Source organism: Lactuca saligna, chromosome 7 (genome assembly GCF_052625555.1).
Source record: "Lactuca saligna cultivar CGN05327 chromosome 7, ASM5262555v1, whole genome shotgun sequence".
Taxonomy (NCBI): Eukaryota; Viridiplantae; Streptophyta; class Magnoliopsida; order Asterales; family Asteraceae; genus Lactuca; species Lactuca saligna.
This window is the reverse complement of record NC_136423.1, coordinates 99,865,726-99,937,814: the sequence shown is the minus strand read 5'-3', so window position 1 is coordinate 99,937,814 and position 72,089 is coordinate 99,865,726.

Sequence of the window (72,089 nt, the reverse complement as noted above, 5' to 3'; positions counted from 1 at the left end):
GTGATTCTAAAAATTCCCACAAGCCTAGAAATGAGTTTAGGGCACCATTTGACACCCTTTTATGAGTTTACGGCCGTGAGACATGTTCTATGGCCGTAAACTCTCAAATGTGGGGTTTTGATGTTTTTAAAGCCTTAAAACTATTTTTGGTTGGTCCTTTGATTTATTCCAAGGCTTTTGGTGGTGTTGGATGGCTTTCAAACACCCTAGAAATGGATTTGCACCATGTTTCATGGAGTTTACGGCCCAAGCACAAGCCTTGGCCGTAAACTCATGTAAATCCCCCAAAAATCATGTTTCATGTGTCCAAATGCAAATATCTATGTTCTATAATTCATATCTAAGTCATATAAGTGATTTGGAAGGATTTAAGGGCATGAAAACCCTAGTTATATGAGTTTACGACCCAAGAATGATCCTTGGCAGTAAACTCCTTTAAATGCCATAAAACTCATGTTTTAAATGTTAGATGTCCATTACATTAAGCCATTAAGCTATATCTACAGTCCAATAGTGCTTAGGAGGGGTTTTGGGGCTCAAAAACCCACTTATTGTGAGTTTACGGCCCATGAATGCTCCATGGCCGTAAACTCCTTAAAACTTCACAAAGTTCATGTTTTAATTGTTTAGAGTCCATATCTTGAAGCCATTTAGCCATATCGAAGTCCCAAACTTGTCAAGGAGGGTTTTAAGGGCTCAAAAACCCACTTAATATGAGTTTACGGCCCATGAATGCTCCATGGCCGTAAACTCATGAATGTGGTCACAAATCATGTTTTGAACTCGAATTTGAAGGCTAAGAAGGTTACAATACAAGCTAAGGAAAGTACCTTAGAGATTTGAAGCCTTGAATTTGAGTTTTGGACCCTTAAACTTGGATTTAGGAGAGAGGTTAGAGAGAGTAGATACAGAAGGAAAAAGCTTCAAATAGATGCTAAAACACGTTTATATAGGTCTTCAAACTTGTATGCGGTGAAATTCTACTTGATACCGACGTTAAACGCGGCTTTTGGTCGCACCCGATTAAGTTACCGTCACCCGGTGGGGATGTTTCTAATAATAAACATATAAGTTCAAATAATTATCCCAAAGAGAAAACGGAACGAATTTAATAACGGCGACTTTTTCGGGTTGTTACATTATCCCCCCGTTAGAGGGAATTTCGTCCCGAAATTCAAAGAATAAGACATAGATCATGAGTTTTGAAATGAGACACGAATGGTTTGTTATTTCGGATCTTCACTTTCTAAAGTGGAATCGGGTCTCTACTGGGCGTTCTAGTGAATTCTCACTATCGGAACGTGTCCTTGCTTCGTACCTTGACTCTCTCTTAATTTATATTATCAATTGGTTTTCTTATGAAAGTTCTAACCCTGGACGGCTTAGGTTTCCTCAAGGAATCTCTAGGGTTTCGTTGGGTAGAAGCTTCTAAGGATTCGAGACATGATGTACTGGATAGATGTTAACAAACTGTACTAGCATCTGAACCCTGAAGATGGTAGAATCAATCTCTACGAAGATCTCGAAAAGTCTGAGGTGAAACTAAACATAGATGTTTGAATGAAATTCCCGGAAACTCTTCAGGGACAAACATTTAATAGAAAGAGCTATTAACTTCCCGTTTCTCAATGATCATAGAAACGAGGGATGTGTGGTAATTCGTATCAGGAAAACTCTTGAGTTTTAAAGCATGACGCAATACGAAAGTTTGATGCCGAAGATCATGAGAGTTAGGTCGAGGAAAAGATATAGACAGGCGACCCTCTCGAAATCAAGATAACAACACGAATGAGGCTCAGTCATTCCATGTTAAACGTAGCATCAAAGTATTTTCGTGAAAGGTTTCCCATTTAACCGAATGGAACAGAATAGTCCTCTGGACCGAGGATTCAATCTATAGATACGAAGTTAGGGTTCTCAATCTCATTGGTTAGTCGTCTCGATGATACACATTTCGATCACATACGAAGGATGGAGTTTAGAGAACGTTGAAATAGATAGATAACAGGTTTCCCTCTAAATACTGGAATCGAAAAGAGTTGTAGGCATAAGAGTTATCAAAGAGAAGTATACCTGCGGTGACAGAGGGATTGGTGGTGGTAGCCGCTTTGGGGCAATTCCTTTTGAAGTGCCCTGCTTCACCATAATTGTAGCAGGCTGGACTGAGTCCTGCCCCCGATGATTCGTTCGTTGACTTGGCCGGTTTTATGCAAGTTCAAGCAAGATGGCCCTTTTTGCCACAGCTGTCGCAGATCCTTTCACAACATGGGCCAGGAATGCGGTGATGGTAGTTGCACTTACCACACCAAGGAAGGGTACCAGTGTATCCACTGGTGGGAGTTTGGGCTGTGGATCCAACAGCTGAGACAGCAACAGGGGCAGTAGCAGCATGGACTGCTACCGTTTGCTGTTTCTTAGAAGACCCTTTCATACTCGGGGCCTTCCGCTTGTTCCGAGATTTCTTTTTACTTTCACCTTCACTTGTGTCCGACTTCGGAGTGGTAGCTTCCTCATTAAAGTTGTCTTCGTGATCGATCAAGATTTTCGCAAGACATTTAGCGTTGTCGTAGGTGTCTGGCTTTGCAGCCAAGACGTTCCCTTTGGTTGGCTGGGTCAATCCCCAGATGAATCTCTTGATCTTTTTACTCTTCGGGGTAACCATTCCCGGACAGAGTAATGCCAGGTCATCGAATCTCGAGGTATAAGCGGCTATGTTGGAACCCTTCATCTTAAGGTTCCAGAGTTCGTGTTCTAGTTTCTGAATTTCGCCCGAGGGCAATACTCTGCAAGCAGAAGCTCCTTCATAGCTTCCCAACCCATGGCATTTGCTACAGGTAAGGTTAAGGATTTGACTCGGCCATTCCACCAAGTCAGGGCTTTGTCAAGGAAAGTGCAGGCGGCGAACTTTACTTTGTCAGACTCTAAACAGGCACATATTTCGAAGATTGATTCGATTTTCTCGAACCATCGAGTTAGGGAAATGACACCTCCAGTGCCATCAAAGGTTGTGGGCTTCGCGTTCATGAAGTCTTTGTTGGAACCCCCCCTTCGGTGTTCCTGGCTGTCTTCTGGATTTTGGGGTTGGGGACCACCTCCGGAGCCACTGGGATTCATTTGTGACATGGCTGCCGCCATTGCAGCAGTCAGAACTGTTTGAAGTGATGCGAGATCAAATTGATGAGAACGTGATGGCGGAGGAGGATTGTCGTTGTTCTTCGAGCTGGGTCTCTTTCTCGGAGGCATCTTGATCTAAAAAGATCAGGAAAGAGAGGATTATAAGTCCTCTGAATTGAATCAAGAGATATGGAATAGGGGATATCTCATCAAGACCAATATAGCATCATACTAAGCGACAAAACAGGAAAGAGTTATCAAGACAGAACATTTTATCGCTAGTGGAATGGTCAAGTACCTTCGCGTATACGAGGATTTTCTACGAAGGATTGGCTTGAGAAATACTCCGATAGTATTTCATGGTTCGCTGCAGTGACGACTCGTTGTTTGAGATATTAGGTAAGTTTTAGGCATGCTGCGTACCACAGTCACTCCCAAGCACATGTTGGCCGTGTCTCGAATGAATATAGCTGGCCAGGCTATATTGATCCTAGACACGACTACATAACTGCCCAGGTTTAACCGCAGCGCACAACACCCATTTACTTATGTTTTGTTCTACTAGTAGTTACGGATTTCGACGGTTCGGTATACTTGTATACTTTTGAAAATACTTATAGTTTTGAAGATACTTTTAGTTCAGAGCACTGAGGCCCTTTAGTGTTTATAGTTTTATACCATGTAAGGTTTGGTATACTCCGTTCACTATAACCATCTTGTCAGATATAACAGAGTTTATAAGATTGTCACACCCCAAAAATCAAAGGCGGAAACATTTCCCCTTTTTCACTGTTTTCAATGTTTTAAGGGGGGGGGGATACAAGCAAAATATAATTGTTTTCAATTCATAACATTGATATATTTCAAATTATATCTGACAATCTTATAAACTCTATTACTCCTTATATATAATACTGAGCATAAGCAAAGACTTATCAATTACAACTAAATGGATTTTAGTTAAGGAAATAACAAAAACTAATCAAATTATTATGGAAATAATTTGGGGTTCTTTACTGTTTCGTTTTATCATGTACTGATATCTATATAAAGTTATTAGATAAACTATGTCTGATTCAGTTATCTCCATATCATTTGAATGTATTGTCAGATAATTTCATTGTATGTATCTATATTTACTGTACTATGTTTCATAATCTTCTGTATGTCGATATCGTATGAGAACCCTGTGAATAGTTTAGTACTAGTTTGTGAGATAGTCACTACCCTTTATGGATGATCAGTATATCCTCCCCGGAAGTGTAACCAGAGTCTCCTGGAGGGAGAGCGCGGAATTTGTGAATAGATCTATTCGGGACTGACAATCCCACACCTTAACTGCTAGCTACAGTTAGGCGGGCACGCCTGGGGTGACAAATTTCTGGTTATCGTTTCGACGTCTGACAAGCATCAAGGAGGTCTCGTTGTCGTATTAGTATGGTTACCCGACTCACAACATGTATTAATATTAGTTTATTCACAGTTTGGGTTTTAGATTCTATATCTCTTTCGGGATAGTGATCCCATGGTATTATCAAACTATTTTGTATCTAGTTCGGGATAGTGATCCCATGGTTTTATACCTATAACTTGTACGGGATGTCATTCCCCATGGTTTTTAACTGTATCTTATACGGGATAGTAATCCCATGGTTTACACTTATATCTTGTCCGTGATAGTGATCCCATGGTTTCCAATCTATATCTATTTCGGGATAGTAATCCCATGATTTCAAACTATATTAAGTACGGGATGATAATCCCATGGTCTAAATCTATATCCGGTCCGGGATAGTGATCCTACGATTCCCAATCTATAATTTTCATGTATATCAAATTATCTTGTGTCTAGTTCGGGATGGTAGTCCCATGGTCTTAAATCTGTATCATCATATGTATCAAACTATCTTATATCTTTTACGGGATAATGATCCCATGATTTTCAACATATAGTTTTGTGTATTAAACTATACTATGTGATGTACAACTGATCATACAATTAGGAAAATATGAGATTTTCTTGGGGTAAAACACAACACATAATTGAATTGGTAACAAATGATAACTAAACCAACTTCACATATGAAAATATGGGATTTTCTTGGATAACAAATCTTTTTGGAAAGTAAAGGAAACCGATACATTTTCATAAAACAAAACCGCATATGAACTCAGCAGCTTTATGCTGATTTTCAAACCGCTTGTATTCTCAGGTCCAAGTTAGACAGGTGCCCAGCGATATCTTTTGGAGAAGACAGAGTGCACGAAAGACTCGTCTCAACTTTTGTTAATATGATGCATATGAATATCTTGTATAACTTTACTTTTTAAACAAATGTAAACTTTCATATATATATATATATATGAAATGTTTTGGTTGTTTACTGTGATTACTATGTACATTGGATTTGATACACAACGTGGTAGTCCACCCCGGAAATGTTTCCGTTTTTGATTTTCGGGGTGTGACAGATTGGTATCAGAGCCCTTGTTTATAGTGAATGAAGTATACCAAACCTTACATGGTATAAAACTATAAACACTAAAGGGCCTTAGTGCTTGGTGCGACCAAAAGCCGCGTTTAACGTCGGTATCGGGTAGAATTCCACCGCGTACAAGTTTTAAGACCTATATAAACGTGTTTTAGCATCCATTTGAAGCTTTTTACTTCTCTATCTACTCTCTCTAACCTCTCTCCTAAATCCAAGTTTAAGGGTCCAAAACTCAAATTCAAGGCTTCAAATCTCTAAGGTACTTTCCTTAGCTTGTATTGTAACCTTCTTAGCCTTCAAATTCGAGTTCAAAACATGATTTGTGACCACATTCATGAGTTTACGGCCATGGAGCATTCACGGGCCGTAAACTCATATTAAGTGGGTTTTTGAGCCCTTTAAACCCTCCTTGACAAGTTTGGGACTTAGATATGGCTAAATGGCTTCAAGATATGGACTCTAAACAATTAAAACATGAACTTTGTGAAGTTTTAAGGAGTTTACGGCCATGGAGCATTCATGGGTCGTAAACTCACAATAAGTAGGTTTTTGAGCCCCAAAACCCCTCCTAAGCACTATTGGACTTTAGATATAGCTTAATGGCTTAATGTAATGGACATCTAACATTTAAAACATGAGTTTTGTGGCATTTAAAGGAGTTTACTGCCAAGGATCATTCTTGGGCCGTAAACTCATATAACTAGGGTTTTCATGCCCTTAAACCCTTCCAAATCACTTATATGACTTAGATATGAATTATAGAACATAGATATTTGCATTTGGACACATGAAACATCATTTTTGGGGGATTTACATGAGTTTACGGCCAAGGCTTGTGCTTGGGCCGTAAACTCCATGAAACATGGTGCAAATCCATTTCTAGGGTGTTTGAAAGCCATCCAACACCACCAAAAGCCTTGGAATAAATCAAAGGACCAACCAAAAATAGTTTTAAGGCATTAAAAACATCAAAACCTCACATTTGAGAGTTTACGGCCATAGAACATGTCTCATGGCCGTAAACTCATAAAAGGGTGTCAAATGGTGCCCTAAACTCATTTCTAGGCTTGTGGGAATTTTTAGAATCACATGTGATTAATTTTAACACCTTAAAAACACTAAATCAAGGGGATTTGAGAATTTACGGCCAAAGATCCCATGCCTAGGCTGTAAACTCCCTTAAGTATTGCAGATGATGTTTTTAATTCAATCCAAGCGTTAAGTAAAATTAATCCAAGCATTTCCAAGTGTCCATATCCATTTATGACCCAAATTTGCACCATAAACCACCCTACCATGAGTTTACGGCTGTAAACTCATGGGGAATGGGTGTATTGGACCAAAAACTCTTGTATAAGTTTATTCATGGGGAGTAAACCCAAGTCCTAAGTCCCTCGCTTCAATTCCCGTCCTTAAACGCCACCCGGGTCCCTCCAAACACTTGTATCGTAGTGTTTTCGGGACTTGAAGCAATTGTCCCTATCCAACAATCAATCTCCGTCCTAATTAGATACAAATGTGTATCTTTATATCATAATTAGGAACCTCGTGTGTTTACAAGCCCCGGATCAACTCTTAGCATCCAAACTGTCACATATCTCGTCCGGTGAGTTCATACCCATACGCCCTTTTTCACTGTTTTCAATGTTTTCAGGGGGGAATACAAGCAAACTATAATTGTTTTCAATTCATAACATTGATATATTTCAAATTACATCTCACAATCTTATAAACTCTGTTACTCCTTATGTATTATGTTGAGCATAAGGAAAGACTTATCAATTACAACTAAATGGATTTTAGTTAAGGAAATAACAAAATTCTAATCAAATTATTATGGGAATAATTTGGGGTTCTTTACTATTTCGTTTTATCATGTACTGATATCTATATAAAGTTATTAGATAAACTATGTCTGATTCAGTTATCTCCGTATCATTTGAATGTATTGTCAGATAATTTCTGTATGTATCTATATTTACTGTACTATGTTTCATAATCTTATGTATGTTGATATCGTATGAGAACCCTATGAATAGTTTAGTACTAGTTTGTGAGATAGTCACTACCCTTTATGGATGATCAGTAAATCCTCCCCGGAAGTGTAACCAGAGTCTCCTGGAGGGAGAGCGCGGAATTTGTGAATAGATCTATTCGGGACTGACAATCCCACACCTTAACTGCTAGCTACAGTTAGGCGGGCACGCCTGGGGTGACAAATTTCTGGATATCGTTTCGACGTCTGACAAACGTCAAGGAGGTCTCGTTGTCGTATTAGTATGGTTACCCGACTCACAACATGTATTAATATTAGTTTATTCACAGTTTGGGTTTTAGATTCTATATCTCTTTCGGGATAGTGATCCCATGGTATTATCAAACTGTTTTGTATCTAGTTTGGGATAGTGATCCCACGGTTTTATACCTATAACTTGTACCGGATGTCTTTCCCCATGGTTTTTAACTGTATCTTATACGGGATAGTAATCCCATGGTTTACACTTATATCTTGTCCGGGATAGTGATCCCATGGTTTCCAATCTATATCTATTTCGGGATAGTAATCCCATGATTTCAAACTATATTAAGTACGGGATGATAATCCCATCGTCTAAATCTATATCCAGTCCGGGATAGTGATCCTATGATTCCCAATCTATAATTTTCATGTATATCAAATTATCTTGTGTCTAGTTCGGGATGGTAGTCCCATGGTCTTAAATCTGTATCATCATATGTATCAAACTATCTTATATCTTTTACGGGATAATGATCCCATGATTTTCAACATATAGTTTTGTGTATTAAACTATACTTTGTGATGTACAACTGATCATACAATTAGGAAAATATGGGATTTTCCTGGGGTAAAACACAACACATAATCGAATTGGTAACAAATGATAACTAAACCAACTTCACATAAGAAAATATGGGATTTTCTTGGATAACAAATCTTTTTGGAAAGTAAAGGAAACCGATACGCTTTCATAAAACAAAACCGCTTATGAACTCAGCAGCTTTATGCTGATTTTGAAACCGCTTGTATTCTCAGGTCCAAGTTAGACAGGTGCCCAGCGATATCTTTTGGAGAAGACGGAGTGCATGGAAGACTCGTCTCAACTTTTGTAATATGATGCATATGAATATCTTGTATAACTTTACTTTTTAAACAAATGTAAACTTTCATATATATATGAAATGTTTTGGTTGTTTACTGTGATTACTATGTACATTGGATTTGATACACAACGTGGTAGTCCACCCCGGAAATGTTTCCGCCTTTGATTTTCGGGGTGTGACAGATTGGTATCAGAGCCCTTGTTTATAGTGAATTAAGTATACCAAACCTTACATGGTATAAAACTATAAACACTAAAGGGCCTTAGTGCTTGGTGCGACCAAAAGCCGCGTTTAACATCGGTATCGGGTAGAATTCCACCGCGCACAAGTTTTAAGACCTATATAAACGTGTTTTAGCATCCATTTGAAGCTTTTTCCTTCTCTCTCTACTCTCTCTAACCTCTCTCCTAAATCCAAGTTTAAGGGTCCAAAACTCAAATTTAAGGCTTCAAATCTCTAAGGTACTTTCCTTAGCTTGTATTGTAACCTTCTTAGCCTTCAAATTCGAGTTCAAAACATGATTTGTGACCACATTCATGAGTTTACGGCCATGGAGCATTCGTGGGCCGTAAACTCATATTAAGTGGGTTTTTGAGCCCTTTAAACCCTCCTTGACAAGTTTGGGACTTAGATATGGCTAAATGGCTTCAAGATATGGACTCTAAACAATTAAAACATGAACTTTGTGAAGTTTTAAGGAGTTTACGGCCATGGAGCATTCATGGGTCGTAAACTCACAATAAGTAGGTTTTTGAGCCCCAAAACCCCTCCTAAGCACTATTGGACTTTAGATATAGCTTAATGGCTTAATGTAATGGACATCTAACATTTAAAACATGAGTTTTGTGGCATTTAAAGGAGTTTACTGCCAAGGATCATTCTTGGGCCGTAAACTCATATAACTAGGGTTTTCATGCCCTTAAACCCTTCCAAATCACTTATATGACTTAGATATGAATTATAGAACATAGATATTTGCATTTGGACACATGAAACATCATTTTTGGGGGATTTACATGAGTTTACGGCCAAGGCTTGTGCTTGGGCCGTAAACTCCATGAAACATGGTGCAAATCCATTTCTAGGGTGTTTGAAAGCCATCCAACACCACCAAAAGCCTTGGAATAAATCAAAGGACCAACCAAAAATAGTTTTAAGGCATTAAAAACATCAAAACCCCACATTTGAGAGTTTATGGCCATAGAACATGTCTCATGGCCGTAAACTCATAAAAGGGTGTCAAATGGTGCCCTAAACTCATTTCTAGGCTTGTGGGAATTTTTAGAATCACATGTGATTAATTTTAACACCTTAAAAACACTAAATCAAGGGGATTTGAGAATTTACGGCCAAAGATCCCATGCCTAGGCTGTAAACTCCCTTAAGTATTGCAAATGATGTTTTTAATTCAATCCAAGCCTTAAGTAAATTTAATCCAAGCATTTCCAAGTGTCCATATCCATTTATGACCCAAATTTGCACCATAAACCACCCTACCATGAGTTTACGGCCGTAAACTCATGGGGAATGGGTGTGTTGGACCAAAAACTCTTGTATAAGTTTATTCATGGGTAGTAAACCCAAGTCCCAAGTCCCTCGCTTCAATTCCCGTCCTTAAACGCCACCCGGGTCCCTCCAAACACTTGTATCGTAGTGTTTTCGCGACTTGAAGCAATTGTCCCTATCCAACAATCAATCTCCATCCTAATTAGATACAAATGTGTATCTTTACATCATAATTAGGAACCTCGTGTGTTTACAAGCCCCGGATCAACTCTTAGCATCCAAACCGTCACATATCTCGTCCGGTGAGTTCATACCCCTACGCCCTTTTTCACTGTTTTCAATGTTATCAGGGGGGAATACAAGCAAACTATAATTGTTTTCAATTCATAACATTGATATATTTCAAATTATATCTGACAATCTTATAAACTCTGTCACTCCTTATGTATTATGCTGAGCATAAGGAAAGACTTATCAATTACAACTAAATGGATTTTAGTTAAGGAAATAACAAAAACTAATCAAATTATTATGGGAATAATTTGGGGTTCTTTACTTTTTCGTTTTATCATGTACTGATATCTATATAAAGTTATTAGATAAACTATGTCTGATTCAGTTATCTCCGTATCATTTGAATGTATTGTCAGATAATTTCTGTATGTATCTATATTTATTGTATTATGTTTCATAATCTTCTGTATGTCGATATCGTATGAGAACCCTATGAATAGTTTAGTACTAGTTTGTGAGATAGTCACTACCCTTTATGGGTGATCAGTAAATCCTCCCCGGATGTGTAACCAGAGTCTCCTGGAGGGAGAGCGCGGAATTTGTGAATAGATCTATTCGGGACTGATAATCCCACACCTTAACTGCTAGCTACAGTTAGGCGGGCACGCCTGGGGTGATAAATTCCTGGACATTGTTTCGACGTCTAACAAACTTCAGGGAGGTCTCGTTTTCGTATTAGTATGGTTACCCGACTCACAACATGTATTAATATTAGTTTATTCACAGTTTGGGTTTTAGATTCTATATCTCTTTTCGGGATATTGATCCCATGGTATTATCAAACTATTTTGTATCTAGTTCGGGATAGTGATCCCATGGTTTTATACCTATAACTTGTACGGGATATCATTCCCCACGGTTTTTAACTGTATCTTATACGGGATAGTAATCCCATGGTTTACACTTATATCTTGTCAGGGATAGTGATCCCATGGTTTCCAATCTATATCTATTTCGGGATAGTAATCCCATGATTTAAGCTATATTAAGTACGGGATGATAATCCCATCGTCTAAATCTATATCCGGTCCGGGATAGTGATCCTGTGATTGCCAATCTATAATTTTCATGTATATCAAATTATCTTGTGTCTAGTTCGGGATAGTAGTCCCATGGTCTTAAATCTGTATCATCATATGTATCAAACTATCTTATATCATTTACAGGATAATGATCCCATGATTTTCAACATATATTTTTGTGTATTAAACTATACTTTGTGATGTACAACTAATCATACAAATAGGAAAATATGGGATTTTCCTGGGGTAAAACACAACACATAATCGAATTGGTAACAAATGATAACTAAACCAACTTCACATAAGAAAATATGGGATTTTCTTGGATAACAAATCTTTTCGGAAACTAAAGGAAACCGATACATTTTCATAAAACAAAACTGCTTATGACCTCACCAGCTTTATGCTGATTTTCAAACCGCTTGTATTCTCAGGTCCAAGTTAGACAGGTACCCAGCGATATCCTTTGGAGAAGACGGAGTGCACGGAAGACTCGTCTCAACTTTTGTTAATATGATGCATATGTATATCTTGTATAACTTTACTTTTGAAACAAATGTAAACTTTCATATATATGTAATGTTTTGGTTGTTTACTATGATTACTATGTACATTGGATTTGATACACAACGTGGTAGTCCACCCCAGAAATGTTTCAGCCTTTGATTTTCGGGGTGTGACACCTACTTTGAAATCAACCCCTCTCAGAATCCTACACATAAGCATTTCATTTAATTACCCTTTTTATACTCATAACCCCTTTAAGGGTCAACTTTGGTCAAGATTAAAGTCAAAGTCCACATCCTAATTAACTCAACTTGCCGAGTTGGTCCATCAACTAGTCGAGTTCCAAGGATCAGGAACCCTGAATCACGATCCAACTTGTCGAGTTCTTTCATAAATCATCGAGTTCCTCCTATCCATAGAATCGGGACTTTGCGCTACAACTCGTCGAGTCCTTCCTTGAACTCGTCAAGTTCTTTAATCTCCAAAATTCAGAAAACCTTAACCAACTCGTTGAGTTTGCTCAAGAATCGGAAAAGGTTGGGGATCATGATACAACTCGTTGATTTGCATGAACAAATCATCGATTTCCCTTAGTCTACACCCATTTAGTCATTTCCAATCGAGTTTAATGCTTCCAACCATAGATCTGGTCCCGTAGGACTAAGTTACCACATAAAGTTGCTAACTTTACGTCCATGCATGGTTTCATGAAGCTAGAAACACTAAAACTAAGGAATATAAGTGATCTAGGGCATGGAGAAGGGCAAAGGCTTGATAAAGCTGGCAACTTTTAGCTTCATAAGCTCCTGAGTGCCTAGATATGAAGTCACAACTTCATGATATACTCAAATACTGAGTATGACTTCAATATGGCCGAAAAGTGACAACATAATACCCTAAATGAATACCTAAGTAATAGAAAGTCAAGGTATCAACTTTAAACCTCAAATGAGTCAGAAATGTAGCTCAAACACCGAATCTACTAGCTTCTGCTTGAATCCCCAAGCTTCTCCTTCCTTCTCAAGCTTCAAAATCACAAAGAATGCACAAAATAGCTCAAAACTCTCCAAAAACGTATTAAGGTTTCTTGGCTAGGGTTTCGGACGATGGAGGCTACAAATGAGGCCAACCTTTGGAGGTTAAGGTGTTTAAATAGGGTGCTAAACCCTGAAAATTAAGGTTTCAATCTGCCAGCCCTACTCATCGAGTTTAGTACCTCAACTCGTCGACTAGACTTTAGGTTCTGCGTCCAAATTCCACTCCTACTCGACGAGTTTGGGGCTGCTAACTCGTCGAGTTTCTATACAAAAAAAAAATCTTATCTAAAATACATACCAGGAACCAGGCGTTACACCTTATATGTTAAGATTTATGGTAACACGTGAAATCCATAATGTGAAATCATAAAATCTTAACTAAATATATACATAAAAATAATAACTGAATATTTTCCTATTATTGATATATAATCAATTGTGAATATTTAATACATAAAATTATTAATGAATATCATAATTAGAAAAAAAAAATTAAAACATACAATTTGCACTTTCATGAACAAGATGTGTGGAGTGTTAAACAATATTTGTATTTCTCTTGATAATTTAGTATACCAGACCATTAATCAAGAACACTTGAATGCACATAGGTTTTTTTGTAAAGAGTTTCATAATTTCCTCTAAAACCTAAGATACTTAAATCCCTAAGTACAACACGATCCTTGTATATATTTATTAAGATGTGATTAAATATAAAAACTTATCTTTATCAAATAATCATATTTAATTTTTTATTGAAATATTTTGATTACATAATTTAATTCTCATCGTACAACAAGTGAGATGACAAATGGGCAACAAGCTGCATCGCTAAGCCTTTTTGTACAGTAAATCTCAATCTTTTAAAGACTACATTCATAGAACTAGGGGATATACCATTGCAATGCATGATCTGTTGTACTATATTAAGAAGCTCTACTGCATCCGGTGCGAGGAACCAAACGTATCAAATGCAAATGGTATGAACAAGTGTTGATTTTCCATGCACGATTTCTCATGTTTTGTGAATTTGCATGTAATAGCTTTTCAAGCAACCAGTCCTGCCGTGAATATAAATATAAATAAAAATTAAAAAATTTTCTTTAATTCTCCTTGAAGGCTAACTATTGACAAACAATATCCTCTTCTACTGACAAAGTGATTTTTATATTAATTAACGTTTCCTTGTAGGGTTGCTTGTAAAAATAAGTAACCTTCATATCTCTCTCTCTCTCTATCTCTCTCTCTCTCTCTCTCTTTCTCTCTCTCTCTCTCTCTACTTGAATATTTCTTTCTAATGGTCCTTTATTATTTATCTCTCTTGGTTGGTTAAAATTTGCTTTTGATGGTCCTTGTTGTGTACCCAAAGGGGTTGCAATAGAAACTGGATTAACATGCATGAATGATATTAACATTAAGATCACGAGACTGTTGCCTTTGAGATGATTTTCCCAAATAAACTCCATCCTTGGGTTTTTTTATTTATTATTCGTTAAGGAGTGTTTTGATTTTCAGCTGGATTTTTAGAACCTTGCGAAGATTGACTAAATCCAAGGCCAAATCTTGGAGAAGACAACTTCTCAACTTTCACTTTTTTTTTTTATCCTATGCTAATTATTTTCTCTCATTTTCCTTCTTCCGATATATACTTTTCTGAACTTCATTTTTTTCCTCACATTCTTAATTACTTTCCAATAGCACTACTTGCTTTTTTCTCAATTCTTACTTTCTTCTCATTCTTTAACACTTGACTACTCTATTATTTTCTTCTCACTTATGTTTTGTTTTACCACATCCTTTTCATAGGATTAGTTACCATTTGGATGATGCCAATACTTTAAAGAATCAGGACAAAGAAATAGAACACCAAAAATTGTTTCTATCATTAATTCAAAAATTATAAATGGATGTAAAACAAAAACTATTTAAAGATAAAAAAAGCATCTTAACCACAATCATATATTAATAAACAATCTATATAAACTAGATACCTCCATCTTTAATTTTATTTAAACACTATTTTACCCCTTTTCCCAAATCCTTCTCAACTTCACCAGCTTCACTTTCTACAAAAACCTGTTACGTCCTTCTTTGCTTTCGAACTTTCAACTGCCCCTTTTCTAGTAACTTTTTCCAAACTTTCATTCACTAATTCAATACTTTATTCTTTTACCAAATAACATTATCTACATTATCATTTGTAAGTCCTTCTTGGTTTTTATGATCATCACCTGAAATTTTAGTCACTAAAATATTTAAATCACAAGTACATAATCTATGTAACATATTGATATATATATATATATATATATATATATATATATATATATATATATATATATATAGACACACATACACATATAATGTATAAAAAACATATTTAAATAATTACCTTCAACTTCAATGTAACACTGTAAATTTTCAAACAAAATTTTCATTTTTAAAAATCACATAATTCTCATAAGTACAATTCACAATTCTACAAAATGACAATTTATCAAAAACATATGTTAATAAACTGTTTAATAAACAATCTAGGATCCTCAAAACATATATCCATATCGTGTGTACAATCAAGCCGACGCCTTTTCGTGATCCTGAGAAGTTCCTGAAACACATAACCCATAACACGGTAAACACGAAGCTTAGCGAGTTCCCCAAAATACGACACATATCTCATTAGCCTCTCATAGCTATGCTCGAATAAGACCCTCAGTTCAATGTGTCTCAGTGGGACCCTCCGGTCCCACAACTCGGGTGGACCCTCCGGTCCTAACTCAGTAAGCTCAGTATAACACACAACATAAATCATAAAGATATAATGAGAAGACTTACCTTGTAAGCAAGCAAGCAAATAAATCTCGTACACAAAACCTTCACTTTCTACAAAACCTGTTACGTCCTTCTTTGATTTCGAACTTTCAACTGCCCTTTTTCTATTAACTTTTTCCAAACATGCATTCACTAATTCAATAATTTATTCTTTTACCAAATAACATTATCTACATTATCATTTGTAAGTCCTTGGTTTTTATGATCATCACCTGAAATTTTAGTCACTAAAATATTTAAAACCACAAGTACATAATCTATGTAACGTATTGATATATATATATATATATATATATACATATATATATATATATATATATATATATATAGACACACACACATATAATGTATAAAAAACATATTTAAATAATTACCTTCAACTTCAATGTAACACTGTAAATTTTCAAACAAAATTTTCATTTTTAAAAATCACATAATTCTCATAAGTACAATTCACAATTCTACAAAATGACAATTTATCAAAAACATATGTTAATAAACTATTTAAAAAATAATCTAGATCCTCAAAACATATATCCATATCGTGTGTACAATCAAGCCGATGCCTTTTCGTGATCCTGAGAAGTTCCTGAAACACATAACCCATAACACGATAAACACGAAGCTTAGCGAGTTCCCCAAAATACGACACATATCTCATTAGCCTCTCATAGCTATGATCGAATAAGACCCTCCGTTCAATGTGTCTCAGTAGGACCCTCCGGTCCTAACTCAGTAAGCTAAGTACAATACAAAACATAAATCACAAAGATATAATGAGAAGACTCACCTTGTAAGCATGCAAGCAAATAAAACTCGTACACAAATCACCTATCTAGCCTCCACCTAACACATATGATAATTATCTCTAATTAACACTCCGATCACAACTCTAAATAAACCAAATGCTATTTTCTCTCTCTAACCCTTGGGATGGCTAAAAGACCATTTTACCCGTACATGATCCCCATAATATCTGTCTTGAACAAACTCTAAAGTCAACAAAGGTCAACACTTCGAGTCAACAGTCCATGTTGACCTGTCTCTCCAAGTGCATCTTTGTGACTCATCGAGTCCCCTCATTTCTTTAGAAATGTTGCGAAAATACAACTTAACTCATCGAGTTGTCTCAACAACTCGTCGAGTTACTCGTGTCCAGACTCATCGGGCAAAACCCTAGCCGACTCATCGAGTCAGCTTACCAATTTGGTGAGTCCTTTGAGACTCCTTTGTTATTCAAATGTTTTAAGGCAGATTTACAACCCAAGACTCTAGATCTAGCCTCCTAAGGCTGATATACCATGTAAAGCTACAAGCTTCATGTCCATGCATGACACTTAGGGATTGAAATACCAATTACAGGTTCCTTTTGGGGTCTTAAGCATAAAAGTCCTTCTATAGCAAGATAAAGCTAGGACCTTTGGACTCTAGGGACCTCACAAGGTCGAGATCTGGAGTCTCAATCACTTGGTAAGCTCAATACACTCAAAGTCTTAAGGATAGATGGGAAAAGCCCTAAAACTCCATAAACATGAGATCTAATCAACATAATGAGAAAGGTGAAGACTTTTTACCTTCAACAGAAGCTATGGATGAAATAACAATAGATCCAACAGTCTCTTCTCATTATTTGCTTCGATACTCTTCTCTTTTCGTCAAATAATGCACTAAAATGCCCAAAGATTAACTCTCTTTCTCTTTTAGCTCAATATAGACGATTAGGGTTTCACACAGGGGAGCAAGGTGGCTGGTGAGGCGAAAATGAGGGTTTAAGGTCCTTTAAATAGGACCCAACCCTAGAGATTCAGGGTTTCCTCTCACAATGCCAACTTCTCGAGTTGGTCCCTCCGACTCGTCGATTTGGTCTTAAAACCCACATGACTAATCCGTCTCAACTCGACGAGTTGCTTAATCACCTCATAAATCGATATATATATATATATATATATATATATATATATATATATATATATGTATATATATATATATATGTATATATCATACCTAGGAGTCAGGATGTTACATTCAACCTCTTTATGAGTTCCTAAATGTTTCTCAACTTTACCTTCTTTCTACCATAGCATCTCCATCTCGCTTTGATTTAGAACTATCAACTACCCTTTTCCGAAATCTTTCTCCAAACACGTATCAACTAATTCATCTTCTTTCTTCTTTTCTCCAATCACTTTATCAAATGTATCATGTGAAATTCTTTCTTATTTTTTATCATCATTGAAACATCCTGGCTCCTAGGTATAAATAAAATTGTTTTATATTTATATTTATTTGGCAACTTGACGAGTTGGAGCCCCCCCCCCCAACTCGTCGAGTAGAGATGAATATTACCCACATGATTTTAGAACCAACTCGATGAGTTGGAGGACCCAACTCGACGCGTTGGAGCTGAGTGTGAAAACCCTATTTTCAGAGTTTGCCCCCTATTTAAAGGATTTTAAATCCTTTGTCCCACCTGCCAAATCAACTTATCACCCAAACACAAAACCTAATTGACCTATCTTCAATTTTGAGAGTGTGTAAAGCTTAGATTGTGTGTTTTGGTGCATTCCTTGAAGAAACTTGAAGAGTTAAGGGGCTGGAAAAGGAAGGGTACTTTAGATCTGACATACATTCTGTTGTAGCAGCCATTTGGAGGTAAGAAGCCATTACCTTGATCACTTGTTTGATAGATCTCCCCATTAGAGAGTTTATGGCCATTCCTATCATCTTCTTGAGTCATTATTGTTTTTGAGCATGCTCTAAAGCTAATACTTCAGATATGGACACTATTAGGCCCTTTATGCCTAAAGACTCAAGCTTTATCAAGCCTTGGCAAAGCTTCACGTCTTAAACCCATTGTTGAACCTTGATTTGGCAAAGTTAGTCCTAAATGCCATGCATGGACGTAAAGCTTGCAACTTTACGTGGTATCTATGCCTTAGAAGGCTAGATCTAGAGTTTTGGGCCTTAATCTCGCTTAAAAGCATCTAAATGAGAAAAAGGACTTAAGGAACTCAATGAGTTGTTTAGCCAGCTCAACGAGTTGGCTAGGGTTTTACCCAATATTTTGGAAACTGTGCAAACTCGACGAGTTACTGAGACAACTCGGCGAGTTGAGTCGAATTTTCATGATTTTTTATGAACAGAAGGAACTCGATGAGTCGCATAGATACACTCGACGAGTTGAGTCAACATGGACTGTTGACTTGAGTGTTGACTACCTTAGAGACCATGGAGGGGTAAGATGGTCTTTCACCCTTTCTGAGAATTGGTAAAGGAGTTAGCTTAAAATCTTGGAGTTGTTATTATAAATTGTTAATTAGAGGTGATTGTGATATATGTAGGTAATTTCATGGCCGACAGCTGTCACACCCCAAAACCGGAACGGCGGAAACGTTCTGAGGTGGATGACGTCATGTCAAGTATCACAACATATGCAGTATAATAATCAAAGTACAACAAGCATTGCATTAATAGTAATAATTTTACATAGGTTACATTTCATAAAAATATCAAAGTAAATACAGAACATAACATAGATGCAGCTCGGTACTAGGCTGTCTTCGCAAAAGCTCCCGAGATATACCTGTCTATCGATGACCTGAGAATACAAGTTATTTTGAAAGCATGTATCAGCATTTTTATAATGTTGGTGAGTCCATAAGTATTTAGTGTCATTTGTATAATTACACTTTTTTATTCAAAATAGCTTTATGAAAGATAGTAATCTAGAATCTATGGTGTATTAGCATTTTTTCTTTCTTTAGAAAATCCTATATTTTATAAATAAAAGTAGTCTTCTACCAACACCTGATAGATTTTATGTTTTAAGGAGTAATTTTCCTCAAAATACTATCATTACCAAAATACAGTATTGACTTTAAAGGAATTACGAGAAAACACAAGTAAAAATACTAAGGGAAAATAACATATACCTCAGCAGTAATACTGCCGACTAAAGCAAATGAAAACATAGACTCCAGGAGAGTACCGTATTAATGATACGCCTGGCTCAGTCTAACACAAGGAAGCACAGACTCCAGACAGTATCGAATGAACGATACAACTAGTATTGTCTAAAACAAGGCGGTGAATGTGATCTTGTATGTAACCATGCTGATCGAAGATAGAGTATCCGATGACCCTCCAGGTCAAGCGTAAAGGTAGTGACATTATGTCACCCATGGGCCTTACCGGCGCAGACTGTAGCGAGTAGTCTGGGTGCGGGAGTGTCAGTCCCGTATAGATCTATACACGATGTTCGCTCTCCTTCCTAGAGACTCTGGTTACACGGCGATGGTGCTATGAGGCGTCATAGAGGGAAATAGTATGTCACATTATAAAGTATTATAGTAATAATATAGACTCGCAAATGAACTCACTCCTAAGTAAATCTTCGTACTAGAGAGAGAGAGAGAGGGAGAGAGATTGAGAGAGAGAGATGGAGAGAGATAAAGATATATATATATATATATATATATATATATAGAGTGAGAGAGAGAGAGAGAGAGAGAATCTCCTAACTATTCCTATAATAGTTACTAGTGTTCTAGAAACATGAATAATAGAAGGATGCCCGTACTACTCAAGGAAATGAACTGGTTTATGGAAACCTTTATGTCTATACATGTATACATGACATATAACTAATATTTAAAAGACCTTCGGACGGATAACCGATACCCACCAGACCACATCCCAACAAGGAAAAGGAAATAGGGCAAACTAGCCATTCTAAGTCCTTTAAACATTATTTATATAAATATACAAATATAGGAATGCATTTAACGAAATAAAAGCATAGAAGAAAACTTTGGTAAAACCCTTGGAAAATCTTTACAAATAAGAATTTACAACTTAATGTCATTTTGTAAAACAAGCCTTGAAAACCTTTGAAAAACATATCATAAACAAGCTTTGAAAATGATTTGATAAAACAGTTTAAGTGAAGAAAACCTTTGTTTAAAACACTGCTATAACCGGTTTTGAATCAAAACATACAACACAAAGGATAGTTGAGAAAGACCTGAACGAGTAACAACGTTTTGGAAAAACCATTTGAAGTAATATTATTAGTAAAACAGATGGAAGTGTAGTAAATCCTTTTGCATGCGGGTTATTAATCACCTTGATTGATATGATAACTAGCATGTTTCAACTTGTATTCCCCTCCATAAAATCATTTAAAAACATTTAAAAGGTTAATTCAGGGGTATGAACTCACCTGTAGCGAGTGGACCGGATGGAAGTGTTGGTTGAGTGGTTGGTGTCAAGTGAAGACTTGAACACACTTAATGACCTAGTAACATATGAAGACATATGTTTACATATAATTATTGATTATAACACTAATTAAACACGTATAAGTACGCTAATGCGAAGAAAAACACTTTGGTCAAGTGCTAGGAGGCTATTGGGTTGCAATAAAGGAGTGTATGGCTTTATACGGAAGTGTATGGGAAAATGAACATGTTTGTTGGTGATTGCGGCCTGGGGGAGTTTACTCTTGGCTGTAAACTCTCAATTGGGTCTCCAAACAAGTCTTAAAACTACTATATCTTAAGTGGTTAAGTGCACCAAGGCCTTAAAAAGAGATTGGGTGAGTTTAAGGTCCAATAATGGTCTTGTGTGGAGTTTAGGGCCTGGGACCACTTCCCCATGAGTTTACGGTCGTAAACTCATGGCATGAAGTGCCAAATCATTGATTCAAGTCCCTAATTCATTGAGGTATAATTCTAGGTTAATGTCCAAGGCTAGGTGAGGTGATTAGGGCACATTTGCACCATTTGAGGGAGTTTATGTCCTAAGAGGGTTCTTCAGTAGTAAACCCTCATTCAACCCTCCAAAATCTAATGTTTAAGGTCCATAACACTTCAAGGGTATGATCTAAGCTATTCTTGAAGCACAAGGAAGGAATTAGGGGCATTTTGGCACCCTTTTTAAGGGTTTACGGCCTAGGAAGGTTCTTGGGCTGTAAACACCTTGTTCATGTCATTTTTGGGTGATTTCAATGGCATATGGACATGTAATAAGCTTTAACACAACCTAGGGTAAGAGAACTTACAGTTTGGGGCCATAAACTTGAAGATTTTTGGGGAAATCGGTTCTTGAAGAGAGAGAGAGAGAGAGGGTAGAGAGAGAGAGAGAGAGAGAGTGGAAAGAGTATGAATGAGGTGCACTCAACCCTTATATAGGGTGAGTTTGCTGCCCCAAAGTTTACCGCCTAGAGTTTACCGCCCGAGTTTACCGCCTGAGTTTACCGTCCGAGTTTACCACCCGAGAACTTCATCTTATGAGGTTTATGGAATGGTTTTTGGTGTTAGGGATTTAGTGGTTACTTTCGAAGTCTTGATTGTTAAGCGTGAAAATCTCAGAATCCTAAAACAGGTTTTTAAATTGCTAGAAGATGCCGGAAACGAATTTGACTTCCAAATGAAGTGTTTGACTGTAGAAATTATATATTTGAATATTCGGGTTGTCACATCATCCCCCCGTTAGAGGGAATTTTGTCCTAAAATTAGGGTTTAGTCAAGGAAGTAGGCATGAACAATCGGGTAGAGAGATGACGGTACTTCCTATTCGGTTGGTCTTCGCGCTCACAAGTGAACTCCGGCCTTCTCTTGACGTTCCAGCAAACCTTCACTTAACTAGATGCAGATTTCGTTTCGTTCACTTGATTGCTCGGTTTGTGATTCCTACAGTTTCCTTTACGAAGTAGGGTTCCCAATGATTTCTATCAAAGCAAGTGGGATTTAGAGAGTTACGTAGGGCAAACACTGTTTCAAGTCTAGGACGTGGATTGATTTGGGGTGAAACTTATGGAATTCTGAAAGTAGTCGTGGTCTGATGAGGGTTGGACCAATTTCTGTAAAGAATCTCGGATGGTCCTAAGCTCTCGGAGAGATAGAGCTCTTCAGTACTTAGAACATAGTGTACTTCTATGGTGTGATCGCCGTTTTGAAGTTCCAGCCGTCCTTTCATATTGGGGGTGTAGTTCTTCGGGTTGGTTCTTAGAAGGCTCGGGTTATCCTTGGATTCGTGTTTCCTATTGATTGGCTTGCAGATGTCTTCAGGATCGTCGGATGAATTGGATGTCTATGGGTATCTATTTGTTGCAGGGTGTCTATATCAACCTAGTGAAAATGAACATGCACTTCCGGTTCTTGAGATGTTTCTAACGGAAACTCTTAGGATCGGTGAGATAGGGTTTTACAAGGCGATTGTTTAGAAAGTTTTTAAACTTGTCATCATCATCTAGTTGACGCTTTTACAATATGATTCCTAACAGGAAAGAATAATGCTCTTACTTAGTTTGCTGTTTCATGAATAACAATCTCTGCTCAAGCTCACTCAGTCCTTAGAAATTTTCTGAAGTGTTGGACTATCTTTGGAGGTGGTCCTACTATTTCTGTGTGGGATAGTATTCTTGGAACACCTAGTAGTCGAATAAATCTCTAAGACATGCACTATTATCTAAGGTGTCGGTTTATTTCAGTTATAGAAAGCACGTGCTCTTGTATAACCCATCGACTAATACCTAGATTGGTGTCGAGTCTATTATCTCTTCGGGATCTGGGTTATAAGGCTTAACACAACCTACTTTGGTACTTTATTCAAGTATTCTTAGCTGCGGAGGTTATCCTGTGGTTCTTCGCATTCTGGTATTCACTTATGAGAATGCAGTCTATCATGTACAGGGCGACGATGACTTCTTCCATGTGAGGAGGCGGAGTATCCTAGGCGGGATGACTACAAATTTCGAATGGTCGTAGTCAATGTTCTTGACTCTTACGACCTGGGTTACTATTCCAACTGAGGGTGTTAGTTAGTATGTTGGCATAACCGGGATGACCACAAATTTTGGATTTGTGGTCATTTTAGTAGCTGAACCAGCAATGGTTCTCTCGACTCCAGTTCCTATTCTATGGAATAGGATGAAGGGTTTTTACTTTAAGGTTCGTGGTAGAGCTCATACTTGGCTTAATCACTATTACTTGGCTTAATCAGCTGTGTGGCCCCACCCCAAACCCACAACCCAATGAGGAACAGGGAGTATGGAGGAAGCACACATCTTAAATCGTATTGATCTAAATTATATACCACTCTAATGCATGCACTCAGTAGTAGTAAGTTATTCCCATGATTGTCTTTATGGGGGATCGACGGAGTAGGTTTCGGATGGTTATCGTCTTCTGGAATACCTGCAGTGTCTTTCGCTTGAGGTTCTATTTGTCTAAGGAGGGGTTGGTTAACAGCGCGCGGTACCCTTTTCCTGGGTACTTCAGAAGGTTTTAGATAAGAGAGACGATTGTTGGATCACATTAGGTTTTATTGTTAGGTTCGGAAGAACCTTTATTTGCCGAAATGGCTACAGTGAAAGTTCTTTTTACACAACACTAGGAATTTACACATGGTTGCACTAAGTCGAACCATGATTGATAGAGTCGTCGAAGTTGGCATACATCGACATGATATAGAATGAGGGTCGATAGGGCCATGTGCTGAATGGGCACAAAAGTTCTTGGCGTCTCAAGTTTTGTCCCGTGTATCACTGTCACGGATACTTGGACTGATAGAGTCGACGCGGAACTATAGAGGGTGCTGAGGTTTCAGAATAATGTACTTTTCATGAATGGATTTCTCGCAAGGCCTCTCTATGATCACCTAGTATACACTAGTCATGTATAATTAAGGTGGGAAGGACTATTGGGAAGTCCTTCTTGAAGTGTCCAATATCACCACATAGATGGCATACTGGACTGGTCGCCACATTGGTGGTTAATGTAATGAACTCAATCGGGGTTCTATAGAAGCGAGCGATATGCCCCTTCATGTTGCACCTAATGCAAAAGAGTTCTCTACAGATACCATGATGATGGTAGCTACACTTGCTGTAACGGGGGAGGTTTCCTAGGTATGGTCTTCTTGGAGTTGGGAGGGAAGGGTCGGTAGAGGTATTGACTTCCTAAGCTCGTTGACCTCCGAAAGGTCCTTGAGCCAAGGTACTTCCCCACTCGTTCTTGAACTTTCTCTTCAATGGATTTGGTTGGGGTTCTTGGGTGGCTGGGTATGCAGGTGTTGTTTTCTGCTGTTCATTGCTAGGATCTTGAACTTCGATAGGGCTCCTGCTAAGATTGGCATTGTTAGCATTCAGATGAGCCATGATAGATGCTATGGTTGCCGAGACTGCAGCTTGGAATGTAGTTTCATCGAATAGGAGAGTCGGTGTTTTGCTAGCGGGCTAGTTACGCTTCTTTGGAGGCATGGTTTTCCTACACGAAAAAGGAACATAAGCTGATGAGAGATGATGATTAACTCTAGATGCATCTATCCTTATTGTAATAGGCAATAATTTTTCCCACGCCTTGGATATTTGTTATCTGAGTCTCGATCTAGATCCCTATGATGCAGTCCAAGTATCAAGGTGGGAGTAAGAGTATCGGAAAGCCATAAGATGGGTTGTTCCTACTAATTTATTTTTATATTGGAGAGATCCGCTCTCCGGTTTTGGAATGGTTTGAGGACAGTTCAGAACGAAAATCACAGAAGAAAAAGGCTCAAGAAGACTTATGGCTAAACACTCTCAAATGAGGTTTTGGGATCCGATTTAATTGTATTATTTGCGACGGGAAAAGGCGACTCACCTAACACATAGTGTGAGTAGTGTAACCACTATCTCACTAAATTGTATTATTTTATGGTTGTATTAGCGCGACGATAACAAGGAAAAGACACTTCTCGGGTTCCATGTATTGGCTCCCTCTGTCTACCTCTTATCCTTGACTAGGACCGGCGTTGGTTTTCTTCGGGTAGTTACCTAGGGTTCTGTTCTCGTGTAGACATATTGAATTTCTAATCCATCTTACTTCCGATTATGACTCTGAGTGTCGTTACTTCATGATGGAAGACTGGAAATCTCAGAAGTTCAGGCGGATTTCCCACTGATGTCCTTAAAAGGTATAGGCACTTGGTGGTTTCAGTAGTCTCGTCCTAGTTCATTTACTTCCGAACTGGAAATATTCTCAATGAACTCCTTCTAGGTCTGAATCAACACTTCTGTTGAACATTGAAGTGGATAAGGTTTTCTACAGGGTTTGTGCGAGAATGCAAATGTCTAGAGAATCCTAAGAGATTATCAACATTTCATTGGGTGATCCATATCGAGTCCTGCTACAATTACATAGGATACACAAATTATATATAACTTAGATCCGATAGGCCTTCGAATATGTGATACTACTATATATCCACATCCAAACAAGGAAGAGGAAGTAGAGCGAAACCACACATTCTTAGTCTATAGGAGCTGTACTCTACATAATCTAGGAAGTATACCCTCAGTAATCATAGATATATCAATAAGGATCTTTTTAGTTTTTTACACAAGGTTATCTATGGATCCTAAAATACCCCTATGGTATTTTAATTACTTGTTTTATTCTTAACTTCTGAATATGATTCTGAGATTAATATGAGTCTTTTAGTATTCCAAAATACTCCCATAGTATTTTAAACTTTATGCTTGGCTCTATCATTCCTATTTGGTAAGTTTCAGATTCGTTCGACACCACCATCACTCCCAAGCACACGTTGGTCACATCTCGAGCAAAATATATTTGATCAGGTTACATTTATTCTAGCTTACGATAACATAATTGCCCAGGTTTGACAGTAATGGTCAACATCCAAAGACTTTTATTTTGTTCTTCTTGTGATACTCTTGTTCGAGTGTTTAGATTCTGAATGTTCTTTGTAATACCCCAAAAATACGAGCCAAAAATTTCATTTTTAAATACACATACTTAGCAAAACATTAAAATAAAAACATTCACCGATCATATCATTTCATAAAAGATGTGGGTGTCTGGAAACTAGTTTATAAAAAAACATAATAAAGTCAGAGTACAAACCCCAGGAAGATCTCATAGTGTGGAATACAAAGCGTATGTCCGATGTGCTGCTACCGCGCGAGCTCCTTCCTCTTCGAAGAAGAGGTACCTGAAACCAAAACAGAAAACTGTAAGCACGAAGCTTAGTGAGTTCCCCCGTCATACCACATATCATACAATCACATATCATACATATTGCCAGGCATTTTTGGGGTGCCCGACCTACTCGGTACGGCCATTCTGGGGTGCTGACTACCCTTCAATCCTAACGACCGAACCTTGGGGACTATTCCCCTCCTACTACCTGTATCGCATATAACATAACAAACCAACATGCAAACATATCATCGCATACTGTCAGACGTACCTGGGTTGTCTGACTGCCCTTCGATCCTAACAACCGAACTATACTACTATCACATACAACATATCATGCTAGCATATAACATGTCAGGTAGTAGCAAACCTAGATGATATCATAAAGACAATCAGCTATCATACGTCTCCTACTGGTGGGCCGACATTGTGGCCTTAGACCCACCGCTACTGGTAGGTAACTCACCTCGAAAGTAGCTGCTGAAATCTGCTTCCTGAGCGTCTAACTGCTGGATCGCAAATCCTCCGGTTATAAACCATAAACATAGGTTAGACACCCATAAATGCCATTAGGTCAAAAGACTAACCCTCCTTTGGCCCAAGTTCAACCCCTTGGTCAAAGTCAATGCCAATTTGACTGCACTCGACGAGTCATGGCATGGACTCGCCGAGTCTTTTTCCTAGTAACCCGGTCCTACCCAACCAGTCCTTCTTCCCACTCAATGAATCACTCTTCATTCATGACTTGGGACGATTGAACTGACTCATGACCCGACTCGCCGAGTATGAAGAACAACTTGCCGAGTTCCAGGCAATCTTCAGAGGACTCTCTGAGTTGTTCATCCAACTCGCCGAGTCTAAGGCCATCTTCATGGAACTCGCCGAGTCCCTATGACCCATTTCCCATATAGGCCAAATCTGAGACATGCAACGCTTCAAAACCATAGATCCATGTCCCTTGAGCATGCTTATCACGTAAAGTTGCAAACTTTACCTGCATGCATGACCCTATAAGCTAAAAAGGCCAAAAACAAGCTCTTCAAGAGGTCATAGACTCATTGGGGACCTTAATCACTTGAACCACAACAAATTTATGCTACTAATTCATCCAATAAGTCTAGATTAGAAGTCCTTTCGGATCATTAAGCACCACACATGGAGCATGGTGTTTTAGGGCTTGAAAACCACCAATTTGGGACAAAATGGCAACTAATTATCTAAAGATCATGGTAGAGACTTTTCTACCTGAATGGAAGCTTCTCCCTGAGTATTGTTCGGATCTACTCCTTTCCTTGCACTCTTTAACCACCTCTTTCTTCTTCTAAGCTCCAATCTCCTTCACAAGGCCAAAACTCTTTCTAGATCAATAAGGGGGGCTAGGGTCTCACTCTAATGCTCTCTGGAAGTGTTAGGGACAAAGGAGGCCAAGACAGAGTGTTTAAATAGGGTGAAAACACCCGGATTAGGGTTTTTCCCAACCAGGGCGTACTCGCCGAGTCCGGGAACCGACTCGCCAAGTCCAAAGTCCAAATCTCGTTCCTTGACCCTTGTACACGGCGAGTTGGCCCATCAACTCGCCGAGTCCAATGCAATAAACATATATATTAAGAAAACAAATATCAAGGAGTATGTACCGGGAACCAGGTGCTACAAAATCTCCCCCACTTATCTTAGACTTCGTCCTCAAAGTCTGCTGCTCGATCCCGAAACAGCTCGGGGTAGTGCTCCATCATCTCTTCCACCGGCGCCAAAGTCCACTCCGAACCCTTCCGGTGATGTCACTGCACCTTCACGAGTTCCACCTTTTTCTTCCTCAGATCCTTCGACTTCCTGTCGAGGATTGCCACAGGCCGCTCGATGTAATTTAAACTGTCGTCGACCTGAATGTCTTCCAAAGGTACCACTTCCGAGTTGTCCACCAAACACTTCCGCAACTGAGAGACGTGGAAAGTGATGTGGATCTGGCTGAGTTCGGCTGGTAGATCCAACCTATACACCACCTTACCCACTCGGGCTACAACCCTAAATGGCCCGATGTACCTTGGCCCTGACTTACCCCGCTTTCTGAATCGGATGACACCTTTCCAGGACGACACTTTCAGAAGAACCATATCCCTAACTTGAAATTCCAAGTCTGAACGGCGCTTGTCGGCGTAACTTTTCTGCCGACTCTGAGCAGTCTGAAGCCTGCTTCGAACCTGCTGAATCTTCTATGTCGTCTGGAGCACCACTTCAGTGCTTCCCATGACCCTCTGTCCAACCTCGCCCCAACATACCGGGGTCCTGCATCTCTGTCCGTATAACATCTCGAAGGGAGAACGGTCAATACTCGCGTGGTAGCTGTTGTTGTATGAGAACTCAACTAAAGGAAGATAGGTATCCCAACTACCACCAAAATCCAGCACGCATGCCCGCAACATATCCTCAAGTGTCTGGATGGTACGCTCACTCTGGCCATCCATCTGCTGGTGAAACACAGTGCTCAAATGCAGACGAGTGCCCAACTCATCATGAAACTTCTTCCAAAACCTGGAAGTAAAACGCACGTCTCTGTCTGAAATCATTGATACTGGCACCCCGTGCCGCGCCACTATCTCCCTAATATAGATATCGGCCAAATTCTCGGCTGAGATGCTCTCCTGAATCGGAATAAAATGGGTGCTCTTGGTCAATCGATCCACGATGACCCATATAGAATCCACTCCTTGCGCAATCCTGGGAAGCGTTGTGATAAAATCCATCGTAATATCTTCCCATTTCCATAACGGAATATCGAACGACTTCATCTTGCCATGCGGTCTCTGATGCTTGGCCTTGACCTTCCTATAGGTCAAACACCGCTCGACATACCACGCCACATCCCGCTTCATGCAGGGCCACCAATAGTCGAGGCGAAGATCCTTATACATCTTTCTCGCCCCTTGATGAATGGAGAATCGGGATTTGTGTGCCTCCTCCATCAAGATCTGGCGTACGCCTCCATGATACGGCACCCACACCCTACGGTGTAGAGTCAATAACCCCCGACTATCATAATCGAAGGAGGTGACTTGACCCACTATGCGCTCACTCTTTCGATGTTCCTCATTCAAGGCCTCCTGCTAGGCCTCCCGAATCTGGTCCAAAAGCGGAGTCACCACTGTGATCCTCATGCAAACATCCCTGATCAGCGCCGCCTTGCGGCTAAGCGCATTGGACACCACATTGGCCTTCTCCGGGTGGTAAAGGATCTCGCAATCATAATCCTTCACCACGTCCAACCACCGACGCTGCCTCATGTTCAGATTCGGCTGATCCATGAGGTACCTCAAACTCTTGTGGTCCGTGTAAATGGTACAACAAACCCCGTAAAGGTAATGACCCCATATCTTGAAGGCGAAAACCACCGCCCCCAACTCCAAATCATGTTTCGGGTAGTTCACCTCGTGAGGCTTCAGCTGCCGCGAGGCATAAGCAATGACATGCCCCCTCTGCATCAACACTGCACCTAAGCCTGAGATTGACGCATCGCAATATACTACAAAATCCTCCACGCCCTCGGGCAGGGCTAACATTGGCGCCTCGCACAGTCTCTGCCTCAGAGTCACGAACGTTGCCTGCTGCTCAGGCCCCCATCGAAAGACCACGGCTTAACTAGTCAACCGTGTCAGTGGTACGACTATCTTAGAGAAATCCTAGCTGAACCTCCGATAGTGGCCTGCTAATCCTAGGAAACTCCGAATCTCTGATGGAGACTTCAGAACCTCCCATCTCATCACGGCCACCACCTTGGCCAGGTCTACTGAAATCCCGTTCTGATTGACGAGGTGCCCAAGAAACTTCACCTCGCATAACCAAAACTCACATTTGGAGAACTTGGCATACAAGCTCTCCCTCCTCAGGGTCTACAAAACCTCCCTCAGATGCTCCTCATGCTCCTCCTGAGTCTTGGAATAAACCAAGATGTCATCAATGAAAACTATCAAAGACCGGTCCAACATCGGTCTACACACACTGTTTATGAGGTCCATGAACACGGCAGGAGCATTGGTGAGCCCAAATGGCTTCACCACGAACTCATAATGGCCATAACGCGTCCGAAACGCGGTCTTCTATATATCCTCCTCTCTAACCTTCATCTGATGATAGCCTGAATGCAAATCGATCTTGGAGAACCAAGATGCTCCCTGCAACTGATCAAAGAGGTCATCAATCATTGGGAGTGGGTAACGGTTCGTCACCGTTACCTTATTCAGCTCCTGGTAATCTATACACATCCGGTGCGACCCGTCCTTCTTCCTCACAAACAGAATCGGGGCTCCGCAGGGTGAACTACTCGGAAGAATAAATCCCTTGTCTACTAGCTCCTGCAGCTGCATAGACAACTCTTGCATCTCGGGAGGAGCCAACCGATAGGTTGCCTTGGCTATCGGAGCCGCACCAGGAACTAGGTCGATCCTGAACTCTACCTTACGCTCCGGAGATATTCCAAGAAGCTCCTCCGGGAACACATCAGTGTAGTCTCGCACCACTGGAACCTCGCTCACCGTCGCCTTACCCGTCTCCCGTGAATCCATAACGTACGCGACATACCCTGCACATCCCTGCTGAAGGTAGCGCGTAGCTCTCGCTGGTGTTCATACTATAGGTCCACGCTGTGGCCTCTCGCCGTGGATCACCAACTCTCCCCCATTTGGGGTCCTGACCCGCACTAGCTGTTGTGCGCAATCTATCACTGCCCCATTAGGGCTCAACCAATCCATGCCTATAATCACTTTGTTCCCCCACAACGGTATGGGAAGCAAATCCACCAGATAACACTCCTCAAATAACCTCAAAACACAATCCCTGAACACTGTTGATGCTTGCACCGATCGATCATCGACAATCTCTACCTCTGAAGGGCAATCCAACATGCCCGAGGACTCAGTAAACCTCTTGCTAAGCGCAAGGGAAACAAATGACCGGGTGGCACCCGAGTCGTACAACACCTGAACTGGAATACCGTTAACATGGAATGATCCTAATGCTTATACACAGAGCACATATCAATAACATAACATCATAAAATAAAGTAGAGGGAAAGAATCATACCCGTCACTAGATCGGGTGTGGCGCGTGCCTCTTCTGCAGTCAGATGAAACGCCCAGCTCCTCACCAATGGAGCCTCTGCCTTGCCCTGCCGGCCATCTGTAATCCGCAGGGTAGCTGGAGTTGGTGCCTTAACCGGTGTTGGTGATGTCAACTGGGGGCAATTGGCCTTTTTGTGGCCCCTCTGGTTGCAGTGGAAACACAACAACTCAGACGTCTGTATCACAGGTGCAGGGGCGGTACAATCCCTGCTGAAATGCCCCGCCTTGCCGCACTTATAGCAGCCCGACGATCCCAGTCTACCCGCCCCCTCATGAGGCCTGCCGCATTTCCTGCAGCGGCTCGGTCCTGACTGGCCTTTCGGCCTACCATCTGATCCCTTGGGCTTCTTCCCCGAAGCCCCTCCTGTCTGTCCCTCCTCAGTCTTCCTCTTCCGGACGTGCTCCAGATCTATCTCTCTCTTTGTCTCCCTCGCCCTGGCAATCATGGAGTCCAAGGTAGGGCAAGCTGAAAAACTAACATGCTCTCGAATATCAGCTCGGAGCATGTCATGGTAGCGGGTTCTCCTCATGTCCTCATCACCCGCATACTGGGGCACTAACAATGCCCTCTCCCGGAACTTGGCGGTGATCTCTGCCACAGTCTCCATCGTCTGTCTCATATCCAAAAACTCTCTGGCCAACTGCTGAAGCTCGACAGCCGGCGCAAACTCTGCCCTGAACCTGGTCACAAAGTCTGACCATGTCATAGGCTCGACAGCCGAGGCTCCCAACGAGTCGCTCACGGACTCCCACCAATCCCTAGCTCGATCACGTAAACACCCTACCGCAAACCTCACCTTCGAACCATCAGGGCAGAAGTTAATCATCTGTGCAGACTCAATGTCGGCAATCCATCGCGTTGCAGCTATGGGGTCCTTCGCCCTGTGAAAATCCAGCGCACCATTTCCCCCGAAGTCCTTAAAAGATAGAGTGCGGGATCCCGACTGGCCAGTTGCCATCTCGCTCCTGAATGCTCGGAGGCGATCCTCCATCAACTCAACTATCCCTTCCTTGATCGACCCGGAGATAATGGGAGTCGACTCAACGATGCCCCTGGTGATCTCTGATGCGATGAAATCGCATAGCCCCTCATCCAGCGGCTCGGAACCTGATTCCGAACCCGATCCCTCTCCTGAACTACCAACTGTTGGTCTAGGGCGCAACACCACCATTCTAAAACCCAACAAAAAAATGTCATGAACACTGATATACATCGAGGGATCACTACTACCATAAGTTTCCTGGTCTCATCTCAGCCTTCCTTGATTTGAGTACAGGTCCTCTACTTCCAGTAGTACAGGCCCATACTACCTTCCACATCTATCTGTACTTTCCTCAAGTACTGCGTTGACTCCACCAAGTCACTACTACTGCTAATAATGTCTGCTACTCCCTTCCTAGGATTGCCCTAGGGAGTCCTCTGACTATACCTGATCCATTCCTCAGATGCTGAAAGCCTCCTTGTGATGCCAATTAGCTATCACCTGAACACAATCACATGCAACGAGGCTCGGATAATCCTTCGAGTAAGGGACTCATCCCTACAACGATTAGGACTCAAACAAGATCTACGTAATAGGGTCAAATCCAAGACTCTTAGATTATTCAACCCTGATCACATGTGACTTTTGTTGGATAAGGTGTCTAAGTCCATAACTATTTCTGGTATGTACTTGACCCGACCCGACATGGTCCATTTGGATTGCATGGCACCATGAAATTGGATAGACTAAATGAGAGAAATAACATTTGGAGATTATTAATATATTAGAAGTTCTAATATATTAATAATATTATTTGATTAGTTTGATCAAGAATTAATTTAGAATTAATTAAGTGATCAAAAGATAACTAATTAAATATATGGGTTGATTATGTAAATCATCCATATCTTGTATAGTGGGCTAAGAGGCTCCATGGATTATCAAGTTGGGTTCCACCCATAGGATGCTCCATGGATGCTCCATGGGAGTTACAAACCCATGGGTCATGGAAATGAAGAGTCATGACACATTAGGGTTTACATGGTGTAACCCTAGATGTGTCAACACTATATAAGGATCCCATTCTCCACCAAAATCGGTTACACATATGAAACAAGAGGGTTAGGCTGATTTCAAGAAGTGTGTATTCTCTCAAAGTCTTTCCATGAGCATTTGGTGTTGTGTGAAGCATTTGAGGCATCACACTTGGGGTGCTAGGCTCACAAAGTTTCAAGGAACATATGCAACAACAAGGTAAGTTGTTCTATCTATCATTCAATTTAAAAATTGTTCCCCATGTATGCTAGATAGGAATATAGCCTTCGAATTCAATTTTGCATGATAATTAGACAAACATAGATCCAAGGTTATTAGGGTTGCATGTACACTTAGGCAGTGTTAGAATGCTTAAAAACCCATGAGTGGTATCAGAGCCTAGGCTTGTTTGTTTGTTATTTGTGCTAAAAAGTTGAAAAAAGTCAAAAAAGACTTGTTGTCTGACTGCTGGACTCGTCGAGTCCATGGAGGGACTCGTCGAGTTCACTTGTATCTTCAACCTACTCGTCGAGTAGGTTCCTGCACTCGGCGAGTAGGTTCGACAGAGTACAGATTTTCGACTTTAGTTGTTGGAAATGTATTAGAAACATTACCCTAAACTGTTTTGGTACATGAAAACTTGTTTTAGATGGTCTAATGTCTTTCCTAATTCATTTACAACAACTAGTTATCAAAATTAAAAAGTTTTAAGTGTAATTTTGATTTATGAAAGTGTTCATATTCATGTTCTTGTTCTTATGATGTTTAGATGATCATAGGAATTATTTGTAACCTACGTGGTAGATTAATTCTTGATCATAATGTGTTTTAATGGAGTCCATAACTTGTCCTCAAGTTATGGAAAACCAAGAGTCACACTTGAATTAAAACCATTAAAAGAACACAAGAGTTAGAAAAATGAAGAGTCTTCATTTTTATTAGTCTATTAAACTCATAAGTTACAACAAATGAAAAGTTTTGAAAGTTTACAAAACTTGCCCTCATGTTTTGGAACAAGTAAAGTCTTGTTAAAACTTTAGTTCCAACCCCTAGAATTTTAAAAGTTAAAGTTCAACCTTTATACTTATATTATTATAATTTAATAATTATATATATATATATATATATATATATATATATATATATATATATGTATGTATAAGAACAAAGTCGTCTTACCGCTAGTACGCCTAATTCACGAAGCCGTTCTATAAGGTGGGTATAAGGTTGTTGCCTATAAAATGGCAACTTAATGGGTGTCCACTCTCACCCACCACTCGCTTGACTGGTGGAGGGTCGTTAGCCGAACGGGTTAGACAAGGACTTATAAATTCTCATTAAAAGTATGATGAATATTATAAAGTAACTAAATGTTTTATTAAATTCCCAATCTTAGTTACTTTAGGAAAAATGTGAATAAGGTGCTAATCCATGAAATCACACTTTACAATTTGTTTAAGTTGTTGGTGGAGCATGTGTGGTTAACCGGCACACTAACTTGGACTTAACAAGGTAGGTAAAGGGTGACTTAAGGTTTATTATAGTATCGGTGGAGCGTATGTGGTTTACCGGCACATCGATTGAGTGATAAACTTTAAGGGTACCAAGTGATTTGCATGGTTACTTCACACCTCGTTTTGTGATCCTCGGTATCCCAGTCAGAAAACTTGGAGGGCACACTCGAGATTGAAACATGCCTTTGAAAAGTTCATTGAATCTCAAAGAATCTAGGAATTTCTAAAAACCAATCAAAAACGTAATATTTAATATTTCGGTTTTCGTGGTGGAAATTGGTGAATCGTCATTCACCTACCTTTCAAATATGTTATAGCTTGGATTACGGCATACCTCTTCTAAGTTATAATATATTGTGATTGGATCCTAGCCTTAATATTACATTTGGGTGTTTTATTAAGGACTCTCGATACCTAAACTAATCTTCTCCTCTTCCTTCAGATGTCTTTAAACAATGCTGCTTTTGGCTCTAATCCTAATGGCTCCTTTACCCTTATGAACTTGTGCGGGAAAGTCACTTTTGATGGATCCAACTTCAATGAGTGGATCAGAAACATCAGGATGATTACCCGCTACGAGGACAAAGAATATGTCCTTGACAAGGAGCTTAAGGAGATTGATGAGACCACTACAACTCCTCAGGAGATCGCTGACTTTCAGGCACATGAAAGGGATGCTACGAAAGTGGCATGTATCATGATGGCCACGATGATAGCGGAACCCCAAAAGTCCTATGAGGATTTCTACCCTTATGAAATGCACCAAGATTTGATGGAAAGATACCATCAAAGTGCACGGCAAGAGAGGTATGAAATCATCTGCTCCATGATAACAACCATGATGAAGGACGGGGATTCCGTCACGAGCCACACGCAGAAAATGCAAAGGTATGTTGATCGATTGCTGAAGCTTAATGTGAACTTCCCTAAGGAGCTTGCAATAGATATCATTTTGTGCTCCTTACCATCGTGCTATGATCAATTCCGCATGACATATCACATGAATAAGGAAGAGGTCACACTCAGCAAACTTCACGGACTTCTCAAGATTGTTGAATCAGTTCTTAAGGGGAAGTCGGTTATTAACACTCCTACTCCAAACTCCATTCCGGTTTTGGCAATCGGGAAAAGCCGAGGGAAGAAGAGAAAGAGTTTTTCTAAGGGTACCAAGGTTAGGACCCTTGATGGCTCTTCTTCAAGTGGAACCAAGAAAGGTTTCATCACTCCTTCTTCTGACCCAAAAGAGGCTGAATGCTTCTATTTCCATGAAAAATCACATTGGAAGCAGAACTGCCCAAAATACCAGCAAGATGTGAAGGATGGGAAAGTTAAACCCAACCATGCAGGTATTTACACTATCATTTCTAATAAATCACCCCATTCTAAATCTTGGGTCCTTGATACCGGTTGTGTTATTCACATTTGTTGTGACTTGCAGGGACTAAGAAGAAGTGAGAATGTGGAGCAAGGAAGAATAAACCTAATCATGGGAAATAGGAAAGTTACACCTGTCACCAAGATTAGAGTTTATACTTTATCGCTAAGTAGTGGGTTAAATTTAGATTTGAATAAATGTTGTTATTCGCCAGAAATGGCAAGAAATATTATTTCGTTTCATGCATTGTATAAACAAGGTTTCACCTTTTCATTTGATAATGAAGTTGGTTCGATTAATGCTTTCTTTAATAATGTTCTTTATTTTAAAGCATTACCTTGTGATGGTGTGTATGAAGCTGTATCTGTTGTAGATAACTTAGGAAATAATTTTTTATGTATTGATTCTCTTAATAATAATAACTTGGATAAAACATCATTATGACATTGTCGTCTTGGACATATAAGCAAGAAACGCATAGGCCAACTCCAAAAGGATGGAGTCTTGGAGTCGTTTAACCTACAGTCAGATGATAGTTGCGAATCATGCTTACATGGAAAAATGACAAAGTCACCCTTCACAGGCTGGTGTGAGAGGGGTGAAGGTTTGTTGGACCTTGTACACACAGATGTGTGTGGACCATTCAAACATGCCACAAGGGATGCTAATCGTTATTATTTGACTTTTACTGATGATTACAGTAGATATGGATATGTCTACTTAATCAAGCATAAGTCAGAGACTTTCGAAAGGTTTAAGGAATTTAAACATGAAGTCGAGAATCAATTGGGCAGGAACATTAAGATGCTTCGATCCGATCGAGGTGGTGAGTATCATAGTTCAGAGTTCCTCGACTATCTAAGGGAATGTGGGATTGTCTCATAATGGACACCTCCCAGGACACTGCAGTTGAATGGTGTGGCTGAGAGGCGTAATCGAACCTTGTTAGACATGGTTCGTTCCATGATGAGTCGAGCCTCGCTACCAATCTCATTCTGGGGGGTATGCCTAAGAGACTGCTGCCCATATCCTTAATCTAGTCCCTAGAAAGAAAGTTGCCAAAACTCCTCACGAGATGTGGACTCGTAAAGTACCCAAACTAGACCACATCAAGATTTGAGGTTGCGAGGCTTTCGTGAGACGCGAGGCTCATGATAAGCTCGAACCTCGAAGCGAGAGGTGTATTTTCATCGGCTACCCATAGCAATCCTTTGGTTACCTCTTCTACAGACCTAGTGATAATGTGGTCTTTGTAGCAAGAAGAGGAGTCGTTCAAGAAAGAGAGTTTATAAGCCAAGGAGACAGTGGGAGGGAAATTGATCTTGAAAAAATTCAAGAATCAAGTGGTGAAGGAACTTCAAACTCTAGCCCTCAACTTGAGGAGGAAAATCATGTTGAGCCAATTGACAAATCTGTACCTCTAAGGCGTTCCATGAGAGTTAGGAGTGCACCTGAGCATTACTATGGTTTCCATATTACTGCAGAAGGTGAGACACTTATTAGTGACGGGACACTAGTAAGTCAAGATGACCCTAACAACTACGAGGAAGCCATAGCAGGCCCCGAGTCTGCTACATGGAAAGAGGCTATGGATAGCGAGATACAATCCATGTATGACAATCAAGTTTGGAACTTGGCTGAGAATGTACCAGGTCTTAAGCATAGTAGGGTGCAAATGGATCTTCAAGAAGAAGACCGACATGGATGGTAGTGTACACACTTATAAGGCTCGACTGGTCGCAAAGGGCTTCTCTCAAATTCCTGGAGTGGATTATGATGAGACCTTTTCTCCAGTAGCCAAGATTAAGTCTATTAGGGTTATGTTAGCCATAGCTGCATTTCATGACTATGATATTTGGCAAATGGATGTCAAAACCGCTTTCCTTAATGGAATGTTGGTTGAAGATGTTTACATGAGTCAGCCAGAAGGTTTTGTCAGCAACAAGTACCCTAATAGCGTGTGTATGCTTGAGAAATCCATTTATGGATTAAGGCATGCACCTCGCAGATGGAATCTTTGCTTTGATGAAAAGGTCAAGGAATTTGGCTTTTCTAGGAGTGAAGATGAATCTTATGTGTATGTCAAGGCTAGTGGGAGTATAGTTAGCTTTTTGGTATTGTATGTGGATGACATACTACTCATAGGAAACGACATCCCAACCTTGCAGGAAGTAAAGTCCTGGCTTGGGAAGTGCTTGGCTATGAAGGACCTTGGTGAAGCTGCCTATATTCTAGGGATAAGGATCTTGAGAGATTGGAGTAAAAGACTAAGTGGACTTAGTCAGAGTACGTACTTGGATAAGGTGCTGAAGAGATTCAGCATGCATGACTCCAAGAAAGGAGAGTTACCCATCCAGAGTAACGCCAGATTGAGTAAGACACAAAGCCCTAGAACCGAGGCCGAGATAGCAGAAATCAGTCAAATACCTTATGCTTCGGCTGTAGGATCGATCATGTATGCTATGACGTGTACTCGACCTGATGTAGCCTTTGCCCCGAGCATGGTTAGCAGGCTTCAGGGGAACCCTGGCAAGGCACACTGAACTGCGGTAAAGAATATCCTCAAGTACCTATGAAGGACTAAGGACTGGGTCCTTACCCTCGGTGGGAGTGATCAATTGAGAGTTGTAGGGTATAGTGATGCTAGCTTCCAGACTGATAAGGATAATTTCTGCTCTCAGTCGGGCTGGGTATTTACCCTAAACGGAGGAGCAATTTCTTCGAAGAGTTCCAAGCAAGAGACAGTGGCTGATTCAACTTGCCAATCAGAGTATATTGCAGCAAGTGAGGCGTAAAATGAGGCTATATGGCTAAAGAACTTCATCAGAGACCTTGGATTTGTACCAACTATTAAAGAGCCAATGGAAATTTTTTGTAATAGTGAATGCGCTGTTGCCTTAGCCAAGGAACCAATGGATCACGGGAGATCCAGACACATCGACAGAAAATACCATTTTATTAGACATCGAATAGAAGGACTCCTCGTGGAAAAGAGGGTATCATCGGATGAGAACCCAGCAGATCCCCTCACGAAGGGATTGACTCGGGTTAAGCATCTCCAGCATGCTCGGAGCATAGGGCTGAAGGATGATATTAGATTTAGTAGTTAGATAACCTCGAAATTTGTAAAGTGTAATTGACATTAGATGATGAATAAAAGGTGTTTTATTTATGAGTAAAGTGTTGCTATCTCTTGTCAATCGTTTACTATATTTCTTTTGCATGTTTTAACTTCCAGAATAATTTTGTTTAGTATAACATATTATTCAAACCTCCACAGTCGGTCATATGTCGGAAGTAGGTATGAATCAAGACTATCATGATTGGTTGCAGAGGTCTAAGGTGTTGGACAAGGCTACAACAATCATGAGTGCTCATAAGTTCTGAGCATTGGACACAGCCCACGCTCACTAGAATCACTTCATGGAATTCTATCTCGAGTGATCGTGAGATGGTAATATCATATAAGTCTTCAAACCTAGAGATATGATTTGTTACTTACAAGTTGGTTATGCATTGATTGTACAAAAACGCATTGGTAACTCGATGTTATAAAACGTGCTTTTGTGTATAATTCAATGAGTGGTAGAACAAACATATGAGTCGAAGTTTATCTGTTCCTTCTTGAATTAGAAGCTAATATCTAGGCCCCTTGATGATTTTGTTTTGAACTATGTACCGGGCCCGGTCATAACTAAGTTGATGTGTTCAATTAAGTTCTTTGTCAAATAAATCGGAAATCGGCAAACAAACTGTTGGACAATAAGTAAGACATTGTTCCATGTATTTGTCTGGCTGATATCTAGAACAGATGATTATATGATCACTTATTTTAAATGGCGTACCATCGTCTTCTCAGTTACGAGAAACCTTGAAAAGAGCTACGATTGCCGATCGGTTCCTGAAGTCATACTTGCAGTAATAGTTATTAGACTTATCCAAGTGGGAGACTATTGGATAAGGTGTCTAAGTCCATAACTATTTCTGGTATGTACTTGACCCGACCCAGCATGGTCCATTTGGGTTGCATGGCACCATGCAATTGGATAGACTAAATGAGAGAAATAACATTTGGAGATTATTAATATATTATAAGTTCCAATATATTAATAATATTATTTGATTAGTTTGATCAAGAATTAATTAAGTGGTCAAAATATAACTAATTAAATATATGGGTCGATTATGTAAATCATACATATCTTGTATAGTGGGCTAAGAGGCTCCATGGATTATCAAGTTGGGTTTCACCCATAGGATGCTCCATGGGAGTTACAAACCCATGGGTCATGGAAATGAAGATTCATGACACATTAGCTTTTACATGGTGTAACCCTAGATGTGTCAACACTATATAAGGATCCCATTCTCCACCAAAATCAGTTACACATATGAAACAAGAGGGCTAGGCCGATTTCAAGAAGTGTGTATTCTCTCAAAGTCTTTCCATGAGCATTTGGTGTTGTGTGAAGCATTTGAGGCATCACACTTGGGGTGCTAGGCTCACAAGGTTTCAAGGAACATAAGCAACAACACGGTAAGTTATTCTATCTATCATTCAAGTTAAAAATTGTTCCCCATGTATGCTAGATAGGAATATAGCCTTGGAATTCAATTTTTCATGATAGTTAGACAAACATACATCCAAGGTTATTAGGGTTGCATGTACACTTAGGATGTGTTAGAATGCTCAAAAACCCATTAACTTTAAGGTGTCCACCTAACAGCTAACTCCCATCACTCAAAGCCCACATAGCACAAAGCAAACAACATTTGGACATAAGGACAACAATCTCAAGCAACTCTATCCTCGTAGAGAAAAACTGAACTAGCATACAATGCTAAACTTGTACTATCAGGAATAACCTAAACAGGCTACCCTACTTCTGTCTACTCAATTCTAGCATGCAACTCTTTCATGTACTGGAGCACATAAAGCAGGAACATAAGGCATCACTCCTAGATCCTTAGTCCTATTCTAGCATGCTGTTCTACATAAACTGATAAACATAAATAAACTTGTATGGGTACATTGGGCAATACCCCCGAAGGTGTGTCCGAATCCCTCAAGCCAAGGCTCTGATACCAACTTGTAACACCCCAAAAATACGAGCCAAAAAATTCATTTTTAAATACACATACTTAGCAAAACATTAAAATAAAAACATTCACCGATCATATCATTTCATAAAAGATTTGTGTGTCTGGAAAGTAGTCTATAAAAAAAACATAATAAAGTCAGAGTACAAATCGCCAGGAAGATCTCATAGTGTGGAATACAAAGCGTGTGTGCGATGTGCTACCACCGCGCGAGCCCTTCCCCTTCGAAGAATAGGTACCTGAAACCAAAACAGAAAACTGTAAGCACGAAGCTTAGTGAGTTCCCCCATCATGCTACATACCATACAATCACATATCATACATATTGCCAGGCATTTCTGGGGTGCCTGACCTGCCCGGTACGGCCATTATGCGGTGCCGACCTACCCGTGTCAAGCTATTCTAGGGCGCTGACAACCCATGTTAAGCCATTCTGGGGTGCTGACTACCCTTCGGTCCTAACGACCGAACCTTGGGGATTATTCCCCTCCTACTACCTCTATCACATATAACATAACAAGCCAACATGTAAACATATCATCACATACTGTCAGACGTATCTGGGATGTCTGACTGCCCTTCGGTAACTCACTGCCACAGGAAGGTAACTCACCTCGAAAGTAGCTGTTGAAATCTGCTTGCTGAGCATCTAACTGCTGGATCGCAAATCCTCTATCTATAAACCATAAACATAGGTTAGACACCCATAAATTCCATTAGGTCAAAAGAATGACCCTCCTTTGGCCCAAAGTCAACCCCTTGGTCAAAGTCAATGCCCATTTGACTGGACTCGCCGAGTCGTGGCATGGACTCGCCGAGTCCTTTTCCTAGTAACCCGGTCCTACCCAACCAGTCCTTCTTCCCATTCACAGAATCAATCTTCATTCAAGACTTGGGACGATTAAAATGAATCGTGACCTGACTCACCGAGTTTGAAGAACAACTCGCCGAGTTCCAGGCAATCTTCATAGGACTCGTCGAGTTGTTCATCCAACTCACAGAGTCTAAGGCCATCTTCATGGAACTTGCCGAGTTCCTCCTTGGGACTCATCGAGTCCCTATGACCCATTTCCCATATAGGCCAAATCTAAGACATGCAACGCTTCAAAACCATAGATCCATGTCCCTTGAGCATGCTTCTCACGTAAAGTTGCAAACTTTACGTGCATGCATGGCCCTATTAGCTAAAAAGGCCAAAACCAAGCTCTTCAATAGGTCATAGACTCATTGGGACCTTAATCACTTCAACCACAGGAACTTTATGCTACTAATTCATCCAATAAGTCCAGATCAGAAGTCCTTTCGGATCATTAAGCACCACACATGGAGCTTGGTGTTCTAGGGCTTGAAAACCACCAATTTGGGACAAAATGGCAACTAATGATCTAAAGATCAAGGTAGAGACTTTTCTACATGAATGGAAGCTTCTCCCTAACTAGAGTTCAGATCTACTCCTTTCCTTGCACTCTTCAACCACCTCTTTCTTCTTCTAAGCTCCAATCTCCTTCAGAAGGCCAAAACTCTCTCTAGATCAATAAGGGGTGGCTAGGGTCTCACTGTAATGCTCTCTGGTACTGTTAGGGACAAAGGAGGCCAAGATAGAGTGTTTAAATAGGGTGCAAACACATATATTTGGGTTTTTTCCCAACCAGGGCCTACTCGTGGAGTCTGGGGACCGACTCGCCGAGTCCAGAGTCCAAATCTTGTTCCTTGACCCACTCCTACTTGGCGAGTTAGGCCATCAACTCGCTGAGTCCAATGTAATAAACATATATATATATATATATATATATATATATATATATATATATATATATATATATTAAGAAAATAAACATCAAGGAGTACGTACCGGGAACCAGGTGCTACATTCTTATACTTTGGTAAAATATGATTATATTTAAAAGTATAATTCTTGGTTAGAGTGTTTTATCCTAATGTATTTATAGGCTGTATGTATTTTATGAATTGACATAGTTAGCTCACTATAAATAATGCTCTGATACAAATCTGTCACACCCCAAAACTGGAACGGCGGAAACGTTCTGGGGTGGATGACGTCATGTCAAGTACCACAACATATGCAGTATAATAGTCAAAGTACCACAACGAATGCATTAATAGTAATAATTTTACATAGCTTACATTTCATAGCAATATCAAAGTAAATACAAAACATAAAATAGATGTAGCTTGGTACTAGGCTGTCTCCGCAAACGCTCCTGGGATGTACCTATCTGTCGATGACCTGAGAATACAAGTTATTTTGAAAGCGAGTATCAACATTTTTATAATGCTGGTGAGTCCATAAGTATTTAGTGTCATTTTTATAATTACACATTTTTATTCAAAATAGCTTTATGAAAGATAGTAATCTAGAATCTATGGTGTATTAGCGTTTTTTTCTTCAGAAAATCCTATATTCTCTAAATAAAAGTACTCTTCTACCAAGACCCGACAGATTTATGTTTTAAGGAGTAATTTTCCCCAAAATACTATCATTACCAAAATACAGTATTGACTTTAAAGGAATTACGAGAAAAACACAAGTAAAAATACTAAGGTAAAATAACATATACCCTAGCAGTAAACTGCTGACTAAAGCAAATGAAAACGTAGACTCCAGGAGAGTACCGTATTAATGATACGCTTGGCTTAGTCTAACACAAGGAAGAACAGACTCTAGACAGTATCGAATGAACGATACATGTACTAAAGTCTAAAACAAGGGGGTGAATATGAACTCGTATGTAACCATGCTGATCGACAATAGAGCATCCGATGACCCTCCAGGTCACACGTAGAGGTAGTGGAATTATGTCACCCATGGGCCTTACCGGTACAGACTGTAGCTAGTAGTCTGGGTGTGGGAGTGTGAGTCCCATATAGATCTATACATATGATGTTCGCTCTCCTTCCCAGAGACTCTGGTTACACGTTGATGGCGCTATGTGTGACAACCCAAGTTGTTCCGTTACATTTCCCGTCACCATTAACGGAACATCCCACTGTATAAAAGTTCCGTTAATTAGCAGCCGTCAATTTAATATATATATATATATATATATATATATATATATATATATATATATATATATATATATATATATATATATATATATATATATCCCAATTAATTACATTTAAAAACACAAGACACACATATCCATTTATTTGGAAAATGTCAAGTGTTATTATTACGACCACTAAATCGGGTGCGACCAAAAGCCCCGTTTAACGGCAGTATCGGGTAGAATTCCACTGAGCCCCGACTCAAAACCCTATGTAAGGGTGAGTGGAGTCCATTGGAGACTTTTTACACTCTCTCTCTATACTCTCTCTCTAGACACGTTTTAGCCCCGAATCCGCAACCAAACGCTTCCAAATTGTAAGTCCGCTTACCCTAGCTTATTCTAAACATATTGAATCATGTTTATAGCCCAAAAAATCGGACTTAGAAGCTATGGAAAAGAAGTTTACGGCCTAAGCACCTCCTTAGGCCGTAAACACCCAAATCAAGGCCAAAATGACCCAAACTTGTCCCTAATGGCTTGGAAATAAATTGAGGTATTAGCCTAGGAGTGTTTAAACATTAAAACTCATGGATTTGATGGTTAAAAGAGACTTTACGGCCCAAGCACAAGCTTAGGCCATAAACACCTCAAAATCATGTTAAAAGGCCCCAAAAACACTCCCAAACCACACTAGGGCTTAACACATAAATTAAGGGCTTATTCCTTTGGGTTTAGATCACTTAAACACATCAAAATGAAGGACAAAAATGAGTTTACAGCCCAAGCACATGTTTAGGCCGTAAACTCCCCAAACTAAGCCAAAATGTTAGTTTTTGTCCCCCAAATGACCTCAGACATTTACCATAAAATACTAGGAAGGATTTAGGGCTTAAACACATGAAATGGTGGGGTAAAAAGGAGTTTACGACTCAAGCAAGTTTCTAGGCCCTAAACTCCCCAAAACACAGTCAAATGGTAGTTTTAATCCCCAAAATGGCATCACACTTCATTATAAATTGCTAGTAAGGTATTTAGGGCTTAAGACTTCACAAAATCCAAGGTATGAGAGTTTACGGTCGTAAACTCCCATGGGAGTGTTCCTAGGCTGTAAACTCCAATATAATTCCCTTAAAAGCCTCAAATCCACTCATGCCTTTTGGGAAAAGTGCTTAGAATAAATCAATGAGCAAGCTAGAAGCATAAAACACCCAAGAATATGACCTTGGGAGTTTACGGCCGTAAACTCCCTTGAGTTAGGCCGTAAACTCCAAAATGGTTCATGTTAATGCTTTAAACCCATTCACACACTTGATATTTGAGTTTAGCAAAGTTCAACAACTGATAGGAGACCCGTAGCACCCTTAAATGCTACCCGGGACCCCAAACACTTAACCAAAAGTGTTTTCCGCTCCTTTGAGCGTGTATATTTGTGTAATTAGCATTAAATGTACTAATTGTATGTAAAAATATGTTATCATATGTTAAAAAGGTCATTGAGTGTGTTCGAGTCCTTACGTGGCACCGAACGCCCAAACAGCACTCTCGTTGGACCTACTTACACCAGGTGAGTTCATACCCCTGAATGAACCTTTTAATGTTTTTTTTAAATGTTTTATAGGGGGAGAATACAAGTTAAACATGCCAGTTATCATGTCAATCACATGTAATTGATAACCCGCATGCACAAGATTTTACCACTTTACACTGTTTTACCAAGTGGGACACTATAATGATTTTTACTTATTTCATAGCTTTTGCTTATACTGATTTATCCAAATCCATTCTGAATTGGTTTATGAAAGATCCTCTAAGGTTTTTAAACATATTTTACAAAAGAATACAATTTGTGATTTTCTCTGTACATAAAGGCTTTTCATTTAAGATTTACCTTTTTGACGTATACTCTTACTTGTTAAATACTGCTACTTCGCTTTTACTTATTTTATACTCTGACTCGGTAACACTTTCACTTATACCTATAGTCACTTATACTTGATGATGCTTATACTTATTCACGCTCTTACTTAGTGATATCGACTCTACTTCACTTATACTTGATATCGACTCTACTTCATTTATACTGGATATCTACTCTACTTCACTTATACTTGATACGCTCTCGCTTCACTTATTGTCGCCTCCACTTCGTGATACGCTTATACTTGTTCGACACTTCTACTTCACTTGCGACTGCTCCTACTTCACTCGTTAGACACTCCTACTTCACAAGAATCACTTATACTTGATACACTTATACTTTACGATTCTGTTATTCCACACTGTATGAATTCACACCACGATGATATGTCTTCAATTATTACACACTCTGTCGTAGTTAGATGTTCGTGCTTATATAGATACATATAAGTAACAATAGAAAGACCTAGGAAGGCTCATCCACCCTATTTCCTTTTCTTCGTTGAGATGTGGTCTGGTGGGATCGGGTGGCCGTCCGAAAGTCGTTTGGTTCATTACTTATATACTATGTATATGAGTATGGACATACAGGAAATTCTCCAGTCAGTTCTGTTAAGAGTCTCTACCTTTAGTCTATACTTACATTAGAAACCCACTCCCTCCTAGTATCACACTATCCTCTATTTGGGATGCATCTTCGGGACGCGGCCTTCTCCGTCGTCTAGTTGGTAACCAGAGTCTCCTGTAGGGAGAGCGGACATTGTGTGTATAGGCATATACGGGATTGACAACCCCGCACCCTGACTGCTAGCTACAGTCCACGGCCTACCAAGCCAAGGGGTGACAAATGTCACATTTTATATAGATGCTTGTAGGGCGTCTAGAACTCTAGTCAGTATGGTTATGAGTATGCTGGGTTGCCTTATAATTCAAGGCTTTAAGGTAATGGTATTTCGTCAGCAATTTACATTGTATGCTGATGTCACCTTTTTCAGAGTCACACTGTTTGACCCTGCTAGATGTGTCTTTCATGTGATACTGTCTGCGGTCTGTAGTCTCTGATTTGATCTTGCGAGATGTACCTTTCATTTGGTATCGTCTGTGGTCTGTCTTCACTGTTTTGAACTTGCGAGATGTACCTTTTATTTGGTATCGTCTGTGGTCTGTTTTCACTGTTTTGACCTTGCGAGATGTACATTTCATTTGGTATCGTCTGCGGTCTGTCTTCACTGTTATGACCTTGCAAGATGTACCTTTCATTTGGTATCGTCTTCGGTCTGTGTTCACTGTTTTAGACCTTACCAGCTATACCTTTCATTTGGTACCTTCTGGGGTCTGTGTCTCCATCTGTTAGACTGAACCAGGCGTGATGTTAGTTCGATACTCCCCTGGAGTCTATGATGCTTTTGCCTTAGCCAGCAGTCTTCACTGCTGAGGCATATGCTATTCCCTGATGCCTCTTGCTTTCTTTAATAATCAAATTCAGTATTTTGATAATAATAGCAATTAAGGGAAACTTCTTTTACCATATTACACTTACCAGTCTTGGTAGAAGGCTGCTTTTGTTAAAGAAAATATAGGATTTTCTGGAAAGAACTCTAATACACTGAAATCTCTTAAACTATCACTTTATTAAGTTATTTGAATGAGATGTCACTAAATGCTTATGAACTCACCAGCATTTGTAAAAATGCTGATACTCGCTTTTCAAATAACTTGAATTCTCAGGTTAGCATTAGACAGGTACATCCCCGGAGTTGTTAATGAAGATAGCTTAGTACCAGGCTGTAATTATTCTATTACTTGTATTACTTTAAATCGTTGTAATGAAACCTTGTAGAACTATTACTATTAATGCAATGTTTTGTTGTACTTTGATTACTATAATGCATGTGTTGTGATACTTGACATGACGTTATCCACCCCAGAACGTTTCCGCCGTTCCGGTTTTGGGGTGTGACACTATGAGTCGTCGTAGAGGGAAATAGTGTGTCACATTCTAAAGTATTATAGTAATAATATAGACTCGCAAATGAACTAACTCCTGAGTAAATCTTCGTACTAGATAAAGAGAGAGGGAGAGAGAGAGAGAGAGAGAGAGAGAAAGAGAGAGAGAGAGAGAGAGAGAGAGAGAGAGAGAAAGAGAGAGAGAGAGAGAGAGAGAGAGAGCGATAGCGAGAGATATAGAGACAGAGAATCTCCTAACTATTCCTATAATAGTTACTAGCGTTCTAGAAACATGAATAATAGAAGGATGCCCGTACTACTCAAGGAAATGAACTGGTTGATGGAAACCTTTATGTCTATACATGTATACATGATATATAACTAATATTTAAACGATCTTTGGATGGATAACCAATACCCACCAGGCCACATCCCAACGAGGAAAAGGAAATAGGGAGAACTAGCCGTTCTAAGTCCCTTAAACATTATTTATATAAATATACAAATATAGGCATGCATTTAATGAAAAAAAGCATAGAAGAAAACTTTGGTATAACCGTTGGAATATATTTACAAATAAGAATTCACAACTTAATGTCATTTTGTAAAACAAGCCTTGAAAACCTTTGGAAAAACCTCTCATAAACAAGCTTTGAAAATGATTTGATAAAACAGTTTAAGTGAAGAAAACTTTTGTTTAAAACACTGCTATAACTGGTTATGAAGGAAAACATACAGCATGAAGGATAGTTTGAGAAAGACCTAAACAAGTAATAACGTTTTGGAAAAACCATTTGAAGTAATATAATTGGTAAAGCAGATGGAACTGTAGTAAATCCTTTTGCATGCGGGTTATTAATCACCTATGATTGGTATGACAACTAGCATGTTTCAACTGTATTCCCCCACATAAAAGCATTTAAAAACATTTAAAAGTTTAATTCAAGGGTATGAACTCACCTTTAGTGAATGGATCGGATGGAAGTGTCGGTTGAGTGCTTGGTGTCAAGTGAAGACTTGAACACACTTAATCACCTAGTGACATATGAAGACATATGTTTACATATAATTAGTGATTATGACACTAATTAAACACGTATAAGTACCCTAATGTAATGAAAAACACTTTGGTCAAGTACTAGGAGGCTATTGGGTTGCAATAAAGGAGTGTATGGCTTTATACGGAAGTGTATGGTCAAATGACCATGTTTTTCGGAGTTTGCGGCCCAAGGGAGTTTACTCCTGGCCGTAAACTCTAAATTGGGTCTCCAAACAAGTCTTGAAACTACTATATCTTAAGTGGTTAAGTGCTCCAATGCCTAAACAAGAGATTGGGTGAGTTTAAGGTCCAATAATGGTCTTGTGTGGAGTTTACAGCCTGGGGACCACTTCCCCATGAGTTTACGGCCGTAAACTCATGGCATAAAGTACCAAATCTTTGATTCAAGTCCCTAATTCATTGAGGTATAATTCTAGGTTAATGTCCAACGCTAGGTGAGGTGATTAGGGCACATTTGCACCATTTGAGGGAGTTTATGGCCTAAGAAGGTTCTTGGGCCATAAACCCTCATTCAACTCTCCAAAATCTAATGTTTAAGGTCCATAACACTTCACGGGTATGATCTTAGCTAGTCTCGAAGCACAAGGAAGGAGTTAGGGGCATTTTGGCACCCTTTTTAAGGGTTTACAGTGTAAGAAGGTTCCTGGGCCGTAAAAACCTTGTTCATGTCATTTTTGGTTGATTTCAATGGTATATGGACATGTAATTGGCTTTAACACAACGTAGGGTAAGAGAACTTACAGTTTAGGGCTGAAAACTAGAAGATTTTTGGGGAATTCGGTCCTTGAAGAGAGAGAGGGTAGAGAGAGTGGAAAGAGTATTAATGAGGTTCACTCAACCCTTATATAGGGTGAGTTTGCTGCCCCGGAGTTTACCACCCAGAGTTTACCGCCCGAGAACTTCATCATATGAGGTTTATGGCATGCTTTTTCGTGTTAGGGCTTTTCTGGTTACTTTCCAAGGCTTGATCGTTAAGTGTGAAAAGCTCGGAATCCTAAAACGGGTTTTTAAATTGCTAGAAGATGGAGAAAATGAATTTGACTTCCAAATGAAGTGTTTGACTATAGAAATTTTATATATGAAATATTCGGGTTGTCACAACAGCTGAGTGTGATACATTCTTGCTTTACTTACAAGGTGAGTCTTCTCACTATACTTACCTGAGTTGTAATACTATGTGACCGGAGGGTCTTAACTGAGTTATTGATCGGAGGCTCTTCTATGCTTATACTGAGTTATGTGATATTATGCATTTTGGTTTTGTGATTGATGTTGTATATTATTATGTGCCTTATTGTGTTAGGACCGGAGGATCTAAACCGAGTTGTGAGATCGGAGGATCTTCGCCGAGATATAGGATTAGAGGGTCCAACCCGAGCTGTGAGACCAGAAGGTTTTCACTAAGACACATGACCGGAGGGTCCTTATTGAGATATATCCATTGAAAGCTAATTATTTGATTATGGTATTTTGCGGAGCTCACTAAGCTTTGTGCTTATAGTGTTCTGTGAAATGTGTTTCAGGTACATCTTAGAATCGTAGGAAGGCGTCGACTTAATTGTACACACAAGCTAGTTGATTTATGTATTTAGAATTCTGGGATATTTGTTGTTGGGTCAAAAATATGGTTTATACTTTGCTTTTCTAAGCATTTATTATTTTTAGTCTTGGGCTGAAAATAAATTTAGTTTATTTGTGGCTTGGATTGAAAACCCATGTGTTTTCGGTCTAGCATTGGGTTTGGGCCTTGAGTTTGTGGTCCATATATATATATATATATATATATATATATATATATATATATATATATATATATATATATATAAGGGTGATGAGTCAAGGGAGCATTCATTCATAATCATATTGTAGGGAGAGAATGTTAGAGAGAAGAAGAATGTATGTGTGTGTGTGAATGTTGTGTTGGAGCATCAATCTTATCATCAATACATCATAGATTCATATTCTTCTTCTTTCTTCATTTCTCAGATTGAGCCAAAGAATGTGGAAATGCCACTGAATGAGCCTAGTTGGGTTGATGCAATGCACGGGGAACTTAATCAATTTGAGAAATTCAGGGTTCGGAAACTGGTTGAGCTACCTAAAGCAATGAAGTCTTTGTATACACGTTGGGTGTTTTGTAATAAGCAGGATCACACATGGGGTTTGTGCATAACAATGTGAAGAACTTTCGGATCTGCTATGAGATTATGTGTGTTGTTCTCAGACCTTATGGATGCAAATTCAATAGGTGACTTACGGTTTGAGTTTTTCTTCTCGATACTCTTGACTTTATCTTAAGCTGATTTGTTTTGAAAACAATCTTTTATTTTCTTATTGTTTTTCGATTGAAAGTTTTGTTAACTAGGAAGTGATATGAAGTATAGTGCTAAAGGGCAATTTATGATTCATTTAACGCACTAAAGCCAAATTGTTTAGAATCTGTGTTCAATGTGATGGTAGGCACAAAAGGATTCAAAAGGACTAGACATTGATTGACAAATGAAAGGACTTGACAATATGAACATAGATAGTTTCATTTGGACTGACAATACAATGCTTGGGTAAATTGAGCAGTGAGATAAACATGAGAACCTGCGAGATACACTAAAAGTTAATTGTATGGAACTGTGGCTCAACCTTTCCTTGAAGTATGGACTTGTTTCCTTAATTTTAGTACTGATAGGGTGACTGGGGGTTCTAATAATGTAGGTCTATAGGAAATTATTTTCATGCTTTCTATTTGTCAGTCATATGTTGCTTCTTTTGCATGATTGGAACATATCTGACCTGGAATGCAACATACGCAACTCTATCTCTATGCATATCCTTATCTTTGAAATTCTTTCTATCTATTAGCAATATGTTTTCCCCTCTGTTTGATCGGAAGATTTGACCTGGGACACAACATATGCACTCTACTATATCTCTAACCCTTATCTATGTTAGTCATATGTTGTTCCCTCTGTGTGATTGGAAGACATCTGACCTGGGATACAACATGTGCACTTCTATATCTAACTTCTTTCTGAATGATTGTCTACTCACCTAAAGTAAGGAGTTCTTTGGAGTTTCCTGATTATTGGGGTATATCAGGAAGTGGGAAACACATTCTAGTGCATCTAAAATTGAACAATTTAAAAGGTTGTCTGTAGATCTCGCTGTTCAATTTGAGTGGACAACAATTTCCTTGGCCGTCGTCAGCAAAATGTTTATTTCAATATATAGGTACAACTATATTGTCACTTATAACTTGTCCAACTTGTAAACATCCTTTGTGCTTTAGTGGACCACAATACCACTGATTGACCAGATCCAAACACGCAGGCGTGTGCTGATAATCGTAATTGAATTGCTTGACAACTTTGATCCCAAATAGTTTTGTTTTTATTAAATTTGTTCATAGTTTTTCTCTATGCACAAATTTACGGGGGGAATTAAAAATTAGAAAAAAAAAGAAACAAAAATCAGAAAACCAAAAATCCAAAAAAAAAACAAAAACAAAAATAAATAAATATTTTTTGTTTCTGTTTTACTTTTTTAACAAAATATGAAAAATCCGAAAAATTTGTGTGCTAAGTTTTCTTTTTATCTCAAATTTTCTTTGTCATGAAAAGTGAATTCAGATGTAGATGAGACTCCTGGAGAATGTATCAAAGATTTTCTGAGCAAAAGCTTCATATGTGATTGTCGAAGAATTCTCATTCGAAGAAATAAGAAATGAAGATTATTCTTTCAACATTAAATCTTTTCACCCTAGAAGCAAGGTGAAGCTGACTTGAAGATGTAACAGCCCGGATCCCCAGGTATCCCCATTTCCTTATATTTTTGAAATTCTGTGAGGGGACTCGGCGAGTTGGTGGTTGAACTCGTCGAGTCGGGTCGCGGTTTATAGCGGGGGTTCGCGTCCGGACTCGGCGAGTCCAAGGGGTGGACTCGACGAGTCCGTGCTGTTTAATGAAACCCTAATTCCCCGACCCTGAGCTCTATTTAAAGGACCTTATGGCCCTCTTATGCGGCCACCTTGAACCCTAAGAGCCTCCATACGTCTGTAAGCCCTTGTGTGTGTGTTTGAAGGCCTTTTGTTCTTCATTTTGTGTGATAGTGCAAGGAAAGGAAGGAGAGGAGCAAGCTTGAAGTGTTGGGAAGCTTAGATCTGTTGCTACTTCATCAAGGGGGTCTTCTTGAGGTAACATTCTGAGCCAATCTTCGTGTTTTGTGTTGATGGGCCAAATCTAGGGTTTCTTCTTGCCTTTCTTGGCTTGAATAAGAAGTATGAGAGGTCCCATGGAGACATGGAACCTAGATCTGGACTTTAGCAGGTCCAGGAGACCCCTTATGACAAGCTTTATGCCCATTCATTTGAGTTAGAAGCTATACTTGCCATATTGAAGGTTGTTTCTTCAAAATAAGCCTTGTATGCATTACATGGCAACCAAGACTGAGACTTTACGTGACAAATAAGCTTGGGAAGGCCAGATCTATGTATCTATGGAACGGATCTGACCGCAGGAGCCAGTTTTAGCTGGTGCATGGCATGGACTCGCCGAGTCTGAAGAACAGACTCGACGAGTCACTTGAAGATTGTCCTTGAGACCATCTTGTGTGTAGACTGGACCGAGTTGTGAGCGACTCAGTGAGTCGCAGAGAGTGTTGGAAAGGTTTTGGCAGGTGGACCGAGTCAGGATGGGACTCGCCGAGTTGGCCTTAGACTCGGCGAGTTGAGTCGCGGTGACCCTGCGATTCAGGCCCAGGTGGAACTCGTCGAGTCAGGGGAGTACTCGACGAGTCAAAGGGAAAATTCTTGAGAGTTGGTAAAAACGCGTAGACTCGCCGAGTCACTATTGTGCACTCGCCGAGTCTAGTCCAAATTAACTAAAGACTGCTGACCGGGTCAACCGGTGTTGACTTGAGTTGAATGGTCCACCTTAGTGGTACAAGTAATAATTATAGATGTATATATATATCATAGGAGGATTTCAGCTCGAGGGTTCGAGCCCGAGTGATTCCAGGATTTGCGGGTAGCAACTTAGCGAGGCATACGAGGTGAGTCTTCTCACTATACTGTACCCGGAAGGGTTTTGACTATGTGACCGGAAGGTCGAATATGATATGGAATATATGCTCTATGTGTGTTAAGTTATTTGCTATGTGTGTCATGTATGATATGTTTGATATGGGCCGGAAGGCGTGGTCATATGGACTGTAAGGATTGATGTGGGTAGGACCGGAAGGTTTACCCAGTCGGGACGGAAGTCCCCTGAACACATGGACCGGAAGGTCAAGGCCTGGAAAGGCGTATGTGCAAATGTTGTATCTTGGGAACTCACTAAGCTTTATGCTTACAGTTGTTGTTTATGTGTTTCAGGTACGAGTGAGGACCGTGGGAAGGCGCCAGCGTGATCGTACACACACTCGGGGAAACTATTTTATCTTTTGATATGTAATCGTTTGAGACTACGACGTGATTTTGGAAATCTAAACTAATTACTCATGTCTTAATGGTTGTAAAAATGAAAATTTTTGGTTGGAAATTTTATGACGTTACAAGTTGGTATCAGAGCCTTGGTTTGAGGGATTCGGGTACACCTTCGGGTATAACTGGACTCAAACCGGGGATTGGAGACAAAAAAAAAAAAAAAAAAAAAAAAAAAGAAATTGTTTTTACAAAAAAAAAATTTAAGTTAAATAATCAAAATTTAAATTTTGAAATCGGAGACAACCGAAGAAGAAAAGGTGTGTACGGTCAGCTAGCGCCCGAACGGTAAAAAATCCCCAGAATACTCTTATTATATGTGTTACGATTTATGATATGATACGCATGCTAGCCGACTAGGTATACATATTAGGGCTAAAGTGGCCTGATTTTGCGATGCCTTAGTCTAGGGGAAACTTGCTTCTTTGAGGTGCTCGAGAGCGAGTGGGTAACAAGAGTATGAAAAGAATAGAGTGCTCAGGATTCGAGGTTGGGGAGGATGACTTGGGTGAATACCGACGCGGTGTAACTGGCAGTATTGGGCCCGTACTGCCAAGGACACCGGGTCAGTAGGCAGCCAAGTGGGAACCCCTGAGTATCGAAAACTGAGCAGGGTTGCGTTATCGAGTGCGATTTTTGCCCGATAGGGTCTCTGATATTCTTTTGTTGTATTTCAGAGACATCATGGTTGGACCACGACACAGACCTGGCACGAGTGGGGTGACTGACGAGGAGCTCCGTCAGATGATCCATGAGGAGGTAGCTGCAGCGATCCGGGCCGAGATTCCGGAAATGTTTGGGTCTATCAAGACCACGCTGATGGAGACGTTTGATGAGCGGTATGCCGCGTTGTCCGAGGCTGCCGCTGCTGCAGCTACCGCAGCTGTGGCTGCTGCCAGGCCACAGGGGGGTGACTCGTTGCTGTTCCGGGAGTTCAGCAACACGAAGCCACCAGAGTTTGACGGGACTCAGGATCCGATTGCTGCTATGAGGTGGATTGCCGATATTGAGGGATGCTTCTATACTTGTTCATGTCTGGAGCATCTGAGGGTGCGGTTCGCCCTGAACCAGCTCCGCCTGTGAGCGAAGGATTGGTGGAAGTTCGTGACGGCAAACTTCACTCTCGCGGAGGTTTCAGCCTTGACTTGGGAGAGATTTACTGCTATGTTCAGAGACGAGTACGTTCCCCCGGTGGAGAGGGAACGGTTGGTTCAGGAGTTCTTGACCCTCAAGCAGGGTAATGATTCGGTTGCAGTGATCACGCGGAAGTTCCATGAGAGGGCGATGTTCTGCCCCGAGCAGGTGTCCACGGAGCAGGCTCGGATGAGCCGGTATTTGGGAGTGCTGAGAAGAGACATCCGGGAGTTCGTATCGAACTCATCATATCAGACTTTTGCTGAGCTTCAGGCGAATGCCAGGAAGCGGGAGATCGAGTTGGAGACCCAGGCCAGGGAGGAGGCCGAGTCTCAGCGGATGGATCGGCGGCCGACGCAGTCTCAGCCGGCAGCCAAGCGGACCAAGTCCGTTGATTTGAGATCCGGAGGACAGAAGAGCCGTACGTGTGGGAAGTGCGGCAAGGGTCATGAGGGGGGCGTGTCGATTGGGTGCTTGCTACAAGTGTGGCAAGGAGGGGCACATCGCGAGGGATTGCCCCAAGGGATTTATGGTTTGCTTCCATTGCAACCAGACTGGCCATCGGAAGGCCGAGTGCCCCCAGCTTCGCCAGGGATCTTCGCCTGCTGCCAGAGTTCCTGAGGTTCGGCCAGTGAAGACCGAGGCCCCGAAGGCTCGTGGGAGAGCTTTCCAGTTGACTGCGGAGGAGGTCCGCGCGACGCCTGATGTAGTGGCCGGTATGTATTCTTTCACGTATTTACATTTATGCTGAGACATTATGCTTATATTCCTATATGCGTAGGTACTTTTCTTGTGAATCATGTGCCTGCCTTGGTATTGTTCGACTCAGGTGCGAGTCGGTCCTTTGTTTCGCTGGCCTTTAGCCAGTACATCGATATCGATCGGGAGACGATGAGTCGTCCCCTGCGAGTTGCTATAGCAAACGAGAGAGCAGTATACGCCACCGAGGTGATCCGAGGATGCGTACTCGAGATTTTTGGGGTCGAGTTTCCGATCGACTTAGTCCCTATAGCTATGGGGGATGTTTGCATTATCGTGGGCATGGATTGGTTGAGTAAGTTTGGAGCTGTCATTGATTGCGAGAGACAGCTGGTGATGATTCGAGACCCTAGTGGGGGAGTGCTCACAGTTTATGGTGAAGGGACCCGGTGTGGGTCAGCGTTTTCTTCAGCGGCAAGGGCAAGACAGAGTCTACAGCAGGGCTGTGATGGATTCATAGCCTATGTGATGGATACTCGTGTGACCGCGGAGAGGCCCAATTCGATTGATGACGTTCCACTTGTACGCGAGTTTGCGGATGTGTTCCCCGAGGAGTTACCAGGCGTGCCTCCGGAGAGGCAGGTGGAGTTTCGTATCGATTTGGTTCCGGGGGCGGAGCCCATCGCCAAGGCGCCCTACCGTCTCGCTCCACCGGAAATGCTGGAATTATCCTCGCAGCTTCAGGAGCTGTTGGGGAAGGGATTCATTCGACCCAGTAGCTCGCCTTGGGGAGCGCCGATTTTGTTCGTCAAAAAGAAGGATGGTTCACGTCGGATGTGTATCGATTATCGGGAGTTAAACAAGTTGACGATAAAGAACCGGTACCCGTTACCTAGGATCGACGATCTATTCGATCAGTTGCAGGGGGCATCTTGGTTTTCCAAGATTGACTTGAGGTCGGGATATCATCAGATGAGGGTTCGCGAAGAGGATATCCAAAAGACTGCCTTCAGAACTCGTTATGGGCATTATGAGTTTGTAGTGATGCCTTTTGGGCTCACCAACGCCCCTGCTGCATTCATGGATCTCATGAACAGGGTGTGCCGACCGATGCTGGATCGGTCGGTGATCGTATTCATCGATGATATCTTGGTATATTCGAAGACTAGGGACCAGCATGAGGAGCATTTGCGGGAGATTCTTCGGGTGTTGAGGTCGGAGAGGCTGTATGCCAAGTTCTCCAAGTGTGATTTCTGGTTGCGAGAGGTCCAATTCCTCGGGCATCTTGTGAACCAGAAAGGGATATTGGTCGACCCGGCCAAGATTGAGGCGGTGCTGAGGTGGGAGGTGCCGAGATCGCCCACCGAAATCAGGAGTTTTCTGGGTTTGGCTGGATATTACCGTCGATTTATCAAGGATTTCTCCAAGATCGCTGTGCCACTTACTAAGATGACCCGGAAGGGTGTCGCGTTCTCATGGGGACCGGAGCAGCAGTCCTCGTTTGAGACGCTTCGTCAGAAATTGTGCGAGGCTCCAGTGCTTGCACTCCCGGAAGGGATGGAGGATTTTGTGGTATATTGTGATGCCTCTATATCGGGGTTAGGGGCGGTACTTATGCAGAGGGGTCATGTGATAGCATACGCTTCGAGGCAGTTGAAGCCTCATGAGTCGAGATACCCCACACACGACCTGGAATTGGGGGCGGTGGTGTTTGCCCTCAAAATCTGGCGACACTACTTGTACAGGGTTCGGTGTACGATTTACACGGACCATAAGAGCTTGAAATACTTGATGGATCAGCCAAATCTGAATATGCGTCAGAGGAGGTGGTTGGATGTGGTAAAGGATTACGATTGTGAGATCCTGTACCACCCGGGCAAGGCTAATGTGGTAGCCGACGCGTTGAGCCGTAGGGCGGATAGCGCCCCGATCCGAGGCATTTGTATGAGGTTGACGGTTTTGACCCCGATTCTGGATATTATTCGAGGGGCTCAGATGGAGGCTGCAAAGCCGGAACACCAGAAGAAGGAACGCGTGGTGGGTCAGGTACCAGGATTTGTTACGGATGGTCGGGGGCTTATGACTTTTCAGGGGCGGATTTGGGTGCCGTTTGTGGGCGGTGTGCGCACTACTTTGATGGATGAGGCACATCGATCGAAATTCTCGATTCATCCTGGTGCTACGAAAATGTATTTGGATCTCAAGAAGGAGTATTGGTGGCCATGTATGAAAAGGAATGTCGCTTGGTTCGTCGAGAGGTGCTTGACTTGTCGGCAGGTCAAGGCCGAACACCAGCGACCGCATGGTAAGCTGCAACCGCTAGAGATCCCCGAATGGAAGTGGGAACAAATCTCTATGGATTTCATTACCAAGTTACCGCGAACGGCGAGAGGAGTCGATGCGATTTGGGTAATCGTGGATCGACTAACAAAGAGCGCTCATTTTCTAGCTATAAGTGAGAGCTCTTCTGCGGAAAAGTTGGCGGAGTTATATGTGAGGGAAATAGTATCGCGGCATGGGGTGCCAATCTCGATTATTTCAGACCGCGACGTGCGTTTCACTTCCAGGTTCTGGAAGAAATTCCATGAAGAGTTGGGTACTAGGCTGCATTTCAGTACGGCATATCATCCTCAGACAGACGGCCAGAGTGAGCGGACCATTCAGACGCTCGAGGACATGCTTCGGGCGTGTGTGTTGGACTTCGGAGGGTGCTGGGACACCTATCTACCTTTAGCAGAGTTCTCGTATAACAACAACCATCATTCGAGCATTGGTATGCCGCCCTTTGAGCTGTTGTATGGGCGAAGGTGTCGCACCCCCATCTGTTGGGGTGAGGTGGGACAGCAGGTTATGGGTAGCACGGAGATCGTGCTACAGACGACCGAGCAAATTCAGATAGTCAGGCAGAGGTTGCTGACCGCTCAGAGTCGGCAGAAAAGTTATGCAGACAGGCGACGGTCCGAGCTTGAGTTCCAGGTTGGTGATCTCGTGCTCCTGAAGGTCTCTCCTTGGAAAGGAGTGATTCAATTCAGGAGGAGGGGCAAGTTGGGGCCCCGGTATATTGGTCCTTTTCGTGTGATTGCAAGGGTGGGACGGGTAGCTTACCGTTTAGACTTGCCAGCAGAGTTGGGACAGATTCACGACACTTTCCATGTGTCGCAGCTGCGAAAATGTATAGCCGACGAATCAGCGGTGGTTCCGTTAGGAGATATTCAGGTGGATGCAAGTCTGAATTATGCAGAAAAGCCTGTAGCCATCAGAGATCGGAAGATCAAGGTTTTGAGGAACAAGGAGGTGCCTCTGGTATTGGTTCAGTGGCAGCATCGGAAGGGATCAGAGATGACTTGGGAGCCGGAGCGGGAGATGCGGGAGCAGCATCCGGAGCTTTTTGGCTAAGCGGGACTTCGAGGGTGAAGTCTTATTCTAGTGGGGGAGATTTGTAACAGCCCGGATCCCCAGGTATCCCCATTTCCTTATATTTTTGAAATTCTGTGAGGGGACTCGGCGAGTTGGTGGTTGAACTCGTCGAGTCGGGTCGCGGTTTATAGCGGGGGTTCGCGTCCGGACTCGGCGAGTCCAAGGGGTGGACTCGACGAGTCCGTGCTGTTTAATGAAACCCTAATTCCCCGACCCTGAGCTCTATTTAAAGGACCTTATGGCCCTCTTATGCGGCCACCTTGAACCCTAAGAGCCTCCATACGTCTGTAAGCCCTTGTGTGTGTGTTTGAAGGCCTTTTGTTCTTCATTTTGTGTGATAGTGCAAGGAAAGGAAGGAGAGGAGCAAGCTTGAAGTGTTGGGAAGCTTAGATCTGTTGCTACTTCATCAAGGGGGTCTTCTTGAGGTAACATTCTGAGCCAATCTTCGTGTTTTGTGTTGATGGGCCAAATCTAGGGTTTCTTCTTGCCTTTCTTGGCTTGAATAAGAAGTATGAGAGGTCCCATGGAGACATGGAACCTAGATCTGGACTTTAGCAGGTCCAGGAGACCCCTTATGACAAGCTTTATGCCCATTCATTTGAGTTAGAAGCTATACTTGCCATATTGAAGGTTGTTTCTTCAAAATAAGCCTTGTATGCATTACATGGCAACCAAGACTGAGACTTTACGTGACAAATAAGCTTGGGAAGGCCAGATCTATGTATCTATGGAACGGATCTGACCGCAGGAGCCAGTTTTAGCTGGTGCATGGCATGGACTCGCCGAGTCTGAAGAACAGACTCGACGAGTCACTTGAAGATTGTCCTTGAGACCATCTTGTGTGTAGACTGGACCGAGTTGTGAGCGACTCAGTGAGTCGCAGAGAGTGTTGGAAAGGTTTTGGCAGGTGGACCGAGTCAGGATGGGACTCGCCGAGTTGGCCTTAGACTCGGCGAGTTGAGTCGCGGTGACCCTGCGATTCAGGCCCAGGTGGAACTCGTCGAGTCAGGGGAGTACTCGACGAGTCAAAGGGAAAATTCTTGAGAGTTGGTAAAAACGCGTAGACTCGCCGAGTCACTATTGTGCACTCGCCGAGTCTAGTCCAAATTAACTAAAGACTGCTGACCGGGTCAACCGGTGTTGACTTGAGTTGAATGGTCCACCTTAGTGGTACAAGTAATAATTATAGATGTATATATATATCATAGGAGGATTTCAGCTCGAGGGTTCGAGCCCGAGTGATTCCAGGATTTGCGGGTAGCAACTTAGCGAGGCATACGAGGTGAGTCTTCTCACTATACTGTACCCGGAAGGGTTTTGACTATGTGACCGGAAGGTCGAATATGATATGGAATATATGCTCTATGTGTGTTAAGTTATTTGCTATGTGTGTCATGTATGATATGTTTGATATGGGCCGGAAGGCGTGGTCATATGGACTGTAAGGATTGATGTGGGTAGGACCGGAAGGTTTACCCAGTCGGGACGGAAGTCCCCTGAACACATGGACCGGAAGGTCAAGGCCTGGAAAGGCGTATGTGCAAATGTTGTATCTTGGGAACTCACTAAGCTTTATGCTTACAGTTGTTGTTTATGTGTTTCAGGTACGAGTGAGGACCGTGGGAAGGCGCCAGCGTGATCGTACACACACTCGGGGAAACTATTTTATCTTTTGATATGTAATCGTTTGAGACTACGACATGATTTTGGAAATCTAAACTAATTACTCATGTCTTAATGGTTGTAAAAATGAAAATTTTTGGTTGGAAATTTTATGACGTTACAGAAGATTATGTGACAAGTTTCACTGAAGCCTCCTCAATCAATTTGCTACTATCTATGTACTTGCTGAAGTGATCCAGAAGATTCGTTCTCTGTTATTCTCTCTGAAGATTCTCAAGCTGAAAGTGCTGATTTTCAAGAATCCATTCAAGAAGCCTCCTCACCTAACATTCGTTCTAAGCCAAATTCTGAAGAAATGACCATGCATTAAAGATGAAGTAATTCAGCTAGAAGATTCAACTGCTCATCTTGAAGTTGTGAAAAAATAGAAGACAAAAAACTGAAGCGAAGCTTCAAATGAAGATTGACAAGAAAAGTCAGCTACATTCTTAGGGGGAGTTTGTTGGGTCAAAGAAAAAAATCTATAAACCAAGGGGGATATTTTTGGGTCAAAAATATAGTTTATACTTTAATTTTCTAAGCATTTATTATTTTTAGTCTTTGGCGAAAAATAATATTTAGTTTATTTGTAGCTTGGACTGAAAACACATGTGTTTTCGGTCTAGCATTGGGTTTGGGCCTTGAGTTTGTGGTCCATATATATATATATATATATATATATATATATATATATATATATATATATATATATATATATATATATATATATATATATATATATATATATATATATATATATATATATATAGATGTAAGGGTAGGGAGTCAAGGGAGCATTCATTCATAATCATATTGCAGAGAGAGAAAGATAGAGAGAAGAAGAGTGTGTGTGTGAATCTTGTCTTGGAGCATCAATCTTATCATCAATACATCATAGTTTCATCATCATCATCATCATCATCTTCTTCTTCTTCTTCTCTATTTGATCTTGCATCATCCGCTTGATTGGGATTATGCACCATCAAGTGGATCTGATTGATGCATCAACCATAATTTGGAACTTACAGTCAAACCTTTTTAATGTCTTGTGTTTGAAATAATTTTATAAATCGAGTATGAGAAGTGTTAAACTGTGTTTTGTGTGGATTTTAAAATGAAAACTTTATTTGAAAATTTAGAGTATTACAAGTTGGTATCAGAGGCTTGGTTTGAGAGATTCGGATGTACCCTCAGGTATGTATGGACTCAAAATGAGGAGTTGGTGATTTTTTTTTAAAATGAAATGAGTTTCTAAACGAGCAAAAGGTTTGAAGAGGAAACGAGATGAACCCCTGTGTACAATCAGCCATAGCCCGAACGGTGATTTCTCAAAATACCATTACTTGATTATGTGTTGTTATTATGATCTGATAGAACTGCATGCTAGTTTAGGGCTAGGGATTTGCTCATAATTGCATGCTATTGTGGTTGTTTAGGATAGATGCCTTTATGCCTGTTAGTGAACTGGTAGTAGTGGAGTTCTATGCTATAGTGGTTTTATAAGCTGGTGGAGATTGCTCGATGCCTAAATGCTGCTTGCTTTGTGCTTTGTGGAACTCATGCGCAATGAAAGTTACCTAAAAAACTAATGGACGTTGCGAGGAGTTTCTCAGCAGCTGCTGGCAGAGAGGCGTAGGACCATAGGAGAGCCTAGTGAGTGATTTCAGTCCAAGGGGTGCATTTCTTAGATGTGAGTATTCTTTGGGGAGCGAGCATGTGGAATGATATTGGTAGATCGGGAAGATCGAGCCACTACTTAGGAAACCTGCGATGATCTTTATGGAAAGTATGGGTACATGTGGAAGGTAGTATTGGGCCCATACTACTAAAAGCAGAGGTCCCATACTCGAAACAAGGAGAATTTCATTGGTTCTAAATGGCAAGTTAAGGGGAGGTAACATGGTTTGGGTACCATGATTCGTAACAGAGTATGTTACCATCTGTACCAGTTAGTCGGATGTGGTTGTTCACGCTGAGAGTGGATATGGTTGATTGTGAGGCCATAGGGCGATGTAGGTCGAGGTTCAATGGAGTATACCTTGCGAAAACAAATTAAGTTTAGATCCCGACGGGTTTGACTTGTGAGGTGCCAGTTGGAGTAGTAGGACTCAAAAAAAAAGTGGAGATGATACGTTATGGAGGATTGCGGTCTCGGTGAGTGATGGGCCGATGGATGATGGAAATTTCTATGAAGAGGATTATGTTATTCCCGCTCTCTATTTTGGAAGGAAGGGTGAGTGAGCTTTTAAATTTTAGAGATTAGAGGAAGACCCTATGGGGGTACCAGTTAGTTCCGATACTAGCACCAAGGGGATTGATGTGATATGAGTGCTTTGAGTTATTCATTGTTAGGTTTTAAGCACTATAACAATCCTATGGTGCACATGCAACACTAATAGCTTTTGATCTATGTTTTCTCTAATTATACATGTAGTAAAATTTCAAAAGCATGAAGCCTATACCTAGTATACAATTTTGGTACATGAATCATAAAACTAGTTATAATAAAACCTTTTTATTTTAGCTTGTAGTTTTGGCCTTTGAAGAGCTTAGCACCTCACGTGTGATACCTCAAATGGTTCACAAACACCATGAACAAAGGAGGAATTTGAGAGAGAGGTTAAGAACCACCAAACTTGGTTATCATTCTCTTAGAATGCATTAGGGTAACCAATTTTGGATAAAGGGTGAAATTTATATAGTGTAGGATTCCAAGAGTCACGAGTAAACCCTAACCCATACACTTGCGATATAATCCATATCTCATGTGGGTTAACTCTTATGCATACTTTCATAAACATAGCCCAAAATGGATCAATAGCCCAAATAATATATATATATATATATATATATATATATATATATATATATATATATATATATATATATATATATATCAATGATTTACATATTTAGTCTCTGTCAATTTAATTAGTATCTTTTGATCACTAAATTAGTTCTTGATTAATACTAATTAAACAATATGATTTCACAGTTAATATATTATACTTGTAATATGTTAATAAATTATAAATAACCTTTTTCTCAAATATCCATCATATCTGATTGTTTTGGTGAAGGCAACCTAAATGGTCGATGCTACTCTTGGTTCAGGTGCGTACCAATTATAGTTATGGGTTAGACACCTAATCCAATAGTCTCTCACTTGGATAAGTTTAATAACTATTATTGCAAGTACGGATCCAAAATCCCTACTAGCAATCGTAGCTCCCAAAAGCTATTGTCGAACTATGACCTAGTCAAATGACGCGTCCATTAGATAAGGGATCATATATTCCTCCATTCTAGATATCGTATGAACTGAAACATGGATTATAATCATTCTTTTTGTTCATGTGTTGTTTCCTAATTTCCAATTTATGATGACCGACTAACTGAACAAATCGAATCAGTCCAGGCTTGGCCAAGCACTTAGGGTTGTCATCACTAAATCATCAAGGGGTCCACATATCTCACTTTTATCCCACATTGGGTAAAGAAACAGATAAAATTCGACTTAAATGTTTTCTTGTGCTTACTCATCAAATCACACACAACAATATGTTTTATAGCAGCAAGTTACTGGTGCAGCCGACTTGTAAACTACAACTCAGATGTCTTGGTTTCAAGAATATAAGATATTATTGTCTCACAATCACTCGTGATAAAATCGACGAAGTGATTCAAATGATCATAGGTTTAATCTAATGCTCTAATCTTATTATAGGAGTACTCACGAATACTGCACCAAACTTATTCAATGTCTAAACGCCTTTAGATAATCTACAGATGGTTCCATGATAGTTTTGCCTCAATACCTATTTCCAAAGTATGATCGATGGTGGATGGTCTGAATAATCTTATTATTTGGAAAGTAAAAACATGCAAAGTGAAACAAAAGAATAATCGAATCCAATATGGTCTCAAAACTTTTGAATATAAGTAAAACACCTTTTATTTAATCACCATATTGATTACACATTATCCATTGTATAATGTTTCGATTTATCAACTTTACACTTGAATTAAAACAATAGTTATCCCATGCTCCAAGCATGCACACTATGTTTTCATATGGTCTTTACTTTGTGAAATAGATCAATTGCAAACATTTTCCAATGACACTCATTTCACAATTCCAAATCCTTATCGTAAGTGTGAGAATACCAAGTCCTTGCCACTTACTATAATCTGTTAGATTGTAAGCTTATATCCGGTGATCCTTTTGTAATGACTATGCACAAAAATCATAGAGACCTAGCAACAAACATTACAAAGTATTCCCTTTAGACATTGGTTACTGGACCAATTCCATAAAAGCGAAGTCTCATATTTAAGGTGCATTCCTTTGAATATCATTCTTGCACAAAACTTTCTAACTTACTCATAGATTCTTGAAATCTAACTCCCATTATGGAACCTTTTCCATAATTGCCATATTACTATCCATTATTGTAACAACCCGAATCCAGGTATTCTTCGATTTTTGATTAAGTTGTAAATTTAGGGTTTCCATGGTAGGCGAGTACGCTGGGCGTACAAGGTGTACGCTGCGCGTACTCGTGCGCCTCATTTGGACGCATTCCCCCTCAGGTACGTGGGGTGCACCCAAGGTTACACCCGGCGTAACTCATTCAGACCCAAACCCTAATTTTCTTTGAAGGGGCTATAAAAGGAATGTGTGGCTGGACTTCTCAGCCACCATCCCTCAGAGTGAAACCCTAAAAATAGTGTACCTTCATTCTTTAGCCATTGGGTGTGTATTCTAAGCTTGGTGGTGCCATTCCAAGGTTGCAAAGGAGAAGAAGAGCTTGTTCGAGAGGCTAGAAGTGGTGTTCAAGTGTAGATCTGAGCTTTGCAAGGGCTAAAGCTTCATTTTCAGGTATAAAGTTCGGATCTTGTCACTTGGTTCATGTTGTATGCTTTAGATGTCATCTTCTAGGGTTTAAGTCCCAAAGGTGGAGACTTTTGTGCAAATGGCCTCCATAAGCCTAGATACTTCATATTTCTGATATATTGGAGTTGTAGACTCATAAAAATGGCATCTTCGACCTGGGTATTGCACCATGCATGAGATCTAGGTCCTTGAGTTTGAATAAAAGGGTTGTTATGTGATGTTGGAGCCTTTACAGCCTTGCCAAGGCTTAAAGGTCTCGACTTTATGGGTTTAGACACACTAAAGGAATCGGATCTGGAAGTTGGAGTAATGTCTTAACCGATTAAGACCAGAAATGAAGAGTGGATGACTCTGATGGTTACGCTGGGCGTAACTTCCAGTACGCGCAGCGTACTGGGTGGAGACCCCGACCCAGGGGGTTGGCGATGTACGCCCCGCGTGCTCTCAGGGTTGACTTTAGTTGACTTTTAGGGTATTGGTCAACTTGAGGACTTTAGGTCAAGGAAGGGTAAAATAGTCTTTTACCCTTTGAAGAATTATGATATGGGATAAAGTTTTAGTGGTGGAAGTCTTTGCGTATTAAATAATAGTAATATTTTTATGTTTAGGTGAGGTAGAGTCGTCGTTGAGATTCGGTGATAGCGAGGACACGTGATCTTAGACTTTCCACGAGGTGAGTCTTCTCACTATACTGTACCCGAAAGCGTTTGACTGTGTGATCGGAAGGTCGAATATGATATGAGATATATGCATTATGTGTGATAAGTTAATCGTTATATGTGTCATGTATGATATGCTTGATATGGGCCGGAAGGCATTATGTTATGGACCGGAAGGCGAATATGTTATGGGCCGGAAGGCGTTGTGATGTGGACCGTAAGGGTGACGTGGGTAGGACCGGAAGGTTTACCTAGTTGGGTTGGAAGTCCCCTGAGACACATGGACCGGAAGGTCAGGGTCTGGAAAGGCGTATGTGCGTAAGTTGTATTTTGGGGAACTCACTAAGCATGTATGCTTACAGTTGTTGTGTTATGCGTTTCAGGTACCAGCGAGAACCGTGGGAAGGCGTCGGCATGATCGTACACATTATCGGGGGAAAACTATTTTTATAATCTTTGTGATGTCTTCGGTTGTGAAAATATTGTTTACGTTTGAATTTGAAATATTAATCGATGTTTGATGTTTGCAAAAATGAAAAATTGGTTTAAAAATTTACATGGTTACAAGTTGATATCAGAGCCTAGGTTTGAGGGATTCGGATACACCTTCGGGCGTAACTGAACTCAAACCGGGGATTTGAGAAATTTTTAATTAATAAAATCAATAAAAACTTGATATGAGATTTTGAAACAATCAAGGAAGACAAAGTGTGTACGGTCAGCCAAGGTTAGAACGGTAAACTCCCCAAAATAGTCTTACAATATTTGTTATGAGATATGATATGATATGATATGCATGCTAGTAGACTAGGTATTCATATTAGGACTAGAGTGGCCTGATTTGTGATGCCTTAGTCTAGGGAAAATCTGCTGCTATGAGGTGCTTTGAGAGCGAGTGGGTAGCTAGTACATGGCAAGAATAGAGTACTCATGATCTGGGGTTTGGGGAGGAGGACTTGGGGTGAATGTTGATGTGATGTCGTTGGTAGTATTGGGCCCGTACTACTGAAGACACCGGGTCAGTGGGCAACCCAAGTAAGAATCCCTGGGTATCGGAGACTGAGTAGGGTTGCATTATCAAGTGCGATTATGCTCGATTGAGTCTCTGATATTTCTATGTTGTATTTCAGAGGTATCATGGTTGGACCACGCCACAGACCTGGTACGAGCAGTGTGAGTGACGAGGAGCTTTGTTAGATGATTCATGAGGAGGTGGCTGTAGCGATCCAAGCTGAGATTCCGGAGATGTTTGGGTCTATTAGGACCACACTAATGAAGACTTTTGATGAGCGGTACGCCGCGTTGACTGAGGCCGCAGCCGCTACAGCTACCGCAGCTGTGGCCGCTGCCAGACCACAGGGAGGTGACTCGTTGCTGTTCTGGGAGTTCAGCAACACGAAGCCACCTGAGTTTGATGGGACGTAGGATCTGATCGCTGTGATGAGATGGATTGCTGATATCGAGGGATGCTTCTACACTTGTTCATGTCCGGAGCATCTGAGGGTACGGTTCGCCTTGAACCAGCTCCACTTAGGAGCAAAGGATTGGTGGAAGTTCGTGACGGTGAACTTCACTCTGGCAGAGGTTTCAACTGTGACTTAGGAGAGGTTTACTGCAATGTTCAGAGATGAGTATGTTCCCCCGGTGGAGAGGGAACGGTTGGTTTAGGAGTTTTTGACCCTCAAGTAGGGTAATGATTCTGTCACGGTGATCACGCGAAAGTTTCATGAGAGGCGATGTTTTGCCCTGAGCAGGTGTCCATGGAGCAGGCTCGGATGAGCCGGTATTTGGGTGTGCTGAGGAGGGATATCCGGGAGTTCATATCGAACTCATCATACCAGACTTTTGCCGAGCTTCAGGCGAATGCCAGGAAGCGTGAGATCAAGTTGGAGACCCAGGCCAGGGAGGAGGTCGAGTCTCAACTGGTGGATCGGTGGCCGGCTCAGTCTCAGCCGGCAGCCAAGCGGACCAAGTCCACCGATTCGAGATCAGGAGGTTAGAAAGGCCGCACTTGCGGAAAGTGCGGCAAGGGTCACGAGGGGGCATGTCGATCGGGTGCTTGCTACAAGTATGGCAAGGAGGGGCACATTGCTAGGGATTTCCCCAAGGGATTTATGGTTTGCTTTCATTGCAACCAGACTGGCCATCGGAAGGCCGAGACTCGGCCGGTGAAAGTCGAGGCTCCGAAGGCTCGCGGGAGAGCTTTTTAGTTGACTCCGGAGGAGGTCCGCGTGGCGCCTGATGTCGTAGCCGATATGTATTCTTTCGCGTATTTACTTTTATGATAAGGTATTGTGCTTATATTATGATATGTGTAGGTACTTTTCTTGAGAATTCTATACCAGCTTTGGTATTGTTTGACTCGGGTGCGAGTCGGTCTTTTGTATCGCTGGCTTTTAGCCAGCACATCGGTATTGATCGGGAGGTGATGAGTTGTGACAACTGCCAATTCAGGTCATTCTTGGACTCATGCATCTTTATAATAACCATTCATGCACAACATGCCATGACCTAGTAGTATAAATTAGGTCAAAAATCTTGCATAAACTAGGATCCAACTAAGGTCTAGGACTAATATACTTGATACTTACAATTCTAGTAAGTTGCTTAGCTACAATAGGAAATGCCAATACTATAATTAGAATAAAGCTTCAAGCTTTGTTATAATTGAAATAGGGTATAAAACTCTAAAAATAAATTAAAACATTCTAATTATACTTCAACATGTTGTTGAATATCAAACAATATTCCAAAAACCCTAAAGAGCCAAAAATCCAAAGTTATAAATTATAAAGCTTAAAAACTTTATAAAATTTGGCTATAAACTTCCTAATATCAAATTTTATTAATCAAATTATGGATTATACCAATGAACTAGAAATATAAATTACAAGTATTAATCATAAATTATTTGTTGAAAACAAGATTTTTAAATAAATCAAATTGCTTAATAAACATTTTATAAAAATGAATGTTTTTATATAAAATATAGGAGGGAAGTTTATAAAGTTTAAAATCTAGGAGAGAGGAGGCCAAAATGCATGCAAAAACTGGCCATCACCTCTCCCCATGCCCTCTCTCTTCCCCAAAACACAATCATTAAGCTTAAACCCTTACTCCACCTCTTCCCTCTTCACTCTCTCACTTCACTCTCTTCACACACTTCACTCTCTTCTTCCCTCTCTCTAAACTCACGAAAATCCTCTCATTTCTCTGCAAAATTTAGAGATTGTGAAGCCCTTGAAGTGTTCTTACTTCTCTCAAGGTCAAAACCAAGGTAAACAACAACATCTTCTTCCATAGTTTCATGGTTAAACCTCTTTTTCTTCTTAGTCTTCTCTACTTTTCGGATTCTATGCCTTTCCATGGCTAGAAATCTTTATTCTCCCCTTGTGGTTTGTAGATTCTCACCATAACACAATGCATGTGTTAGAGATGGTGAAAATCCGGGATCAAACCCATGCAAGGAGTGGAAAAGATGCACATATGATCATGTGACATGAAAACCTAATATTTCATGTTCTTCTCCATTTCTTTTGTGTTCATGCATGAACAAAAGCATTTAAAACATTTCTAGTACATCTTGGATGCTCATTCATTCCATGCATGTGTTAGAAATCAGGCCTTACCAAAGACATGCATGATGTTCTTGTTGAAATACCCTAATAATGCACACAAGCAAACATGCAATCTGCCAGATTACTTTGTTCGACTTTGAACAGTCATAACTCAGTCACCTCTTAACCAAATCATGATATTCTTTTTGTATTGGTTAGTTCCACGAGTTAACCTTCAAACCCAACTGGTCTCACTGTAAAATATTAAATATCCGATTTTTAGCAGATTTTACAAAAAGGTTGCACATACAGATCTTTTTCTGTGATCACTATTTTTATCTAGCCTAAACAATGGCCTTAAACCCAACCATAAATCTGAGGAAAAATACCTTAGAAACTTAACATATCTAGTGAATTATGGTTGAAATTTCGTGGCTTAAACCCTCACTAAATCGGCTACACAAATTCATGAACTTCAGCCACATTTACACTTCATGCATTATTGCATGCAACTTTTCTTAAATTGTTTGAAATCATTACCATCATTTCTCTTCTGAATACATTTTTTTACATTTTTCCTTTTGAAAGCCCTTGCATGCATGAGATAATCTGAAAAATTTCAAGAG